General features: G+C 41.0%; 1 protein-coding gene and 1 long non-coding RNA gene across 2 annotated transcripts; both read left to right on the top strand.

Moving 5' to 3' along the window:
- Window positions 1-14643: 14643 nt before the first annotated feature.
- On the top strand, window positions 14644-18110 carry LOC310902192. Its single transcript, XR_014586548.1, has 3 exons — window positions 14644-14727; window positions 16011-16081; window positions 16635-18110. It is a non-coding gene; the product is annotated as an uncharacterized lncRNA (long non-coding RNA).
- Window positions 18111-28105: 9995 nt separating this feature from the next.
- Window positions 28106-56639, top strand: GPR26 (G protein-coupled receptor 26). Its single transcript, XM_083843916.1, has 3 exons — window positions 28106-33284; window positions 38845-38958; window positions 48460-56639. The coding sequence occupies exons 1-3, from the start codon at window positions 32617-32619 to the stop codon at window positions 48689-48691; spliced, it is 1014 nt and encodes a 337-aa protein (XP_083700042.1). The 5' UTR covers window positions 28106-32616; the 3' UTR covers window positions 48692-56639.
- Window positions 56640-68160: the final 11521 nt, after the last annotated feature.

Genomic DNA, 68160 nt, shown 5'->3' on the forward strand with positions numbered 1-68160 from the left:
CTACTGCAGCTTTTGATCTGAGATTTGTCAGGAAGTGTCCCAGGCTTTTTCACATTTTTAATTCCTCCTAGGATAAATGTTTTCTAAAAGTCCATTTGATTAACAAAATAGCTTTTTATTTAACAGCAGCTTAACAACTTAATTGGGAGAGTTTCCTGTCTTTTGATGAAAATACATAAATAAATAAATAAAGCAGCTTTACCATCTTGAAACAAAGCATTTCAGCCTGCACAGATTTTGCAATACTTCCAAATATATGAGGATGCTAATCTTGAAATGTAGACAACAATGCAGATAGTGAATATTAAATAATTTGGATAAAAGAATATACTGAATATCATGCAACAAGTAGTACTTTGAAGGAGTAAAACATTATTTTAACATTTCATTAACCATTTGAAAAATATATCTTTTTGGTTACTTTTGCTAAATCAGCAGCCATCTGTTTCTTTAATTAGATTCAATCTTGCTTGTCAATTTTCTTCTTAAAAGCAGGACTAAAACCAGGACACATTCTTAAAGTCACAACAATCTTCTGAATTGTTCCATTTTCAGTTTCTTTAGAGTAACGAAATTCCTTCAAATTTATTCAGTGTCTTTCTTTTTTGGAAGAACTGATGCAATCCTACTGGAAAATATTTACTCCCTTGGCTAAGGACAGTGTTGATACCTTCTTTAATTTACATTGCTATTTTGTCAATGGCCAACCATAATGTTTCCAACATATAAGGAGTGGTTGCTATACACTATGCTGCATAAACAGTCATGAAAATAAACCCATTCATTCAGAGGGAAAAGAAGAGGTGGGGCTGAAGAAGGTTTCCAGCACTCTCAGCCAAATATTCTTCTTCTTAAACCAAAAAAGTGCCCCCCCCCACCACATTCCCTCCCCTCCCCTTCCCACTCCTCACATAAGCAGTCTCCTTGTGCATCGCCCACCAGTACTTGTCAAAATAAATTGTATATTATGGATTCAGGAGAAGAGAATAACCAAGCAATAACAAACAGCTCAGGCTAATTTTAACTCTGTTAAACAGAATTAATTAATCTACCTCAGAAAAATACAAGTCATCAGCTTAATTTTTTTTTTTCAAAGCTTTTTATAACTTTGTAAGAGGAAAAATTCCAGAAGAGCAATCCACTGCAGCAGATGCAACTGCCTAAAACATGAAGAAAACAATTTATTTCTATGTGTCTTTGACATTTTTCTTGGGTGAGAAAGATAGATATTTAAGCTTCACAACACAAATATCAAAGCTATGCAGGATCTACATATTTCTGTGCTAGACTCATCATGTGTTTCACTCTGTGAGATGAAGCAGAAGAACCAGGACAGTCTTTTTGGCCCATCCTTTATGTATCCTGGATAATTTTTTCAAGAACGATAGTTTGTCTGCTTTCAAGGCTAAAAATTCCCCTGCACGTACTGTCAAGAGATTTTTGCTGCTTTGCACCACCGATTCGAGAGAGATGAGAAATCCAGGTACTTGTATAGCAGAACTCTCTGATGTAAGAAAGATAAAAAACAGGCTGAAGAAAGGCACATAATCCTCTTTTTTATATTGGGCACCTTTTGACTGGCTACAGACTTATTGGAAACTTATGTCCTGATCGTGTTGTACAGTATAGATAAGAAGCAAAATCATAAAATTATAGAATATCCTAAGTTTGAAGGGACCAACAAGGATCGTCGAGTCCAACTCCTGGCTCCACACAGGCCCACCCAAATATCAAACTCAATGTCTGACAGCATTGTCCAAACGCTCCTTGAACTCCCTCAGGCTCAGTGCTGTGACCACTGCCCTGGGGAGCCTGTCCCAGTGCCCGACCACCTCTGGGTGCAGAACCTTTCCCTCACACCCAGCCTGACCCTCCCCTGTCCCAGCTCCATGCCGTCCCCTCGGGTCCTGTCGCTGTCCCCAGAGAGCAGAGCTCAGCGCCTGCCCCTCCGCTCCCCTCGTGAGGGAGCTGCAGGCCGCCATGAGGCCTCCCCTCGGCCTGCTCTGCTCTGGGCTGAACAAACTAGGGGACCTCAGCCGATACTCATATGTTTCCCTCTCCAGACCTCTCAGCATCGAAAACTGAGCCCCAGACTTCTTTGTACCCTTGATCTACCTGTGGGTTTCTGCTGCAGAGAACATTTATCAGCTCGCAGGCTGTACCATCATAGGGTAAAACTGGGATAGCTCATAGGGAAAGGAAACAGAGTATTAATTTTGTACAATATCTAACAGCTCCAGAAGGGTATGTTTTAAAGTTTGCACTGCAGGCTATGCCAGGTCACTGGACTGATGGCCTGTGTGCATCTCGACTCTACTGGAGATGAAGAAAAAGGGCTAGAAATGTGGCAAGTTGTGCTTGTTACTGTTCCAGGCTCAAAATTAGGAGGACTGTTAGGACACTGCTTGTTCCCCAGAAGTCTGCATGCCGTATGGAGGAGCTGGGCTCTCTTCCAGAAGGGACAAAACAGGGGACTGCAGCCAAAATAAAGCTGGAGGACATCAGCTCCTCTGAACAGAAAACTGCACAAAAGCACGACATGGACCATGTTACATGGTGTGGAGCATCACACCCCACACAGTGCACATTGTTGCTGTGGGGACATGCATGGGACAGAAAATGAGTACCCAAAACCTGAGCATCCTCTGGGGACAGCTAACAATAATTTCTTACTGCAATGTACAATTGCACACAGAGACCATGTTATTTTTTTTCTCCTCACTTCCACCCCTGCTTCCAATGAGCCTTCAGAAACAAACTCTGGGGAGATAATCATGAAAATACATAGACAAGAATTTATTGGAGTTTATTTTCCTAAACACAGTCTCATAAACAAAAAGATAACTTACACAGATATTCACAGAGACCATACAGGAGGAATTCCAAAGGCAGCCTAGGGTTTTATTCAGGTAAGTGGGTACAGATATTCTCACAATTGGTGCCTATCATAGGCAGCTAGGGTGGACTGTCTGCTGCCAAGCTCTGTTCTTGATGTTGATCTTTGTAGTGCATTACATGAGAGCTGAGTGTACCTTTGGTGAGCCCCCAAGGTATGGGGTTTGAGTGTGGAGCTGCACTCTGAGAAGAGCCTGGGGTGCAACATCGTTCAGCTTGGCACAGAGATATTTTCATGCTAATCTTTCTTCTAATATCCATGTGAAGAGACAAAAGGCCTCAGAACTGAACAAGGAGTGTGTTAGTATGTATACATATAGAGAAGTAAAATAAAATATGCTAGTGCTAGCTCTCAAGCACACTGAAGGCCATTGTGTCAAAAATGTCCTCATGAAATGTAAGCAAGGCTGGCAAGAAGCAACAGTAATAGTTCTTGGTGGAGTTCCCAAGTACAGAACCAAGGGTTTGGTGCCTATTTCTGCGCACTGCTTTGGCTAAGGACTGTTGGTTATTTTTGGCCAGGGTTTCCTCAAAAATCCTTGTCTATGTCCCTAAATAGATTGAAAACTCTTCTGAGCCAGGAATGTCTCAAAACTGGCAATACCTAATATGATGAGGATTTGATTTCAGTTATTCCTACACTAGAAGCAGTACCTCCTGAGACGGCGTCCTACGTCCCACAGATTTCTCAGAATCCAAGACAATTCCCCATTTGTCCTGGGGATATTTCTAAGATATTTCTTAGTTTGGAAAGGGTTATTGGGCGGTAGCTGTAAGTAATGATAACTCCAGTAATACTGCTTCTGTTTTCATGGTTGTGTTGATGAAAAAGTTTAGTTCTAATGAGAAACAAAACAGCTCAACTTCCCCCACCATGTCTGCCAGCATATACACCCCAAGGATACGTGATTTGTTGCAGGCAGGAGAAAATCTGGAGGAGCTTCTGGGAAAGTGTTTGTAACACCTTCTTGAAGAGCCCGCGGGAGCCCCTTCTGAGACACAGCACACCACCACTGGCAGTGGATATCTCCTGGACTCACATATACGTCAAGAGACTCGTGTGATGGGCCTGGGGGGCCTCCAGCTTCCCAACTGAGTATTTAGCACTTTCCAGGGACATAGATTGTCACTTCACTCAAGAAATACACAAGAAGACACTTGATAAAAATAATTTACAACAACACTGAAAATATATATACGATAAAAGCCCATTCCAAATCCAAACCAATCTACAAAACTGAAGACCAACCACAGACAAAACTAATAACTGGAAGCAATTTATAAGGAACTGAAAACATCATGAGAATAAGGGAAGGAAATATATTTCAGATAGAACAATATAATGTTATTGGCAACACAATGGCATACAAGCCTCTGGAGGTGTCATGCTGTCTTCTTTGATTAAAAGCTTACTCAGAAATATGAGTATTAATTTGGAAAGACTGTTTATACTTCCATCTCTCTAGATTATTATTAATTGAAATATGCAAAATTAGGTCTCCAGAGCTCTTGCAAAATATTGTAAGTAGCAAGCCTTTATGCAGAAGGAAATAGCAAAGATTTCAGAGGTTTTGGGAGATGTAATTAAATTCTATTAGTTCCAAGTGCCTTCTTTTACAGGAAGAGCTTTACCACAGAAGTGGACATAGTTATCTTTGTTTGTTTTCCTTTGACAAATATTTCCTGAGGGAAGAATAGCATGATGCTCCAACTAATCTTAAGGAATAAACCATCTCACTGTTGTTAGCAACATGAAAATCTGTCTTGGATCCTTAAGCGGTATGACTTTAACATCCACAGTGAGATAAGCATATTCTGAGGAGGTGTCACCACATCTGAAGGGAGTGGAAAAAAATTTCATCCACCAAAATTTACATCATTCAGCTGGCTGTAGATGTAAATTATGCTTTTAAACAAATGCAGGTAGGACAGGAACATGCCTCTGACTATCTTTCCTTGAATTATGGCACAGGAATCATGACGTGCTTTATTCTAGTCTAGTTAGCTTTGGTGATATAGGAATGGATATTGAGTTTGAAATTGAGTTTTACATTAATCCCTCCTTTTATGTCTTTAAATCAACATCCACCATTGATTCTCTACCTTCTTAAACTTTAATCCAAAATGATCCTCCATGTATATTTTGATACTTTTAAGTGATACATATCTGGGGTTCAAGGAGAGAAAGACAGAAAGAAAAGTATTACATGGTTTATACCACTAAGCTTACTCTTTATAAAGTCATTTAGCCTGCCCAGGGCATCACAATCTGGCCTGTAAGTTGTTAAAGGAGGAAGAGTAAGAGTCATTAGACAAATTAGTGGAGTTAATAAGTGCATCACCTCTGCCAAACAGCAGGTGAGCACAGTTGGCATCTGTTAGATTTATGACTGCCTAAATTACGCAATTACCCCTTTTTGGCTGCAAAAGTGACAAACCAAGCCCAGGGAAGAGGAAAACAATGAAAGAGGGAACTTCAGAGTTGCAGTTACTAACCCAGTTTTCCTAGAGTTTCCATCTGAGAGAGACTGGCCCCAGGCAGATAAGAATTTCTGCCGATCATGGCAATTTCTTAATTGCCATTAAAATGAGTTTTTGCATAGCAAGACTTGATGAAAAATAAGTATTTTTTTTTCCTTTTTTTTTTTTTTTTGTTGTTTTCCTGCTTATCCTTGGATAAACAACAGTAATATTTTAACACCAACTTTTAAAAGTCTGTTTATTTCTTAAATGAATGGCCTCTCATTTGAACTCACTGAGACAATTGGGTATCATCTTGTAATTATACTTTCAAGAAGAAACTTTTAATCCTTTTTCTCCAGAAGGGAGAAGCTTTCTCTGTACAAGAGATTGTAGGGGTCTCCTTTGACCCTGATGTCTACCATCCATACTGCCAGCAAAGAGAGCAGATGGATGGGCTTCAGTCCTCTCTCCTCCTCCTCCTCCTCCTCCCTAAGCACTACTTCAGGTATTAATAAAAGCTGCAATAACAACCCAAGAATCATGCCACTGAAACTGGGGTGCTTTAAAAAGAAATTGGGGTCAGCTTGTGGTATCTGCACAATTAAATTATGCCTTAATTTTCACAGCAATCTCTTAATAGAGGCTTAAACTGTCGTCTGTCTTTGTCAAGCTCTACAAGTCAATCAGAGTGATGATATTTTCCAATTGTCAGGTACTATTCAGTGTGGATAAGGGTTAAAAGACTTAGACCCTAAATGTGCAGCTGATCCTGAACAGAAAAGCAATAGATGGAAGCATGATGTATGCTCAACTTCTAGCTAAAGTCATTACACTGAAAGTAAAGTAGCTCAGGGAGTGCCCATTGCCCAAATCCAATTTTCATACCAATGTGTTGCTGAGAGTACAAATTACTGAAAATTTGCCAATCCAAAGCTAATATTCAGAAATGCCTTTCCAGTAAAAGTGAAAGCAGCCCTTCAGTTAGCAGCACTGCTCTTCCAATAAAGCATTTGTGAAATAAAACTCACATATTTTCAGTAAATAAAACACAAAGGAAAGATGGTTGTAAGAATACTGGTGAGAGGAATTGTGTTGTAAACCTAGCATACTGAAAGAGACCCTTTTGAGTGCTTACTCCCCAGCTGAGTTAGAGGCAAAATAAATATCCAAGCATAGTCAGGGACTTATGGGTTTCTCAGTGGAAAGAGAGCCAACTGGTTGAGTTTTACCAGGAGCAAAGGGAAGGGTGGCAGTCTCCTGTGTCTTACGCATACCATGTGGAACCATAAACCTTAGCAAAGTCCAAAGTCTGTCTCTTAAGTTTCCTTTATCCCACCTAACAAGTTCACTTCCCAGTGTATATGAGATGTTCACCTGCCCCCTTTACTGCCAGATTCACCTCCATATTTTTTCCCATCTATTTCCATAGGAGATGATTTGACTGCTCAGTCCTCAGGTACCTCGTGCATGATCTGCATGGAAAGGCTGTGCTGCCAATGTGTCTGTAACTTGTCCTGCCCCTCCACGTGGGAGTCTGCCTTGGGGAGCAGTGTGGTGAGCAGACTGGACACACCAGGAGGTGGCTGCTGGGCTGGAAACCTGCCTGGAAATGCTGCTGAAGCTGCAGCACTCAGGCTGACTCTCTTGAATGCTTCTCATCTCTGTGGGCACCAGGAATATTTTAGGGAATGACCCCAAAACTAATCTGGGAATGTCTTTCAGAGATGTTTTCTGTCAATCATGGAAAAGACAAGTGGGGAGAGACAGATTCTGGCTCTTGAGCTAGATTCTGGCAGGAGGAAAGAATTAGCTGAGAGAGGCAAGCTGGAAGTAAATTGCTGTGAATCACCATGTATTGACAGATTCCGTAGTCCCGGTGGCAAGAAAGAATAATAAAACAAATATAATCTGTTTTACGAAGGCAGATGGTTATAAACTCAGAGTAGATAAGCTATCCTCCAAGATCCTTCTAAAGGAGAAAAAAATGAATTAAAGAATCTGGTGGTACCTTGAACAGATGATATTAAGGGCATAAGTGCAAACTATCCCATTGTAGAGGGAAGATAGAAAATAGCAATAAATGGCCAGGTTAGGTGAATAATGAGCTCTTCATTCACTTTTAACATAAGAATGAAGCATAAGGAAGTGGAAGCTACATCATGTTATTAGATACAATTGGTATAGCGTAAGTATGTAAGACAACAATCAGCAAAGTGAGGACATAAGATACAGGATATAAAATGAAAAATGACAATAGAAATATGAAAAAAATAATAATCCGTAAGTACACCACCAATATGAAAGACATCTCCAAAGGGATTTGTCTGAAGCTCCACTGCAAGATGGTATCAATAAATCATGCTGTGAAAATACTGTTTAGTGCCTTTTTGCATTAATCCTCAAAAATGAGGTCAACTGTAATCAAGTGGCTAACACAATTGATTCCAGTAACAAAATGGCAAGATCTCAGAGAATGACAAAGAATAGGTTAGAGGGAGTTTCGGTAAACTACATGTTTTCCAACCATCAGGTCTTATGACTTACTTGTTAGAGACCTTACTTAAAGAACAAACCAAAATTTTCTGAGGGGAAGATTGATGATGTTCTGGGGGTAGATTGGTGAGTGAAGATGTGGGATCTCTCTGGTCAGAGACCTAATTCTTGGGGGGCTGAGAAGGCAAGTATTTTAAAGGCAAAGTCATTAACATTCTGATTAAACCTAGTGGGTGCATATGCAGAAAATTGCTTTGATGTAATTTAAACCTATAAAAGTGAGTGAATGTTTTTGCTTTTGCATATGCCTATCTTTGGCCAATTCAGGTGGGAATTCAGAAAAGAGGAATGGGTTTCACGCAGCTGCTGCAGTATCAATGCAGCTGGGCATTGCACAACATGCCATTTGACTGCATTGTTGCTGTGTATGATACCTGTTCTGAAGGAGAGTTTGTTTGGAAAACTGCATTTGAAAGTCAAGGAGCTAGATGTGAAAGGAGATTTTATTTCTATCAGTACAGATAGATGGCTGGGAATGAATTTGGTGCCTTATGAAGCAGGAAAAATACATTTCTGCCTCAAGAAATCTGCATGCTAAAAAAGTAATACTTTAAAAAGAACTTAAAAATATGTTGTTTTGATTGTGTTAATATTCTGGCTGACACATTTGATCCAAGCAGCTACTTCTGCTTTCTAATTTCTCTTTAGTGTAGTGGCTGATAATCTGACTATTGGTAATTTGCAGCTGATGGAGGAAGACTGAAGCAGATTGTTTTAGGGGAAGATTGATTTAAATCATGATTTAAATGGTACCTAGGGATTTATAATTCCCCAATGGTCTCAGTTTAAATGCTTTTGTTTTCCAAGCAAAGTGTTGTCGAATGTCAAGCCTTGTGTGCTGACACTGGCTTTGGGGTGGGGGGACTGGATGCTTTTCTTCCTGCGTTAGCAGGAAAAATAAAATCTCTGCAGGCCACTACTGTCCTTCTGTGCATATGTGCTGCCACCAGATTTACACAGATGTGATTGTCTGCAATTTGGTAAACATTTCTTTTGATGATGCCCCAGAAAAAGAATCTAGTTCACTCCCTCCAGGCTATGCAGAGCTAACTGGGATGGAAAAGAGTAAGCAAATAAGTGGAAAGCAGTCAGCAGGGGCGAAAGAGCGGACGGCATCCCCAGACCACTGGGAAAGCAAAGCACAAGGCACAGCAAGAAGGTTTTCCTGAAGCTGCCAGAGCAGAGGGCAGCCAGCTGAGCTTGTTAAACACACATTTTCTGATGAATAAATGTTGTGCCTGTTGTTTGCAGAGGTTATTTTTCCAAGGGGATGCTGTCTTCCCCAAACAGCCAGGCAAACAGACACAGAAATACCATTAAAACCCTGCTGCTTGGACAGGACGTACCAGGGATATGTGGCATTTGCTTATGTACCCAAGCTAATGTGAAGGGACGTGATTTCAATGTCTGTAGGACCGTGTATTCCTCTGCAGTGTGCACTCAAGCGTTCAGCCTTTCAGTTACAGTTTGAGTCATTTTATCATACCTCTATTACTGGCAATACCTGAGCAGAGCAAATAGAGCACATCCTTTTAGTGCAATTGTTTTTGCACTTAACCTATTGGTTTATTTATTTGTGCATACCCTGGCTGGAGGAACTTATTAAATAATAATGCTGGGATATGGTCCTGAAACAGCTGGCATAGCGTATTCTTAAAAATCTGACAGCACTGTCACACTGCCATAAATTCAACATTGCAATGGATTTAAAAAACATGTGTGCTTTTATAGGGGTTGTATTCCCACTTTGGTTGGTTTCAGTTTCTTCTTCTCGGTTTTATTTATGGCCTTGTTCAGCACAGTAGACCTGACTCATTTGATAGCTGCTCAAAGAAATTAAAATAACCCTGGATTTCTGTGGCCTCCCTGAGCAGCCAGAGAGCGTGGGAGGGGGGCAAGGCATGGCGGCTGGGTGCCAAGGCTGGTGCTATTTTCTTTCCTGCACATTGGCAGGGGCTGTCCCTTCCCCAGCGGAGGGACTAGGCAGTGTCACACTGCCACAGTGATTTCCAGGGGGTTGGCATTTCCTTGGAAACTCGGCAAGAGGCTGTTCCTTGGAAGAAAAAAAAAAAAAAGATCACCATGTTTAATTTTTTCCAACTATTTCAGCAATTCAGGTGCCCGAAATGAAGTGCCTATGCTGTTGCAATCCTGCTAGGCTGTCTCTGCTGGCCCAGCTGTCCTGCAGGGGGGTTGCAGACCTTACGTGTGCCCCACAGCAAATCCACCAGCCCCAGGGGAGGTCTTTGACACCTGGAGGTGTTAGAATGGCACGTGGTGCCTGTGGCTGAGGTCCTTAAATATTCTCTCACAGCCTCACTTACATGCAAGAATAGTGGGAATTGAGTAAGGGTATAAGCAAGGGAGGCAGGGTATAAACATTGAGACCTTCTTAAGGTATGCAGGAAGTCTGTATATTTCCCCATTCTGGTGTAAGGGCCATTGTGCTGAGACACCTCCTGCAAATAACAGGCTTTTCTCTTTGCTCTGAAGTTCTGGCAGGTTACTGAGGTGAAAGCTGCTCTGCTTTGGGTGGTTTTCATGCTTACAGCTTTTTGTCCAGCTCTGTCTTTGTCTGACAGCTCAGCCCTCAGAGTGCTTCTCCTTAATAATTTTGGTTGTATTAATTTCCCCACCTTAAACAGAGGTAAGGGGCTGGGAGAATCAAGGCAACCTATCTTCAATATTAAATTAATTTCTTCCAGTTGATTGCTGTGTTGCACCTGTACCAAGTCCTCCTGTGCTGGGCAATGACCGCCAGCGCTGGCACAGCAAAAACTCCTCGCTTTCCCACCCAGCTTCTCTAACCCATAGTATTCGATGCCTTTTTCAAGGGCTGGCTTGTAATGCCTGTGCTCAGGTAATGTGCTGTACCTCTCTACGCAGAAGTGGTCTGTCTGCACGAAGGGAGGCAGAGGCATTTTCCTGGCAGCAGAACCCTTCCCTCTATCAGCATCACGGTGCTCCAGCAGCAATGCCTGCAGAGGTCACTCCTGGGGGGTTTCTCAACACACCTGCAGTGGGACCAACCTCCGACTGTAAGCACATTTCAAGTGTAAAAATCTCTCATCACTCTTGTCACTCTCTTTATTTAGGTTGGGAATTTTGCTGGAGCTTAAGAAAACCCAAATCCATTTCAGTGGGATTTGTGTCTGATTCCCTTAGCTCCTCACTGCAGCCAGCTCTCAGCAGCAGTAAGCTTTTCATCTAACTCAGCAGTCGCCTTACTATTAGTGTGATTTCCCAAAAGATCTCATCCTGGATCAAGCTCCTGACAGAAACCAGCATTATAATACTTTATAACATTATATAGACTTTATAATGCTTGCTGCTGAGACAAAATGATTCACCACATCTTTGGACCATCTCGCTCTTCTGTAGCACATATAATGAAGTTATTATGGAAGCCTTTAAAATAGGAGCATGTGTGTTTAAAATGTTTTCAAATAAGAAGAACTTGGGAACAAAATCAGCCTTGTGCAGAAGTTTCTAGCCTGGCAGATTTAAAGCAACACAGCCCTGCCTTGGAGCTGACTCATGTACCAGTCCAAAATCTCTGCTCCTTTTCCTCAGCTTTGCCAGAGCCCTCCCCACAGCAGACCAGCAGATTTAGGGTGTTTTTCCTTAAGGTTTGGGGTTTGGAACCCCAGGGATGGTGCCCAGGGACAACAGGGCTAAGCCCTAGCCGGGGTATTGCTAACGAAGCTCTGTGAACCCACCAGCAGGCTGGTGCATCTAGTGAAACCCAACTATTCCCACACTCATTTTAGCAGAGAATAGCCCCCCTGAAATCACGTAGCAGCCAGAGCAGTTCTCATGGGTTTTGCTGGGTCATTATCTGGGTTTCGAAATCAAACGAGCCAGACATAGCTGGTCGCACTCGCTAAAATCTGTGGCTCAGCACAGATACGAGCAGAACACCCAGGTCTGTTTCTGTGCGTACTCCTGAAGGAGTGAGGACAAGCAGAGGGCTCTGCACACCACCTCTGTGATCTGAGGCCAAAAAGGACTTTTCCATGCCTGTGTGTTCGCATCTGAATGCAGGGCTTGGGTCTCTGTGGCTGGGCTGGAGGCTGGATCTGCCCCGGGGCTTGCCCGTGCAAAACCTTCAAAAATTTTTGGTTAAGAGGTTTTCTATTCTTGCCCTTCTTGCCCCACCAGTGATTAGCACTCCTCCTGCCCAGAGGAGGGTTAACAGCTCCTTAGCACCGGCTGACATTTTCCCATTTCCAGAAGTTGCTCCCCACAGGCAGAATGCCAGCAATAGTTAGATCTCCTCCCTAACCTGACTTGTCACCTGAAGAGCAACTGGGGCAGCAGGCAGTCAAGAGGTTTACTACTTGCGATTACCATGTCTTCCTTCCTATTTCTGTATCAAAACCAGTCTGGATCAATCTAGGTCTCTCAGACTTGCTCCCCAGGTTTCCCATGATAGCCACCACCCTTGCACTGTGTTTTCAGCCACAGGTAGCAACTAATAACCGAACAAAGGGATTCCTACTCAGTACATCATATATTTATATAACATACACATAACGTATTTTTCTTGTGCCAATTGAGCTTAGTTGATGGCACATAACACTTGTTCTTTGCTGCGCTAAACTGTTGCTCTAGCGTATTGTATTATAGCAAAGCATGAAATGCTGATTGCATCGAAGGGTTTTCCTACCACTGTCCCACTTCTTGGAAATACCCTGCAGGTGGTTACAAAGATGCTGACCTCAGAACTGCTTCATACATGTACTTTAAATTTCACCAGAGTTTCTCATGATTTATGTTGCTGCAGCTGGTGTCAAAAAGGGGCTTTTGCTTTTCTGAGTGTTGAAGGAGACTCCTGCAATTTTACCTGGGGGTGTGCCCAGCAAGGAGCCAGCGGGACACCAGGAGGAACCAGCCCAGTGCCTCCATAGAGCAGCAGGTCCAGCTTTTGATATCTTTGCTGTGCTTTCTGTACAACCTAGTCAGCTGAAAATCCCAGCACTTCTCCAGGAGACCAGAGGGAGAACACCATTTTTCCCAGAAGCACTGATTTCTGCAGTTTGGGCCGCCTGGTGCTTATCTTCGGGAGGAACTTGAGGAACACGAGAGGTTCCATGGAAACACCAGGAAGCTGTGTGGTGTGTGGGTGATGAAGCTCTGGCACAGGCTGCCCAGAGAGGCTGTGGAGCCTCCTCCTTGGAGATCTCCCAAACCCACCTGGACGTGGCTCTGGGCACCCTGCTCGGGGTAGCCCTGCTGGGGCAGGGAGGGACCAGAGGGACCCAGAGGTCCCTGCCCACTTCAGCCAATCTGGGATTTCTCTGACCCCCCCCATGGCATCACACAGCTTCAGCTCTGCTTTTCTTGCTGCAGTGACACCCCCCTGAGCCTGTGACTAACCAGGGAAGTCCATGCCCACTGCCTGGGCACATCGCTTGACCTTTTTAGGCAGAGAAATTTTTGAATTCTGCTGAGGTCATTTTCTGAGTCAATTCTGGGCTTACTGGGTGGTACTGCAGTCCTGGAGCCTTTGAGAAGCATCACATTCGTGACTCATTTAATCTACATATTTGTTCTTATAGCACTAGTAGATTGAGTGGACTGTTGTTGTTATTCCAGACATATACTTTCTTACCTTACTTTCATACCTGTCCCCAGTTGCTACATCCCATCTGATGTTACACCATGTTATTTACCATTATAATTTTTCAGCTTTGTATTCCTTAACACATTTTAGGAGACTATAGAAAAAACATAATAATAAAAAATTATATATAAATGTATAGAAGATGAGGCAGGTTTTAAATACAGCTGAGCACAGGAAACTAATCTTTCACAGACTTTTATTCTAGTTTATTTCATAAGCAGGGAATGTAACATTACTTTTGTTTAGTACACAGTGTTGGTGTTGACTGGATTTCTTCATATAGACATTCATTCAGTTCAATTTATCAAATGTGTTAAATGACCTTTTAAAAGTGATCTTTGATGTCATGTGGAATATCAGAAACATTTTAGAACAGCACCAATGCATGTTCTTCTTCTTTGTTATTTTCACTATACGGTAAAAAAAAAAATAATAATAAAAAATTGCATGAATTTTTTATTCTAACAGTCCATCAGATCAGCTACAATAATAGTTTTAAAAGAGCAGATAATAACCTTCAGTCCCTCCAAACAATTTCAAGTATTAGAAGAAATAAGGGCCTGGCTGAGAACTGATCTGTGATTTCATTTATTTGACTAAAAATTTTCGCATACTTAACTGAAATGACCTAGATATTAGTCCTAAATTCTTCTATAATTTGCTTCTGGAGCTGACAAATACCTGGAGAGTGTATACACAACAGCAAACCCTTAGGGTGTTTAAGATGAGTTGCATTAGATGTAAAAGCTTTAACATAATAATCTTTCAGAAGCCTAGATAAGCATAGCAGAGAAGAGATAGATAGGCAAAATAAAGAAAAATAAATAAATGACACCAGGCAGTGCCCCAGGGTGCTGGCTGAGTGTTTTTGCATTCCTTTTGAATTTTTTTCCTTTTTAAGTAAAAGGCTTTTTTTTTTTTTTGGTCCTAAATCCAAACAGAACAGTATTCTTTATAGTAGTTCATTTAAAGGAAAGAGAAAAAGCTGAGAATGGGAAGTCTTCAGTGAGAGAAGCTGAGACAAAACTCCAGGCCAGGACTGTGAAATCCAATCATTCCTGAGAGCCCCACAAAATCAGCTTTGCTTGCAGCTGCTCACGCCACCACTGGTTCTTGCTGTTGCTTTTTCAGCACGTAACAGGGGAACAAGTACACCTAATCTGGGACTCTGCTTCACAGTGAGCTCTGTGGTAAATACAGTATTATGGGGATTTGCTAGTTCTGTGCTACAAGTTGAAAGCTCGAATGTGAATAAGTATGTGTATGGGGATGAGGAATGTGCAAAAGTGCTAGGGGAGATCCAAGCAAGGGAATGACAGAGCAATAAGCAGACTGAGTGTCTCGTGAGGGATGGGGAAAGTGTGGGGCTGGTGTTTGTGTGAATGCAAAGACACCCACCAGGTGCTAGAGAATACTTTGTCCCACATTTGGGATGATCTAAATACTGAGCATCAGGTTTAACCCAGTACCCATCACGGTACAGATTAAGGGCTCAAAGCCTCGAGGGCAGCTGGAGCAGACTCATCATCCTAATAAGATGCTGTACAGTAGTGTGCATCATGCTTTGCAGTAAGTTGAAAGTCTCTTCTTTCTTCCATCCACTACTGTATTGTAGTGAAAAATGCTTGTAATACTTCAGACATGATTGCACATTTCAAGAGATCTTCAGTGTACGTAATAGATTATAATAGTATGTAACGCTATATCCACAGAAGAAGGAAACACAAATATTATTCTTCAATATCTGTAAAAGCGTAGAGCGTTTGAAGCTCATATACGCTTCTGTGCTGATGAATCCTTCAATACAAATTGGTGGGTAACGCTGACAATTAGTTACTTCTACTCCGTTTAATTTCTTTCAATTTAGACAGTTAGGTACAGATACAAAGTTAGATAATTATACTCCAATTGGGAGATGTACTATAAACAAATGAGATACAGTGTCCAAATTGATTAGTAAATCTGCACAAAGCTTTCTTAAATGCAAGATATTTTTTTTCATTACTGTGTAATTATTCATTGAAAGCCATCTGTTAAAAGTCAAGTGAATAAAATGTGAAAAAGTGTAGGATAACAACAGAAGTCAACTCGTTTCAAAATAATTTTCTTGAAAGTGTTCTCTGGAAATCGATATATTTTATTAGAACGAGTGAAAGTTGTCACACAAAACTGAGGGGGAGAGAAGATTATGTTTGCAGAGGGTTTGGTTGTGAAAACAAACACATCTCCATTTCCAAATACCATTTTCATGTTGGTTTTTGAGAATCAAATAGAACATTTTAGCCAAACTCCCCCAGAGCACTGTGATATTTAAGCTCTTAGCAAGCTTTTAGCAAGTTTATGGAAAAACAAAAGTCACCACTTCTTTTCCACATGAAAAATTCCCCAGACTTTCAATGTTAATTATTTCTCACTGTAATTTTAAAAGCCAACTTAATTGCTTTCAATATGTTTGATTGCTTTTTCCTTACAGAATAGGATCACAGAGAGGCTCGACGGACCATAGAGATGCTCTCATTAGAAATCCTCTCATTAACCAAAGAGGTAGGAAAATGCAATAGGGAGATGCTCATAGATAAATTAATATCTGTAGATTTAAATGCACTTTAAATAGCAGAAGACTCCCAGCTCCTTCTCAAGGTGCTGCAGTCACCTCCCTGCTGCTGCCCTGGCATCTGTGCCAGCTGGTGCCACTTCTGTCAGCAAAGCCAGGACATGTTTAATCCAGCCACATTTTTTAACCTGCCTGTCAGCTAAGCAGCAAGGGTTGCCACACATAAACATTTTTTCAGAAATCTGATATTGTTCCCTAGTGCCAATTAGGTTTAGCATAAGCATTTTTTTCCCAGCTCTTTTTCCACTCTGTGGAAAAGCCTGATGTTTTTCTTCCTAAGCTGGGCTGAAAAGTCAGTGAGCTGAGTGATGTGCAGAATGGAAAGTTTAAAAAAACATGGATATGGCAAAATATTTGGTTTTGACTTTTCAAATAGAAGGAAAAGTTTTGGACATGTCCAAGTCAAAGTGTCTGACTGCTACTCCCCTGGACTCGTGATAATTCAGACACCAAGCTGATTTCACTGTGGTTTCTCCTCTTCAGTTCCAGGAAATAAATCAAATTAAAACTCAGAGCAAGTTTTGTTTGCACCTTCCATGCAAGTTATGGTGGCCACGTGGAAAGAATGAACTCATGGGAAAGAGATGAGTTGCTCTGCGCTGTGGATGAAACTACTGGATTTTAAACCAGTTTGTCTGCAAAGCCCGTATTATACTGAAGATGACATTGAGGACTTCCAACCCATTTTGAACCATTTGCCATGTCTTTCTATTCTACTTTATTCTACAGAACTGGAAAACTTTCCTTGCACAACCATATTGCACAAACCACTTTGGTGCGTATCAGCCCTTATCCAAATTCTCTTTGAAATACCATTTTTATTGAATTCTAATGGCAGTCTATGCCTACACACTTTAAATGTTGCATGATTACTTTGCTACGGAGTATATTGAGGCTGACAAATTTCAGATAAGGAGCTGAAAACAATACATATTTATAATTAAACTAACTAATAAACTGTAAAGCTTGTAACATATCTTAGCTAGTACAGTCTTTGTATTGCACTTAAAATCATGACTAGAACAAGAAGGGCCACACAAATATACGGCTCTTCCTGTTAAAGGAATAACTGCATTTTAGGAAGATCAGTGATCGTGCTTATCACACAGATCATATGCCATATACTGTCAGTGCATTAAAGAGAGCATCACGCAGAGAAATAAATCTGAAATATAAGGATCTCTTTTGTTGTCAGCATCAATCATGTCTTTTCAGCCTTTCTTTCAGGAATGGTTCGAATGGCTGGGAACTTACTGTTGGGTTTATTATTTCACTTTAATTTACTTCACTATAAATATACCTCATGGTCATGCATATGTGTTTCATGATTTGATACGTGCTCTCCCAGTCATAGAAGTACTCACAAGTAGTCTTTCCCAACTAATAGAGGTAAGCAACTGAACCCATTCATTTTTCCCTGTTTGGGAAGATTTTCCTATTTGGTGAAAAGCTTAGGAGTTAATTAAAACCCCTCAGATTCTTTCCACTAGTCTTTCCATAAGTCTTTCTGCTAACTTCAGCTACCTTAAGATCAGGCCTTAAATACTGTATGCCATAGGGATTGAAGTCTAAAACAAATAAAGAAAAGAGGATAGAAGTTACATGAATGAGAAATAATACTGATTGCTAAAGAAAGAACTATCTAAAATATTGAAACCCTGGTAGACGTCAGTCTCAAAACCTTATGCCTGTGCTGCAAATAACAGCAAGGCACATAAGTATTAGTCTTTCCTATCTAATTCCTATCTAATCTAGCTTGAATTGCTCAAGAAATATCTTTTTTTTTCTTTTTTTTTCTTTTTTTTTTTTTTTTTTGTAGGATTAACTGTTCCTGAATGTTTTCTTTAGTGTATTTGTCAGGAAGGCCTTTTTTCTTGTCATGTTTTTCTCACCTATGAGATTTTTCTGTGAAAAAAAAGAAAACCCTAACCCAGAAACTGCAGTTTTTCAGATCCTGTTGGAAAACAACATACTCTGTTTGTCCCTTTTATCTTGCTATGTTGAAGAAACAAATAATTCACAGGTCTAACGGCCTCAACAAACTAGCTCTGAGGAAACAATATAGATATGGTTCTTGTTAAAAAAATAAAAATAAAAATCTGCCCAAACACTTCCAACCTAAGTTCAGTAAATCACTGAAGGGGAACTTAATAATGAGGGCTATATTTTAAAACATCTTCCTCTGGCAGAGCTAGCAGCAAATAAATAGGGTGATTTCTAAAGCTACAGAGCCTGGTTGCAGTCAGGGTGGATCCCAAGTGATTCAGACATGTAGCTAGAACATATTTTTTAGTCTGAACAGACTTGTTTCTGTAAGGTATGCCACAGTTCTCAGTTCATGCTTTTTCAAAGCCCATACCCCTCTATTTCTACATGTGCTCACATAAACAGTCTTTCTCAAAATTCGTGCTCCTTCAATACACATACAGTCAAAATGCTTTTCTACATTTGTCTTGGGGATAAAGCGATAGGAGGTATTGAAAATTTACATTCTGTGCTATTCTGAAAATCGCATTATCAGATAATGCATACTTGGCTTTCCACATGCAAAGTATAACACCTTGCGATGGGCAATAAAGAAATTGAGGAAATATGACACACCCTTTGTTACCAAAATCTCTTAGAGCATTTAAAGTTCAGTTTGGATAATGCATTACCTCTTCAATTTTTTATTGTAGGCCCTGTGTTTTTTTCATCCACAGTATAATACAATTTCCCATGGTGAAAGTTACCTAACAACATGTTTAATTAAAGTCTCACAGCAAGCAATCCTATCCATTACTGCATAAAAGTAACATCCTGGAATATTCCTGGCTATTATCTCTATCTGTGTCTGTGATGACCTATCTATCTGTCTGTCTTCCTATCTGCGTATCTATCTAGAGTAATTTACCAAGAAAGACCCAAGAAGCAAGCATTATCATCATGCTTAGCAAAGAGATAGAAATATTTCTATCAGGAAATAAAGGTATTTAGGAAGAACGATCAAGAATACAAATTTCTAGATCTGCAAATCCAGATCAGCAGGGGTGGGGAGAGGCTATTTTTCTGCCTTCCCCATTACTGGATCTCTGTGGAGAACTTGGAACAAAGAGAGGCTTTCGTGAGTCTCCAGTTCTTTCTGGTGGGGCAGCAGGAAAGGGCAGCACACACCACTGCCTCTACACCTGTGATCTCTGACTGAGGAAAATGTAGTAAATGTTTGCTGCTATAGCCAGGGACACCATCCACACCACAGCATCTTCAGGGGGAAGGTTTACTCACTGCTACATCCCCTTCGCCACCACAGATTTAGACCATTTTATCTAATGCCTGAAAAGCATACAACCCCATTGCTCAAATCTGTTATGGGTTAGCTCTCATGGGATCTCACTAAGGCAAAACAACTTTTGAAGTACATGCATGTAAAGATCAGAGCATTACTCTGAGTTACTGTCATTGCAGTTTTGTGTTTGCGGTGCTGTAAAGTTGTGCCATCACTTTCATTACAGACCCATATTTTCAGTGATGCATGTTGTGTCAGGAAAAATTATTTTAAAGCTGAGATTTAGCAGTGCAGTCCTCAGCCTGTGAGCCTTATAAAGAAAAAATCCCAAACCATACTTCAAATAAAAATATTGATTTTAACTGATTCATGACTCAGTGGATAAATATGAGCTTTTATCCTGCTTTGGGAACCCTGAGAACACATGGCTTGGATGTCCCTGCCTGTCCCTGTCCCTGCCTGTCCCTGTCCCTGAATTACACTTCCAGTTTATTAGACCAAGCAAGCTGTTTGTTGCTAACACACCTGAGTTTGGTTTGACAGTGCTTTATCATCTCCTCTTGAAAAGCCCATTAAGTCTTAGGGCAGTTTTTTCTTGCTCCTAAAATGGGCAAATTCTTACAAGTTTTCCTCCTGGAAATCAACCAGGGACCACACAGAATTCATAAGCAGAAATTTTCTGTCCTTTGGGAATATAAGAGCTAGATTTCCCATCATTTCAATCCCCTTGCTATCTTTGAGTAATGTATAGGGAAATAATTCGTGCAGATGGGAATAGAGATTGGTACCAGACTCTCCATCTGAAATACATTCGATGCAATGGAGGAGGCAGGCTGAGTGCCTGTAATATGGCAGCAGCCAGTCAGCTGTAACATTTAGGATGGCTTCAGACAGCTCTAGGTTATGAGAGGGTTATGACCAGAAGAAGAGGGCATGGCTACGATACTAATATTTCAGGAATTTTTGAGTGTTATAATGGTGTCCTTGAAACCATAAATAAGGCCTTCAGTTTGTCTTGATAGTAGGCCCTCCAGTAGCAGAAGCCAGAGGACAGAATTACTCATACATCATAAAGCACACATTCCTCTTTTACCTCAGATGTTCCCCTTAACATCACTTCTGGGCCAAGGTACCTTGAAATCCAGAGAGCATGCATCCACGTGCCACTTTTATGGAGCACTTGAGGTCTCTTGGTTGACTCCACCTGAGGTGCTTCCAAATATCAGCATGCATTGACCACCTCTGCCAAGTCCCTCCAGAGCAAAAGCACAGCCGGCAAGATAGCTCTTATTCCAGACCTTTCAAACAAATACCTTGCTGTGAAAGTGCAGGCGAAACTGAGAGCAGACATCCTCTGGTCTAAGAGGCTTAGCATGCAATTCAGTAGCTAGATCTGAAATGCCATATTGAAAGGTCATTTATCTGAGAGGAGTCACTGACACTTGAATCTCTGCCCTGCCAATGTATGTTAGAGGTTTTCTTGAGGAGCAGACATGTAGTTTATACTAATTGGGTTGAATTTCTTATTCTCTGCATGTGCTGTCCAGTGTAACTCATTGTAATGCTTTTTCCTTCCCTTGAGATAACACTGAAGAATAGACAGATTGTCAGATGCTGAAAAGGTCTATTGAGAATAAAAAAAATAAGAATAATAACAAGGAAAGTATCAGACTTTTGAGTTTTATTTGTTTCTCTTCACTAATTTGCAAGAAAGGTTAGAGTAAACAAATTCAAAATCCACTGTGACCTTAAACGGCTGGTATCAAAAGAGGGAGAAAGCTATGTACAGAGAGGAGAATTTATGATAGCTGGAAATCCAAAACAACAACACTGCTTGCAGGTGAGGAAACATTGCAGAGGATAAGTTTTAAGACAATTTCTCTGCATTTAAAGCATTTTTATGAACATTGTTTCAGTTTAAAGAAAATGTATGTAGAAGAAACCAAAGGTCACTTCAGCATCCTCTGGCCATAGGACTCCAGGGTCTCTGCCTGTGTCTCCAGGCATGGAGATACTCCTCTTCACTGCAGCTCCTCACCTCTCGGGCCCAGAGATAGAGGACAAAAAAAGTCCTCGAAGCTAATGGAATTATACTAATTTAAAATGAAAAGAGTATGAATCTTTTGTTAGCAATAATTAGTTTTTTGTTTCTTTTACACGAGGGAAAACATCACCATTTTGTCAGGAAAGTGCAAACATATTTGGAGTTTTCTGTTCAAATCCTTAGAGATGTTCAGCTCTCCAACAAAAAAAGTGGACATTTTCTGTGAGAATATAATTTGTCTAAAAGTGGTGACAACGAGTGGAAGATCCTCAGCAGTGCAAAAAGAAATCAGTCAGCAACTCCTTTAATTTTTCTTCCTTTATAGTTACCAGATCAATGAGATACTCATGAATGCAGAGGAAATTCTTACATGAATACTGCTAAAGCATTATCATTTCCAGAGCTTGCCAAGAAAACGCAGGTGTTCCTTGAGCCCCGAGTAATAACAGCTCAGGGCTCCTGGGTCTGCATGACAGGTATTCATGACAAAAGGAAATAATCTTTCTGCGTGGGAGATAATTGCAGGCAATGTTTATTATGCCTGGAGTTGATAAAAATCAAATAGTGATTAAGGACACAGACGAAACTTCATCGTTTTCTTCTTTTCTGCCATATAATTAGGTTTTGTAGCTAGACTCTCAACTATCAGGTGAAATTTAATATAAGAAAAGTCAAAGGTGTTCTAGAATATTATGATATAAAGGGTATAACTGATCACTTCAGGGTCTCTGTCCTCACTTTCTCCTTCCACAAACCTTGAATTTTCCGGAGCGGATGGGTTTTTTCTTCTCCCATGGCTCCTCTGAATCTTTATCAGAAGAGTATATTAAAAGGACAAATGTATTAACTAGTAGACATGGAAATAACCTATATGAATGTGGATTAAATTCACCTTTGCTATTGTAGGAAGGAACTCCCTTGAGACTGGTTAAGAAAAGTACTTGGTAAAAATAAACAGAATCTGTCCTTGTTTGTTTACAGCTGATAATTTCACAGTACTCCAGTGAACCTTTTCCAAATGTTCCGTCAGTGACTCGCTGAGTTTGGATGCCAGTTTCGCTTTGTCTCTCTGCATGATTTTTAAATAAGTTTTCTTTCACTATCAGTAACCAAGATGGTATATGCTGACAGACATGAACACAGAAGGAAGTACGCAATACTTGTTATTTCATTGTTTGGGTTTATTTTAAATATTCATTGCATTAAAAAAATAAATAAATATAGGAGATGACAAAGCAGAGTAGTGGTCGACTGAAATGTTATGACTTCTTAGAGGAGTTTTACTTACACATTTTACACTAGTGGAGACTTGAGGGACACTGGCAATCTACTGAACACAGGCTGCAATGGCAGTTAAGTGTCTTGGAAAAATATGAAGCTCAGCAACAAAAATAGACCTCAATACTCTTCTTAACAAAAGGAAAACTGATCTTGGTGGATTTTTCCCCAAGTCAGTAGAAGAGTGGTACCACTGTGCTTTGCCTATGCATACTCTCTGTTACAGAACAGACTCCCTTTTTTTTTTTTTTCCTCTAATTTGGGACACATATTACACTTGTAAAAGGTTCAGGGAGATGGGTATGATGCCCCGTGTTCACTGCAAGACCAGCAGGGAAATAGCATCTTATTAAATATACAGATAGTTTGCTACTGGTGTCACCAAGAATAGATTCTTCATTTTCTTCATCCTTCATTTTCATGGCTGAGACCTAACCTACAAAGGGAGTGTGGACAGACCAGTCATCCTCTGTCTTTGGGTCATGATGAGACACTGAGAAAAAAGAAAAGGATTTTAAGGTCTTCATCAAGTGATTGACTATTTCCTGAAGAACAGAATAGTCCTTCCAAAAAATGCTAATACATTAAAAGCTTCTTTCGTCATTATAAAATTTTGAAGAGGTCTTTTAAACAGTCTAAGATATTATTAATCAGTCAATAGCAGTATCTTTTATTGACTATGCACATAAATACTTATAAGATAAATGAAATTCAAAAAGATGTAATTAAAGAAATTAGCCTGATACAGTTGCCCTATTTCTTAGTAGACATTAGTCTCCCAGAAATTTAAATTAATGCTTGGTTTGTAGCTTTCTGACCCATGCATCTCAATCCCGTACACTGCGGCATTTGTTTGCCCAGAAGAACTCCAAAAGATATTTGCCTAACTTTTCAGCTGTATCTCCATTCAGCTTGCTATGTTGTCAGCACCTTTATTGACCCACATTTTCATTTTGCTTAAATTCACTGTCAGTCCTACAGAACCTTCTGACTTCTCCCCTCTGGTGCCTCTGTGAAGTCTTGTAGGTCAGCAGCGTCTCCTGCCCCCTCAGTCAGGCTGCAGCACATGCACAGATCAGCTAGAGCAACTCAGATGCTTGCCAATTAGTTTTGCATTTGTATTTTTTCTGGAGCATGTGCTGCTCTAGGCCTGAGGAGAGCCACTGCACAGATTTTCAGTGAAATGAAAGCTGTGTCTGCTCCCAGATGTAGAAAGTAACTGATGAAACTACAAATGGGATATCATGGAGATAATGTTCTGTTTGGTGTCAATAAAGATCACAGAATCAGCTCTTACATTTTATTGAGACCTGAAAAATTTGATACAAGAAAGCAAAAATATTTTTCAGACAGGGACCGCTGCTCCATCTTTCTTGATTGCAAAGCAAAATGTCAGCAGAGCTACAGGTGTGGTAATTTCATGTGAGACAGTCCAAGAAACTCCTGGTTGTGGCTGGTGGTCAAATGGTGGTTGGAATTAACACAGAAAACAATCATGTTTAATATTCAACACCCAACACACACACCACTTCCCCCATATCTCCCCCCTTTTGATTGTAAATTTTGACTTAGATTTACACGTTCTAACTAAAAACCTGTAAGCTAACAACATTTTACAATGAAAAGGCTGAATTGATAACAAGAGCGTGCCATATCTCATTAATATTGCTTCCCAAACTACAGGCCTGGAAATAACTTCTCTATTTTAAAAAGTCTGCCTGGGCTTATTGAAGAGATTGCATAATTCCTTCATTACCATGGCAAGCCAGTTAAAGCAATAATTAAAATTAAAATTTAAAAGTCCTCAAAGATAGTGGACCTGTAGAAAAGCTTCCAGTAGTAAGAAGCCTTATAAAACATTATCAATATATCACAAATCCAAGGGGATCACAAACCCAGAAAGAGCTGTTACAGGGAAATAAGTTAAGCCTTTAACAGACTGCTTTACAAAGAGTCTTTTAGTCTCTTAAAGACCTAGGAATTGAATGTTACATTCCCTGAATTGAAATGGCATTTATATGCTTTCCAGTATAGTAAAATACTTAAGCAATCAGGTGGAGAATTTGCAGGTGATACACAATTGGTTGACCTCTGAAATCCAGTTACATCACAACGAGGGGTCTAAAGAAAGCTATGTAAAAAATCCATATGATCATGTAAATTACAAATATTTTTGAACCCAAACTCTTCTGCTCAGCCTGAGGCAGAGATCCAAATATACTTCCTTAATAAAGCAGATGAATTTGGTTAGACAATCCCCATACTAACTTTCTCCTATTCAGAACTTGTTAGAAAAAGCAGAAATGTCACTCTGCTCAATAGAACAAGATATAAAATTCATTTACTTCAATCAGAAGGTAACAACACTTGTCACAATGGCCATTTCATGCAAAGAAGTGAATAGATTTGAAAATCCAGGTAGAAATGAAAAAAAATATAAACATACAAACAACAGCAAAAAAATGGAAATATCAAGAGAATGGATAAGTTTCTGAGAGTGGGTTCTCATGTATGACTTTGTATATAGAAATAGGCACTGCCATCTACATATCATTTTTAAAGCCTTCTGTTACCAGCCTCTATTTTTGTCTTTGCTGAGTGAGAAGAGAAGGAGCTGGCCCAGTTTAAAACAAGAGGAAATGAAATACTGCACATCTAAAAAGAGCAAGTGTGACAAAAGTGATTTCTGCTCTGACATTTTGAAGAACTACAGGGTAAAGAGAACCAATTCTGTCTAGAAAAGCATGGGTATGACAAATACCACTTACTTATCAGAACATAGGACTGATGTAAAAGGTAATATTTAGCAAATTCTTTCCTTCAATAAAATTAGGAATTAATTTATTTTACCTGTCCTCATACACCCAAGAACTTTTTGGGTCTTCCAATTCTCAACTGTCTTCTTTCTCTAAATTGTATTCCCTCCATTTCAAATATCTAATGCTTTTCCCATGACAGTTTAAATCCCATGGCTACTGTCACATCATAGGTAGCCTTATGAAAACTGCACAAGAGATCACTCCTAAGCTGAATTAGACCCTCTCCAGCTACATTGCTTATGCAGTTGGACATGGGTTTCTAAATCTTCTCAGACACTTCTGAAGTTATCTGCACAACCACAAACTTCTCAGGGCAAAGCTTTCCTCCTACACATTTATAGATAGAGCTAAGATGAGGTGCCTTTGGGTTTGGTGACATTCCAATTAATTACTCACATAATAAGATGAACACAAGTCTTTAAAGTTAATGATCAAAGACAAAAAAAGGCACGGCTTGTGCCTTAAATAGTCATGATAACAAAACCATACTTGTTAAACAAATCCAGCATAAACCAAGTGATGGCTCTGAATCTCTGATCTCACATTGCTGCGTCAGTTCACAAGCCAGCTCTGAGGGAGAGTGCCACAGCCTTGTGGCCAGGCTGCAAAAGGAAAGGACATTGTCACCAGCTGTGACAGCAGAGCTACCGTGTTCTCATTGGCATAGATAGTCTCAATATTTGATATAGTCCTCATTACCTCTCCTCATGGGAGTACTCACAAAGACTCATGGATCCCTGCTTATTCATAATCAGTTTGCTCTCATCCTTATGACACCATGGACAGAAAGACATGAGAGTAACTCAGAGCAGTATTTTTTATTTTTATTTTTTAATTCAGGTGATATTTGATTGACATGTTTTTATGTGAATAGCATCAGAATAGCTATGCAGCTTGCGAATAATGATGGCATAATCTAAGTAGACTTTCAAATGCATGAATTCCTTTTCCCAATTTTCCAAAGGCAATTCTCAGTCACTTGGTGCATGTAGCATCTTGGATCATGATTCAAAAGTTTCCAGAGGCTAGAAATCAGCCTTTCTAGAAATATATTCTGAGGTTTAGGCTGCAGATATGAATTAAAGATAATGAGTGGTAAAAGAGCTGATTGACAGAAAAATTTAATTCCCTTCCCTGAAAACCCTGATATTATTCTAAAGGTTGCGGTATTATGGATGTATTCATTTAATTCTATTTTAAATATTTTTGTTAATTTGTTTGATGTAGTTTTTCAAAATCTCTCAAAGAAAATTATGTTAATTTTCACACTTGTTCTTTTATTCCATTCGCATGTAAGAAAGGGCAATAAAAATGAAATAAAAACAGATTAAGAGTAAAAAGAATCAGAAAACAAAACTAAAAAATCCTCTTAGTTGCTTAAATATATATATAAGTAATTACTCTTTGCTGTTAAGTGTATTTTTGTGAGAAATAGAAAGTTCACTTAAGCTCTGTTGACCAAGTTTTTCTTTGAGCCCTCTTTGTTGTCCTTATAGGTAAGTCACATATAGCAGGTTTATCTATGAATTAGCTCCTTTAGGTGAACACCATTTCCTCTGAAGCTATATGAAGCTCCCACAGGACAAATATAGCTCCATACGAAGGTGAAGTGTGACTCAAGATGTGCATCATTGGTGATATTGTCATTGAGTGATTCCAAAGTATAAATTGTGAAAATGTGCTGGAACATGTCACTTAGCGTTTCACATTTGCAGAAATAACACAGACAGACGAAGTTATGCTCTGACTTGCATGAGGGGACTGAGCTTGCTCATCCACTAATTAGTCCCCAGGAAGAAAGCTCTCACCTTGTTCAGAAGCAGCCCAGAGAAAGGGAGAGCGGTGCCTTCCACCTGTATGCGCATCCACCCACCGAAGTCCCTGACTCAAAGGTTCACATGGCTTGCTGCTGCTGCTGAGCTGATTTGATTTCCTTAGCTGCCCTAACAGCCCTTAAAAATCCATCCAACAGGCAGAAGTGCCAGAAGCATCAGCCATCTGCCTGGGGACCTGACATTTCTTTAATTTCATGAAGCAAACTAACAGTGACAACCTGGGCTTGAATAATGCACTAGCAGGGCTTTGGTGAGCAGTGCTGTCGTAGCTGTCATGGCACTCACAGCCACACAGCAAGGAAAATGAAGGTTTCTTTCACTGGTTCCCCAGAGTGGTGGCCTGTGGAAAACCACCTGGCTGGCCAGGAACCCCCAGGTAGCCCCAGCATGATGTGCAGTGTTCTCTGCATGTGACACATGGACCGACCAGAGAGCAAGGAAATATGCAAGAAGCCATCCTACATGATGCTGGTTTTTGTAGCTGGGATGGGTCTGGGTTGAAGATGAGGAAATATTGGTCAGTGAAGTTGATGGAGAATGTGTAACTGTTACGTCTGCACTGCTCCATCTCTCTCTGCCAACAAGAAAACTGGCCAAGGATTTGCAAGGATCTTTGCTGAAGACAAACCAAAATCTGCCCACACACGTACTTAAAGTATTTCCTCGTGCCTTCCCTTTTGGCATCTCTCCTGCCATGGATACCAGAGGTTTAGATCACTTTCTGCATGCTGATTCAAAAGTTATGATTTTGCAGACAGAGAGATAAAAGTGTTTTCTGCTGCTTCTGACATTTTCAATGGAGCAATGAACTACCAGTGCCAGCTGCCCCATTAAGTCTGTCTACCGTCCTGACAAAGTATGTAGATATTACACAAGTCATTACTCACATTATATGTGCTATGCATACATGCTGAAATTCTGGCTGTTGAAGTCAGGCTGCTACCATCGATCCAGCAGAAGAATGATTTCATGAGCCATTATCTTACTCATATAAAAACCGATAAGACTTTGCCTCTTACAATGTGACACTTGACCCTCAAACAATCAGAGTAAAGATACTGCTTTTATTCAAGTTCAGGTTAACTGACAATAAAGTGAAAAAATGTCTGCTCTACAGTTCATGAGCAAACTCTCCAAACAGCCTAGAAGCAAAAAGTAAAGGCTGATGGAGGCAAGAGGAAATACCCATGGGCTGTCTGCAGGCATGCTGGCTTCCCAGGGAAAATTGGCTGTCTTTGAGCTGGCTGTGATACAGATAAACGAGAAACAATCTCTCCCATGTGTCAATATTCCTATTATTAAAGTCCTGAGAAGTTTGTACACTGTAGATCAAAGGAGGAAGGTGAGAGAGTAGGGGAAAGAAAGTGCAGTGAAAGCATGAAACCGAGATGCCAAAATTTGATAGAGGAAAGTTGGCAAGCTGCAACCTTCAGTCCAAAGAAAATGTATCACTTCTCAAATACATTTTCAGGTTAGATTTTCAAGTAGTTTTCTCAGTGGTGTGAAGCCTTAAACACTAGTTTCCTATGAAATGAGTGGCCTAGATGTTTTAGTTAGGTCATCAACATAGCCTCCTATGCAGTATATATAAGATATAACCTCAAAAATGTTGCTTATCCCAAGTAAGTATTTCATAATATATAGGGGATGGCATGCGGAGAAAACATTTTTCCTCCATGAACTCCACAGCAGAGACAAACTTTCCATCCATGTGTTGTAGAATTTTTGAAACTGAAAGGTCAGCCCTAAATATTGAAGATCTGGTCAGCTGCATGGTTTGTCCATTGCCAAATATAGACAAAAATGTAATAAAAATTACTAAATTGAGAGTGATAAATTAACCTCTTATCTAGATAAATTTCCTATTGTTGCAATATCCCTCCTGTTTAGTACAATACTAGTACAAATCTTTTCTCAGTCAGGGTAGCCTGGTACGGACATGGTATGTAGGCCGCAAATCCAACAGCCATAGGCTGTTGTAAAAAAATAGCAATAGATTTGTGCAATACTTCTAGAACAAGTCATTTGTGGATAAAATTCATAATTTGATTAAGATAAGGCTTTTGGACTCCCTCAAAGATCAGGTCCTCATTGTGTATGTCCTCCTTGCCTTTGTCCTCATTAGTTTACAATCTATGTGGACAAAGAAAAGGCAAGAGAGGTTTGGTGAAATGTTGGAGGTGACGCAGGACACAAATCTCCTGGTTACCAGCCCAATGCTCTGTCTGCTTGGCTATGCTGCTTCAGAGAGCCACCTCTGCTTTTAATATACAAAATCACAGTAAATGTTGTGTTGTTTTTGTGTTTGACAGTGGGGCAAATGTCAAAGGAGTACTGAGCTTCTAAGTTGAGACCTAATACCTGTCGGAGTTCACCGGTGATAATTGATATTTATTAGCAGTGTTTACTGTTAATTCATAATGCAGCCTGTCCTTGAAATATTACAAACAAAACATGCAGTCCCTGCCGTTAGGAGCTCACAGGCAAGCTGTGCAAAACATTCATCTCCTCTACCATGGTAAAATATGCACAGCATATTCTTTCCTCCTGATTGTATAAAATGAAGCTATTTGATGGATCCATCATGCTCGCTTAGCTATGCATGATAAATAAATCCAGGAACATTCAGTAAATATCCTCAGCTGCAGGGATTACCAACAAGGGAATCAATTATGTAAAGTATGTGGGTCTTTGGAGTTAGACATACACACCGAGACTCACATCACTCATCAAGAGAAAACTTCAGCTTTCCCCTGAATTCTACAGAGCTTTTTTCACTGGATTGCAGATTTAAGCCCTTTTTAGCTGCTACATTTTTTTTTCCTGTAAGTAGACGGAGTTTAGCTTTTTCTTTACCCAAAAAACTTGCACAACAAAGAATAGCTTGATAGGAAAAAGTTAAGCAATCTGTAAACTGTGAAACGTAGAACTAGGAATGTTTCATCTATTTAGGCTAATAATTACTGAACCATGAGCCAGACTTGCTGCTTGAATTTAGCTTTCCCACACCGATGATGAGTGTTACCTGCATCTTACCAAACTCTGGGCGAAAAGGGGCTGGGTTGAGGGAGGTGGGATTTCAGGTTTCAGAAGGAGCTGAGTCACCATGCAGAGAGAGGGGGTCTCCTCTTGACAGCCCTGCACCTATCTGCTCCTGCATGCTTCTGCACTGCCTCAGAGACAAGATCCAGCAGAGCCAGCCCGTGGTTCTGCCAGCCTCTCCTGGGGAGATAAACTAAGATTTTCTTACATCAGCACCTCCCAACTCATTTGGCCCCTTCCTGAGGATCCACAGCTGCCTTTCACAGCTGAGCCTGAGGCTGAATTTTGTGCCAGGACACCCTGCTCAGGCCACTGCTGCTAGGGAACCTTTTTCAGCCAAGGCTTTTCCTTCCTACCCAGCAAAGAAACTCCCATTTTCTGGGGCTGCACTGCAGTGAGATCTGTACTTTCTCTCTGATCTCCTTAGCATACCTCTCCTAAGAGGGTACAGAGCCCTCTTATCTGAAGAAGCAGACACCTATAGGGTTTTCTCCTGTGGGTTTTGATCAATGTCTCAGGACCAGGCGCTTTATTTGATGTCTCTAATGACAGCCTTCTGACTTACAAAGTGAATTCCTTTCACTCTCAGCCTTTTAAAGCCTCATTTAAGAAGAAATAACCACAGCAGAAAGAGCTGAGTGGAAGCAAAGGGGCCTTCCTGCTAGGTGCAGAGCACTGACACCGTGCACAGTGACAGCTCCACTACCGAGCCCGAGTGTCTGCAAGGCATAGCTGCTGTACATCGAGCGTGCACAGCGCTGGCAAGTGCTGCAAGCACAGGGGAAAAAATCCGCCTAGGCATCTAGTTCTTGCACACGTGCCGAGGCACTTACTGAGCCACAATAACTGTGCTGCGGGGTATCTTTTCCCTCCTCATTGTACAGGGATTAAGGCTTGGCTGCCTTGATGAGAAACTGTCCCAGTTGCTTGCAACCTTTTAGCATTCCTGGTTAAAACTCGTTTAAAGGGACAGCAAAGGCAATCAGAGAACCATTCCCACTCCTTCCTTTAAAGCAAACTTAAACATGCAATTAAATGCAGTACAGACTTAGCCCTGTTTGCTTTTGCCAAGCCAGGTTTTGCGGCGCTCACCCTGCAGGAGGGAGGCTTTCACTCGGGGAAACCCAGGCTGGGCAAGGGGGGAAAGCACAGCTGAGGGGTGAGACCGGCAGCACCTTGCTGTCTCTGCACCATGACCTCGGGCAAGTCACTGTAGCAGTTGGGGGTTCAGTTGCGTTGCTTTCCAAGGAGGAGGGAAGGCAATCATTTTCCTCCTATGCATCGTGGTTGGAGACAGAGGACGGCAACGTGCTAAACTGGAGCTGTAAAACTGTTCCGGTAGCCTAATGACAGCTCCAGAGGAGTAGCAGAGTACATCCATTTTCCCATCTTTTTGGACCCGGCTAATGAAGGGAAAAGAAAGCCCCTGCCCTAGCAGAGAGCAGGCAGCAACTGTGAAAGTGATGCACTGAAATGCAGGAAACACAGCGGAGTGCAGGAATTCGGTTACATGGCTGTTTGCAAATTAATGGCTAAATCAATTAAATGAAAGCATGGGATTTCTCTTGAGGAAAGTCTAGTCACAATTGCAAGGAGAAGGGGAGGGGTTGTGGAGTGGGGATGACATAATCACGTTTGCGAATCACCAGCAGTGTGCATGCTTTAATCCATTAATGGGGTTTTTATCTGTGATCATAAAAAGCAGGTTACATTCAGCCTGGAAGGGAGTGAGGGTTGGAGGAGAGGGGAGGGCAGAGCAAGAGCAAGAGAGAGAGAGAAAGCAAGAGAGAAAGAGAGCACAATTCACTCGGTGAATTGCTTGCAAGCTTTGGGCTGATAATTAGGGATCTCAGGAGAGCAGTTTCTCAGAATAACCTGCTCGCCTTCAAATGGACCGAGTGGAGACAGTGGTTCAGTCCTGCTGATATTTTTTAAGCCCTCCTCACAGTTTGATGGGCATTCCCAGTGCTTTTGTGCACGTCTCGGAGAGCGTTGACGTGGAAAGGAGCAGCGAGGAGGGGGAGGTTGGAGAAAAAAACTGCAGCTCTTCTAAAAATACGGAGGGCATGCAAGAGTGCGAGCAGGCTGGGGAGGAGGGTGAGGTAAGAGCGCCTCGCGCCATGGTCCCCGGGTGCCGGCGCAGCGCAGTTTCGGAGATGTCCCTCCTGTGACTGGACGCACCATGAGCATCTGGGAGGTGATCCTGGCTTTCGTGGTGGTGGTGCTGATGCTCGTGGCCCTGCTGGCCAACGTGCTGGTGCTGATGTGCTTCCTGTACAGCGCTGACATCCGCAAGCAGGTCCCGGGATTGTTCATCCTCAACCTCACCTTCTGCAACCTGTTGATGACCGTTTCGAACATGCCCCTGACTTTGGCTGGGATCATTTACAAGAGTCAACCAGGAGGAGATCAGATCTGCCACATTGTGGGCTTCCTGGAGACTTTCCTCACCACGAACTCCATGCTGAGCATGGCAGCTTTGAGCATTGACAGGTGGATTGCTGTGGTCTTCCCTCTAAGTTATCACTCCAAAATGAGGTACAGAGATGCTGCTCTCATACTGAGCTACACGTGGTTGCACTCGGTGTCGTTCCCGATAGTGGCAGCTTCTCTCTCCTGGGTGGGTTTCCATCACCTCTATGCCTCCTGCACCCTGTACAACAAGAGACCAGAGGATAGGACACAGTTTGTGATTTTCACTGGGGTCTTTCACACCCTCAGCTTCCTCCTCTCCCTTATAGTCCTGTGTTTCACATATCTAAAAGTGCTGAAGGTGGCACGGTTTCACTGTAAGCGGATTGACGTGATCACTATGCAGACCCTGGTGCTGCTTGTGGACATCCATCCCAGGTAAGGTGCCTGCGAGAGCAGCAGGTGAGACTGTTTGCTGCAGAGAAAGCAAGGACCGGGTTCAGTGTTATGTTAAGTACAGTCTGATCGGTATCACAGCAGGGGATCGGGAGGGGAAGAAAACAAGCATCCTTGCTGGTTTCTGTTCTGCATGTTTCTTTGTACTTGTGCTCATTTTGGGGATTGCAAAAACAACTCTTTGTTATTTTTAGGAGCTTGTTTTGAAAGGGAGAGCAAAGAAACAGGGAGTTTTACCTGGGCATGCATTTCCCTTTGAGGCAATGGTCAGATCACTGCCCCTTGTCTCAGGAGGTGGATTTAGTGACTGACAGATTTGTGGGTTTGGGCACTGTCAGCCCCAAATGCTGCTGGATCTCAGTGAGAGGGGGCACATGTCCCTCCACTTGGAGCTGGAAGGGAAGGGAGGCTGGGGCACTGTGTGCTGCTCCTTTGCCCAGCTGTGTCCGTATCACTGTGCCCTCCGTAACTTTATCTTTCCTGAAGGCAGAATCATAAGGGAATAGCATCTGCAAAATGTGTATGCTTGAGTGCCTGTATTTAAATCCAGCTGAGAGAGACTTCAGTAACAACGTTAATATGACAAGCGAGGGATGTATAAAGTTCATTGCTAATTAGAGTCCGTAAGCAAGGAAATTGTTAGGAGAAATGTCTCCAGGGGCTGGAATAATAATGGGCTTGAAGGCAAGCACCAAACGGACATGAAAATATGTTGGAAAGCTGTGCAAGAGTCACATCAGAGATTATACACAAACTATAAATCCTGTATGAATAGGATGTGTCTGGATCTGGAAGGGAAGCAGATTTCACAGGAGAAGGGAGGGTGGGAGAGAGCCTTTCCTGGCTTGTTAAGGAGAACTGAGCTGTAAAGCTGAAAGAGAGAAAAACTTGCTGGGTGGAAGCCCCAGAGCAGTGCTGGGCAAGAAGCGGTCCTGGCGAGGAGCTGGGAAGGTGCCTGGTGCACGGGAGTTGGCGTGCAGTGCGAGTGTGCCGTCATTCTGCTCACGAGAAACAGGGAGGGTGAAACAGAGAGGACTGAAGCAGGCATGGCTGGAAGGATTTGGCATCAGGAGCTGAGGATGGAGCACCAGTACCAGCCAGAGTGACCCACCTGGCAATGGTGATTTGAGAAATGGACCCATGGAGGTGGGGTAGGGTGGAGAGGGATGGGGGCTGATGGATCAGAATATCCTGGTTAGGGCTGAGAGGCTCCCAGGGGCTGGAGCAGATGGGTTAAGAACCAGCTCTGACTGGGACAAGGTGGCAAAGCCAACGGGTGAGCTCTGAGCAGGGGAAAGCAGGGGCACTGGTCATGGTGTGGAGAGAAATGGGCCTGGTTTGCTCAGAGTTTGGCTTAGGGGAGGAGCGTGGCTGGAGGGGGTGATTGGAAAGGAAGGGGTTTGATGGATTTGCCTGGAAAAAAAGGGAGAAAATGGTTTGGCTACATAGAGTGACAGAGTGGCTGTGAGGGATGCGTGTGCTGCTTGGGAGACTGGCAGAGACTGAATCTTAAAAGTTCAGACTGTCTCTGTCACAGACTGAAGGGAAGAGAAATGTGTTTCAGCGAAGTGCTGGCAGCTGCCAGCACAGGGAGGTGTCTGATACGGGGGAAGAAATCCTCCTGGAAGAGAGGAAGCCAAGAGCAGATAGAGAGGGCAGCCCCACGTCAGATGTCCCGCTTGCCCCCCCTCGCTGTCCTTTGCTCTGCAGGCTGGAGGCAAACACCAGCTCCCTCCGTCCTCAGCCAGCTGGGAGCTGAGCTTCAGGACTGAGAGCACATGTGGCTGTCCTCAAAATAAGGTCACAGTTTGGGGATTCCTAAGCCCAAGGCAAATAAGTCTGAAAGGATCAGGGCAGGCCAGCATTGTGCAGAAGAACAGAAACATTTGCTGAAAGTCCTCCAGGGAAGCTGTCTGATCTGTCTCTTGACCAAGAATGTGGAGCAGGACTTCGGGTGAGTCCTGGTTCTGCTTTTGAGAAACACACGTATAAATCTTCCCTTATCCACCACGTCACACAGAGGAAAAACCAGCCTTCTACCCCACGTGCTGTCTGGCTGCTAAACCGTACCTCGATCCGTCTTGATTTCTGCACAGGCTTTGAGTGGCCTCTCCCAGGGCAGAGCTGCGGACCCACCAGGGCTGTTTGAAATAGCAATCGTTACACCTAATGCTTCGAGTATGGCTGGATTGCACAGAAAAGGGGCAAAAATCTCAGTGGCATTTCTCCTCCTCTGCATTTTCTCTGGCCTGAGTTAACTTGGGGGTGTTCCTGCATTTTGTAATCATGTCACTGAAGGGCAGGTTCAGTGGGGCTGTGGGTGTTAGACCTCCTTTCTTTGGAGGAGACAGAGTTGCACAGGCACTTTGCTGTGTGTAACCTCTATTTACTAACTGCCATTTAGCTCTTGCACCAGGCTGTTCACTAAGAAATGGGAGTTTTAACTTCTTTAGACTGCAGGGATGAAGGCTGATTTTAACCCGTGGTGGTGTTGCCTGAACAGGTGAGAGCTGCTGCAGCTGATAGAGTCAAACCTTGGATTGCCTTCCCGAGAGTGAGAGCTACACAAAGGCTTTTCACAAAGTGATGTTCGTAAAACTCTAACAAAGACATAATTTGAATTATATAAGTGGTATATATAAAGGGATGCATAGTGTTTGCTGTAGCACCTAACTGTATAGACATGGGTGCTGTGAGGTTGCACATGAGGGAACAAAGTTTGTAATCCCAGTTTCAACTACCCTGACGTTTCTGGCTTTTTGCATGATCTAGTTTCACTGCGGAGAAATGTGTATGGACAATTCTCTGCTCCCTGTGACTCAGAATCCACCCGCAAGGGGGTCTAGCGACAGGCATTGTGACAGATGGCTTTATTACCTGTGATTTGGAAAGACACAAGTGATCTTCTGAAGATCATTTGAGACGAGTACAAAGGAAACCTCTAAATACCACAAAAAAACGTGTGAAAGTTTAGGGCACATGTCCTTTCAAGTTAGCTCAGGCATTTTTACTGGGTACTGCTTTCTCTTGACTTTGTTCCTAGAACAGATATATCGGAGTTACAGTGAGAGGCCTGGGCAAGAATTCATGTAAGTGCTTAACTCATGCATTTCTTGACCCAAATTATCTATACTAACTTTTTGGTGTATTCAGCTCTTAAAGATACTGGATCTTAAGAACCAGTATCTCATAAAGCTTGTTTAGAATACCAAACCTTTGAAGGGATATATCTCAGATTTTCCAGGATATTAAAATCTTTAAATGAAAGCTAAGTCAACTACCCAGTTCTGTTACCAGTGTCACTACTGGAACCTGTGTATATATTTTTATCTTACTGCACACAAGAGCGTACAAAAGCAAAATACCCATCTGAGCACATTCTCTGTATGAAGGATTAGAGATAAAATACCACATCACAAAGGAAGGTATTTATTAGCTACATCTGGAAAGGCTGAACAAAAGCAATTGGTTGATGTCTTCAGGACTTTTCACATCACACATGAGCTCCAGGAATCACAGACAGCTTTGCATGTGTCAAATAAAATGTGAAGAAATATAACTGGTGAAACTGCTAGAAACAAAAATTATAATGCCCCCCTCCCCCCAACAGCACCCTAATTGAACCTACTTTGGAGATTTCTTCTTCTATACCAACGTGTTCCTGGGATAACATGAATCTAATAACACGTGTCTTAAGTGAAGTTATTGAACCTCTCAGATCGGCTGTTTGCACCTAAAAATACTCCAGCTCTTGCAGAACTGAAAGCATATCATAGGTTCCCTTGAAAAGGTGGATTTTTTTTTCTTCTCAGCTGTCACTTCGAGCTGCAAATAACTCAGACATAGAACATGTAATACTTTTAGATGCGTTTTAATTCTACTTAGGCATATTCTTTGCCTAAAGGAAATTCATTATTTTAAGGAGAGCGAACTTTTTCCCCAGTATTTTGTTCACTTTGCCATCACTTTGCCAGCTACAACACCGCTCTGAGGGCTCAATAAGACCATAAATAAAATGGATAAAAAGAAACAGTTTTTTTTTTTCTTTAGCCCAGTAGAAAGGTAACATAGCAACTACCTGCCACAGAGAGCACCAAAGCACACTGAGATTCTCAGGACACAACACATGCTTAGATGATGATTAGACATTTAGTTACAACAAATAATGTAAGGGTATGATCATAAACCCCATAGCTATTAAAATACATGTGTGGAACTGGGCACTGAGTCATCAATTACAAATTTACAATAAAAGCAGAGGGAGACCAACCCCACGCAGTTACAACGTGCAGCACGTGGGCCAGACCGCTCGCTTCTCCCAAGACACGCGGTTGCTTTGCCCCAAGACCTGTGCAATAAGCTGACACGTAGTGCTGCTATGTGCCTAGAGAGGGATTTTGGCATGCAGATTAGCTTTATTTTTGTCCCTGCCCAAAGGAAGCGTACTGGCTGATGCACTAGTTCAGGTATGGATGGACTCTGGCAGATACAACTAGTGTCTCCCATCCCCACCCAGCCAACCAGTTGCTTGTTCCCATCCCTGGGCTTCACCCAGCCAGCACACAACATGACCAAGCAGGCAGAGGAGAATGGACTTTCATGTTATCAGTCTCTCAGCAAGCTGATGTACTAATCTCAGAGGGGTGTCCTTGCAGTGGAAGGGTGGGCTCAGCTTGCAGGCACCAGTGCTCCACAATCCCATTGCCCTGCCTGCACCCTGAGGGGCTTTGCAGCTCTCTGCCACCCTGTTGTGACCACCACCAGGAAGCTCAAATGAGAAAACTCATGTCCTAAAATGCCACAGGTAGGAAAAAGCAGGGTACGACTAATTTCTAAATTTGGTCTGAAACAAGGCAGGTGGTTTGAGCTGTGGAGTCAGAACATCACAGTTCTTCGGATTTGTTGTATAATTCCCAGCTTTGCAAAGCACTCAGTCCATGCAGGATCTGTCATAAGATTTATGGCCACACAGTTCACAGCTATGGGATGTAACGATTGCTCTAATGTTGGGCTGAATGTTTAGAGGGTGTTTTTCCTGTTACATTTTTATTATGTTTTGTTGCTTATCTCACTGGGCAGTTTCTCCTGTCTGTGATATTGTCATTTGAATTGCTGTTTCTAGGAAAGTAGCATGCTGCCTACCCCACTCTGGATGTCTTCCAGATCTCTGAATATCATGAGGCAAACTCCAGCCTGCAAACACAGCTTACAGTAATTCAGAAAGGAGTTGCAGCTGAATTCAAGTCTGAATTCCACCAACTTGTCTATATATGAATAGATATAAGGGGTGTGTGTAAATGTTTATATACATATAAAGGTATATACATGCATTTCCCCATAATCATTTTTGAAGGGTAAAATCATATAAAGGATTGATACTCGGTATTGTCCTATAGAAACGTGCTATTGTATATATGTGAATACAGCACTTGCTGGAAAGCACTTATTGGAAAGATTGATTTCAATCATTCCAGAAGTATAGCCATTAAAGTCTGCTACCTGATATTATGATTCATGTTCTTGTTTGTGTTGAATGTCACAGTGTAAGAGAGCGTTGTCTGGAAGAACAAAAGAGACGGAGGCAACGAGCAACAAAGAAAATAAGTACCTTTATTGGTACTTTTATACTTTGTTTTGCACCTTATGTTATCACAAGGTAAGTGCAAACCTATGCAGTGAAAAATACTATGGAGATGAACTCAAGTTGGAAAAGCAGTGCACTCTGAACTAGAAATTGATTCTAGTCTCCTGTGAAAATTCTGTGCAGCATTTCCACTCCTATGAGAGGCTGTATTTACTGAGCTAACAAAACCATATAGAATACCATAGCACATATCTGATCTAATCCTGCTGCAACCTGTGGGCCAAACCCTGTTTGGTCAGCCAAGTCAATGTGTTCGTCTCATGGGAGTGATTTAGGAGTTCAGCCCACAGAGGCCGATAGATGTTGTAGTTATTTTTTGAGACCAACAACTCTCCTACTCCTCAGATTGCCTTGGTAGCCCAAGGGGGTGATCCACAGGATAAGACACTTGTCTGAATAGGTCAGGATGTAAGAGCCTGCTCAAACAAGATCCAGCTGAGGTGAGAACATGGCTCACAGACAACCCATAGCTTTTTTTTTTTTTTTGGACTGAGTTCTTGGTCATATACATCAAATATCAAAGTTGTCCTGGCTTACAGCAAAAAAAGTTCTTGTGATTTATGGTCAGATGTCCTTATTTATCTACTAGCTTATCTTTGGAAATGGTTCCTGTGGGTAGCACCAAAGTACTCCTCTGAAACAAAAATATGAAAAAGGGTGTATATCTGGAGAAGTGTTATCAAGTTATTAGAAAGAAATTTACAACTTGTGCTTATTAAGACCCTGGAAAAACTGAAATACTGTTATGAAGAACAGAGATAGAAAAAAGTATTTCTGAAACATCACCTATTTAGATATTATTGGACAGAAATTTTTGGGGCTGACTTCAGTCAAATTCAGGCTCACCAAAAGAAAAAAAAAGTAACACAACCAAATCCTTGAAAAAGCTGAATTAAGACTCAGTGTAAGTGGGCACATAACAAAACCAAATTTTCCATCTCATTATAATATCCTGATTTTCTATTTCTAACAAAACAATTCACAAAAGGTCGTTGTCTCTGTAGAAAGGCAAACCAGCACACGACAGTAATTTTATGTTCATGATAATAATAACTAATTTATTTGTATTAAATAATTTGTAAAAATGTTGCAAATACATTTATAGCAGTTATATTTTTCTGTACTTCTGCTTAATAGTGGCAAGAAGACACTCCATGCTCTGTGCACTAAAATTGCTTGAAAATATTTATAATAATAATGGGCACTTAGTCTTAATTCTCAGGCTATAAGATATTAGAGTATTTGTCATTGCAAGTAGTTAAGTTTAATTTTATATTGGGGCTTTGAACTTAATGAGAATCATCGCAGTCATCACATAGCTTGCGGCTCAGTCCTGAGTGACAGCGAGTGCTTGAGCCAGGGCTGTCAGAAGTATTTCTGTGCTCTTCACATCTCAATCCAGCATTCAGGCACCATCTGCCCCCTTACTCTTAGTTCTGAGTCATCCTAATATGTGTCCTCATAGTCATAAAGCACAGATGGATTAAAAAACTCCTGAACCTACCTGTTTTAATCCTTACAAGGCTCACTTAAACGTTCACCCAAGTCTGCATTCAGTCCATTAAAGACTAATAGCTTTTCCATGGGCAGTGACTTCAAGAGTTAAGATATAAGGTCGGAAATGCACAAAGATGCTTTTCAATGAAGGATGAGGCTTGTGCAATGGTCAGACGTAAGAAGTAAGAGCTATCACTTTCTTGGCCTTTTCATCTCTGATCTAAAGGAATTACTGCACAACAGGCTACATGGAATTCCCTGTTTAGCTACCTGAATCCCCCCCGGGACCTCGCTGGACACTGCACTGCACAGATGGGTATTCGAGGATGTGCGTTACTGTGCTTCCCTGTGCCTCCTGTGTATTGCTGAAATGTAGAAGTCAGGGGAAGAAGAGGTTTCATTATGCAAGGAAGTATTATTTTCTGGACTATGTCCAGAGTGTTTTGCACTTCACAAGACAGAGGCAATCAATCACTTTTCAAGGCAGCAAGCGGAAGATAACTGAAGTGTATTGTTCAGCACTACTTGTAGACAGCAGGCTCTAATTGGCAGAACACTTTAAACATGCTCTGAAGTACTTTATGAATTAAGGCCTCAAAACAGCTAATCACCAGGTTTCACTATAACAACTTCTTTCTGCTTCCCCACTAAAAACTACCAGCTGCAGTCCCACGAGCCAACGAGGAAGCCATGCCTATGGCCCCAGTCAGACAAATTCCTCTCTGGGTCAGAGTTTTTCAGATTACATTAAGGTGAAAATCAGATTAGCTACCCCTTTTATCAAGAAAACACCCTTTTAATTAGTTCAGTGGCTGACCTTAAGTAGTATATCTACACAACCCCATTCTTCTTGATTCCACATTCCAAAGTAGTAGTATGACAGATTCACAGATTCACAGATTCACAGATTTTTCTAGGTTGGAAGAGACCTCAAGATCATCGAGTCCAACCTCCGACCTAACACTAAGTACTCCACTAAACCATATCCCTAAGCTCTACATCTAAACGTCTTTTAAAGACCTCCAGGGATGGTGACTCCACCACCTCCCTGGGCAGCCCGTTCCAATGCTTAATAACCCTTTCGGTAAAGAAGTACTTCCTAACATCCAACCTAAAACTCCCCTGTCGCAACTTTAGCCCATTCCCCCTCGTCCTGTCACCAGGCACGTGGGAGAATAGACCAACCCCCACCTCTCTACAGCCTCCTTTCAGGTAACTGTAGAGAGCGATGAGGTCGCCCCTGAGCCTCCTCTTCTCCAGGCTGAACAAGCCCAGCTCCCTCAGCCGCTCCTCGTAAGACTTGTTCTCCAGACCCCTCACAAGCTTGGTCGCCCTTCTCTGGACTCGCTCGAGCACGTCCATGTCCTTCCTGTAGCGAGGGGCCCAAAACTGAACACAGTACTCGAGGTGCGGCCTCACCAGAGCCGAGTACAGGGGCACAATCACTTCCCTCGACCTGCTGGCCACACTGCTTCTTATACAGGCCAGGATGCCGTTGGCCTTCTTGGCCACCTGGGCACACTGCTGGCTCATATTCAGCCGACTATCCACCAATACTCCCAGGTCCTTCTCGGCCAGGCAGCTTTCCAGCCACTCATCTCCCAGCCTGTAGCTCTGCTTGGGGTTGTTGCAGCCCAGGTGCAGGACCCGGCACTTGGCCTTGTTGAACTTCATGCAGTTGACCTCAGCCCATCGCTCCAGCCTATGCAGATCCTCCTGCAGAGCCTTCCTGCCCTCGAGCAGATCGACACACGCACTTAGCTTGGTGTCATCTGCAAACTTACTGAGGGTGCACTGGACGCCCTCATCCAGATCATCAATAAAGATATTAAAGAGGACCGGCCCCAGTACCGAGCCCTGGGGGACTCCACTAGTGACCGGCCTCCAACCAGATTTGACTCCATTCACCACAACTCTCTGGGCCCGGCCATCCAGCCAGTTTCTAACCCAGCGAAGCGTACGCCAGTCCAAGCCCCGAGCAGCCAGTTTCTTGAGGAGAATGTTGTGGGGAACGGTGTCAAAAGCCTTACTGAGGTCAAGGTAGACCACGTCCACAGCCTTTCCCTCATCCACCAAGCGCGTCACTTGGTCATAGAAGGAGATCAGGTTCGTCAAGCAGGACCTGCCTTTCATAAACCCATGCTGACTGGGCCTGATCGCCTGCTTGCCCTGCAAGTGCCGCGTGATGACCCTCAAGATAATCTGCTCCATGAGCTTCCCCGGCACTGAGGTCAAACTGACAGGCCTATAGTTCCCCGGGTCTGCCCTGCGGCCCTTCTTATAGATAGGCGTCACATTGGCTAGCCGCCAGTCAACCGGGACCTCCCCCGATAGCCAGGACTGCCGATAAATGATGGAAAGCGGCTCGGCCAGCTCCTCCGCCAGTTCTCTCAGTACCCTCGGGTGGATCCCATCCGGCCCCATCGACTTGCGCACATCCAAGCTCCGTAGCAGGTCGCCAACCATTTCCTCATGGATAGCGAAGGCCACATCCAGCTCCCCATCCCCTTCCACCAGCTCAGGGCACTGGGTGTCCGGAGAACAACCGGTATTGCCGCTAAAGACTGAGGCAAAGGCGGCATTAAGCACCTCAGCCTTTTCCTCATCCTTAGTAACTAGGTTTCCCCTCGCATCCAGTAAAGGATGGAGATTCTCCCTAGTCCTCCGTTTCGCGTTGATGTATTTGTAAAAGGATTTTTTGTTGTCTTTAACGGCAGTAGCCAGGTTGAGCTCCAGATGAGCTTTGGCCTTTCTAATTTTCTCCCTGCACAGCCTCGCTACATCCTTGTAGTCCTCCTCAGTGGCCCGCCCTTTTTTCCAAAGATTATAAACCCTCTTTTTTCTGCTAAGCTCCAGCCGCAACTCTCTGTTGAGCCAGGCCGGTCTTCTTCCACGCCGGCTCATCTTTGGGCACGTGGGGACGGACCGCTCCTGTGCCATCACGATTTCCTTCTTGAGGAGCGCCCAGCCTTCCTGGACTCCTCTGCCCTTCAGAACCGCCTCCCAAGGGACTCGGCCAACCAGCGTCCTGAGCAGCTCAAAGTCAGCCCTCCGGAAGTCCAAGACAGCAGTTTTACTGGTCCCCTTCCTGGCCTCGCCAAGAATAGAGAACTCTACCATTTCGTGGTCACTCTGCCCCAGACAGCTTCCGACCACCACATCTCCCACCAGTCCTTCTCTGTTTGTGAAGAGAAGGTCTAGCGGGGCACCACCCCTGGTAGGTTCACTGACCAGCTGCGTCAGGAAGCTATCTCCCACGCTCTCCAGAAACCTCCTAGACTGCTTTCTCTGTGCCGTGTTGTGTTTCCAGGATATGTCCGGGAAGTTGAAGTCCCCCACGAGGACAAGCGCCGACGATTTTGCAACTTCTGTCAGTTGCCTATAAAACTCCTCATCCGTCTCCTCATCCTGGTTCGGCGGTCTATAACAGACCCCCACCAGGATGCTAGCCTTGCCGGCCTTCCCGCGGATCCTAACCCACAGGGATTCAACCTTATCATTCCCAGCCTGGAGTTCTACAACATCGAAAGATTCTCTAATGTAGAGAGCCACGCCACCTCCCCTTCTGTGCTGCCTGTCCCTCCTGAAGAGCCGATAGCCAGGCATTGCAGCACTCCAGTCGTGGGAGCGGTCCCACCACGTCTCCGTGATGGCAACCAAGTCGTAGCCTGCCTGCTGCACAATGGCTTCCAGCTCCTCCTGTTTGTTACCCATGCTGCGTGCATTAGTGTAGATGCACTTCAGCTGGGCCATCGCCTTCTTCCCCGGCCTAGCCATTGTTTCCCCCGGCACAGCTCCGACAAGCCTTGTTTGAGCCCCGTCCCCCTTCTTACCTAGTTTAAAGCTCTCTCTATGAGACCCGCCAGCTCCTGGCCTAGGATCCGTTTTCCCCTTGGAGATAGAGATGTATCACCCCGTATTGTATATTTATAGGCATAGCTTGTTGCTTGGTTTGGAAAAATGCTATTAATACACATCTCAACTTTTTGCTATATTTATCATTATGTGATTGAACAATATTGTTCAAAACCTGTTTTCTCTAAGGAGCTTTTTCATAACAAAGATTAAAATAAGTCATACCAATTTCTAATATTCATGTCCAACTCCAGGCATTTCAGACAAACACAGAACTTTGCTCACGTAATTTAATAAGTGCTGTCTATGTGTGAGGAAATTGGCCCTAAATTAAAAATCCTGAAATAATATCAGAAAGAAGTTTGCAGTCCCAAGCCCTCAGGTTAAGGAGGAGGATCGAATTTCTTTTGTATCATCTCTGGGGAACAAGGGATAAACAAACCATGTTTTTTACACTGGTTGACTGCCCTCTTCATACAAATCCTGCTTGGACAGACAGACAAGGAAACCCACAGAGGAATTCTGAGTTATGTTCTTGCTCATCTGTGCATATTAAATGCATGCATTTCCTATGCAATCTTAGGTTGACATATTCAAAGGCAGTGGCCTTGTAGGCTCCCTCAAGAGCTACAGCTGACATGAGGTAAAGAGATTTTCGTCCTGCATGAGAAATCTGCTGGCACAAGCTGGCTAACACTGCTCCCTATCATCACATCTCTGCTGCCAGGTGGTTCCCACAGCTCTGGGGAGCAGCAATGACTAAGAGCAACAGTGTGCAAGAGCTGAAGGTCCACAAGTCATGCTGCTTCCTTAACAGAAGCTGCCTGATTGTAATATATGCACCACTTAACAGGCAAAACTGGCTAGGCTTTTTCCACTAGCAAGACAGGATACATAAGATTCAGTCTACCAAGCAATAAAGTAAAATAAGCATAAAAATCAAACTAAAACTGACGTTCGGCTTATTCATATCATTAACACAAAATGACTAAGGTCAGATTCTGTTACTATGGGACTTCTGTGAAAAAAAAACCAAAAACAAAACAAAAACCAGAATTAGTAACAAATATAAATGTTAGAAGCGTATGCTTAATGAGTTGATATAACTTCCCCAACTTGGACCAAAAGAATGAATTTCTTCTGAGAAGATCAATTCATCTACCAGCTCCAAAATGAAGTGTGATTTGTTTCACTCCTAAACAACCAGACATTTTAGCTTGTTTGAGGCTCTCTGGCCTGTTCAGAGTTTTCTCTTTAACTCAGTTAATTTCTCAAGTTTAGGCAACGCACAAGAGAGATGCTGCCATTATACTAGCCAGCTGGACCTACACACATTCAGTAAAATATTTTACTAAAACGATTAACTGCACATGTTTATAAAACATTTTCATTGTTTATTTCACACTGCATAAGAGATCAAAGTCTTACACTTCAAGGTAACATTCTTGTTTGTTTACTGAAAGTGAAATAAAATATTTGGATAGCCACTTGACACCAAGTGCTCTACAGAAATACATTTCTAAAATATTGACAGTATCACAGCAAAACAGTTTATAGCTTTGAAGTACAGGTATTATCAGACAGTATAAGAGTGGCTTATGAAAGCAAGTTGGGGAATTATGTAGATAATACTGTAGAATTTAATTTACAGGTTGCACTGAAATATTAATGCTCCTTCACTGAAAATATCTTCCTGGCTGAGATGCTTCATGAAACCCTTTCAAAGGCAATAAGTTATATGACAGTCTTTGCAAGAATGACATTTAATTGTTCCTACATGAAATGGAATTGCACTTCTTGGGGGCAGTCTGCATTTGTTTGTTGCTAGATACCTTAGAATAGCTTGGGATAAAAGGGACCTTAAAGACCACCCAATTCCAGTTCCCTTACCATGGTCAGGGATGCCACCCACTAGACCAGGTTGCCCAAAACCCCATCCAGCCTGGCCTTGAACACCTCCAGGGATGGGGCATCCACAGCTTCTCTGGACAACCTGTGCCAGTGCCTCACCACCATCATAGTAAAGGATTTCTTCCTAACATCTAATCTAACTCTTCCCTCTTTTAGTTTAAAACCATTCCCCCTTGTCATATCGTTATCTGCTCCAGTATATCTGCAAATATACTATCAAAAATAACACGCAGAAAATGCAAAATATAAAAATATCAAGGACACTTAAGGAAATAATTTGAGAAAATATTAAAGATTCTATTGATAAAAGTGTAGGCTTTTTAATTGATCAGTCACTGAAGGCAGAATTAGTAGGTCTAGGCTTACAACCCTCAAGTGCCTATTTGATATATTTAGATGGAGATTGCTAACAACTCATGGAACTGAGTGACAGCAGCTGAGAAATTTGTCATACCTTGGTCATTCAAGGCATCCACTGAATTTAATTAAGCTTAATCAAATTCACATTCGTAAAACATTTAACAAAGTAAATCAACAGGATTTAATTCAACACAGTAAAATTCAAAATGCAAAGAAGAAGCCATCAAATATGTGAGGAACAGAAAGAAGGATGGTTCAATGTAGATTACAAAGTAAATATGAACCAGTAGATGATTAATTTCCAAACAGTCAAATCTCATTTTAAGCATATTAACACGGGTGTCTTAGCTACATTTTGTTAAACAGGTGAATATACACCAGAACAGACCCCCAGCAGCTTGAGTAGAAGAAAATTATGTCTGAATTTGGATCCTACTTTGTATGAAGGACATCAGCCAGGAGTTACAAGGAGAGGCTGGAGGATCAGCATTTAGTTAGTCAAGACGAAAGGAGAGAAATGGTACAGGTGGCCATTTGGTATCTCAGAGTAGCTTACAGTGATCAGCTGAGCCAAACAGCACCAGTGGAACGGCAAGAGCAGTTCAAGTATTTTCATATCATATAGTCTAGTCACCTCAAATGTCTCACGTGGCTGTAAGCCCATAACTTGATAGTTATTTGAGTTCCTCTTTTCACATACATAATACTTTCAGCCTTTGTCTCCACTGGAGTTCGCATGATCTCCCTGGAGAATAGCACATGAGCAGATGTAGAACATTTCTGGAATGGCTGTTCATCTCAGTAAAATGTATAAAGAATCTGAAAATAATTTGTTCTTTGATAATAGGACACATTAATGTAAAGATGTTATTTGTGACAGGATGATACTTCTGCTTAAAACTTGATAGTTATCAGTGACTGTTTAATTATTTGACAGTGAAATTAAGAGAGTATAAAATGAATTGTCAAACCTTGACTTCAGTTAATGTCCTCATGTCATGTTTCCATCAAATTATTCATTTAATATAGCTTAGGCTTCCATGGCATGTCATTGAAATGTATGCAAATGGATACTAAAGAGGTTCTCAGAAGCCATTTCAAAATGAAAAAGAAGAGGTCCTTATAGGTAAGAATTTGCAAGAGCAGATGTAGTTCTTATAACAGTACCCCTGAGTATTGGGATGTTTTGAGCACTACTGACATACTGAAGTGGAAGATTTGCTTTACAAAGTTCACTTAAACTATAAATTGCTTTGCCTGACTTTCTATCCCAGAGTGCATCTGACGCTATTTTTATACACATTGTTTTTCTACAACAAAACACACAAGTTTATATTGGGTAATGTCAGCACCCCTAAAAGCATCACTAAACAAATGAAACCCACTTCTAATCAAAGCGAAGTGCAAAATGATCAAATTGCTAGCATTAGAATTAGAATCTCAGAATTAGAATTACTAATACCACATCACTGACTAAAGCCCCGTCACTGGCTGCAGGCCCATAGTGCTAAGCCCACCACAAATACTTGAGAAGAAAGTGTTTTAGCCAGGGAATTTGCAGTGTAGGCATACCAGAATGGAGAGAAAAGACAGAAGCTCCTAGTCAGTGATGCAACAAATTCAAGCTCTTTAGTCCCACTTTCATGCTCAAACAACTGGACCACGCCATCTGCCAGTGCTATTTTAAACAACAAAATGTATGGAAAGTTGTTAGTCTCTAAAGGTGTATTCCAATGATAAATAAATAGGCTCTTTTGAAGTCTGCATCATATCCTGCTGGGTGGGGGAGGAATGCAAGGGTGAGTGATGGGTGTCATTAGTTTATAGCTATGCTGTTACCTCATCCATTTAATGTGGATATTCACTCTCTCAACCTTCCTGTTTCCACAGGCTTGTTGAATTGTCCTCTGTGGTCCCCATCAGTTCTCACTGGGGAATCATTTCCAAGTGCTTAGCTTACAGCAAAGTTGTTTCTGACCCTTTTGTGTACTCTTTGCTACGGAATCAGTACAAGAAGACATGGAAGGACATGATAAACAAGATCCTCAAAAGAAGCTCCATCAACTCCTCTGCCCTCACGAGTGAGTCGCCCAACCAGAATATATTGCAACTGAACGAATGAGGAGCCTGGTATGGGATCTTCAAGAACCATAAAGTGATATATGGGAAACAAGAGTAACTGGCCTAACCCTAGTAGCTATCCTCAGCTGTCAAGGTTTCAGGAGGCTGCCACAGAGGCCGGTTGAAGCCCAGCCCCTGTAACACCTAAGGGAGGCAGGCTACTTGGTGCCTCCTGCCCCCAACTACAAGCGTGCTATTGATACATGGTCCTGCAGGTTTTGCGGGTACAAATCTCCCATTGATTTTCATCAGCAGTTACACATACATACAGGGTGAAAAACTGGTCTTTCATGGAAGGGCTCATGAGAGTAGAGGAAGCAGACTGGTGTGTTCAAGAGATCATTTCAGAAAAGCCACACAGGAATGTGTGTGTGGTGTTTTTCATGGGCTGCAGGTAAGGCTCACTCCAATCTAGCTGACAATCTGGCTTTACTAAAACAACCCCAGTCTAGTTGCTTCAGGATGTTCCCCATAGAAAGCTCTTAAAAAGCTTAATAGCAAAATCTTTACCTGGATACTCATACAGTGCCCAGCATAGTTTTCAACCTCTTTTTATACATATTATTTGAACAATTCTGTAGAACTGAATGGAGAGTAAATCCCTTTTGTAGTACACTGCAGGCTGGATTTGGCCATGTCTTCTAAGTAACTTTCACAGAAACACATTATTTTCCTCCCCATTAAATTTCAGAACAGTAAAAAAGGTAGATAGGATGAAAAAATCAGGACGATTCCTGCCTACCTTAACCACTTTCTAGTATATCTGAGCTACACAGAGATGGATTTTGCCCCAAAGCTGCAAAATTGGTCCCCCTGCCCCATATATTAATAAATATAGTTAATGACGGTTTAATCCCATATTTATATATTATTTGAAGGAAAGATGAGCCCACAGCTGAGTTTAAAAGTATCATTTGCAAAGCAAGTAGAGCAAAAATAATAGACCTCCTCACCACCATGAAATTGCTGACAGTAATATTATTCTACATCTGAACAAGTGCAAATCTCAGAGTTTTCAACTGGGATCTCTGTAGCACTAGGATGTAGCTCTGCTTATTAATATTATTAATATTTACCATGCATTCAGCTCAGCCTGCAGCTAACATAGACCCATATACCACTAAAATTTTCAAGATCAGGAAAATCCTATGTGACACTTCCTCAGAAACCATCACAGTATCTTAATTTTTGTAAAAAACATTTAGTTCTTTGTAAGTAAAACCGCAGCATGTAGATGGCCTCATAACTGTCATGTAGGCACATGATGTTGAAGCCATCCTCCAGTGACTAATGACAAATTACTTTCCTTGGTAATTTTCAGTGACTTCTCTCTCAATTCAGTGAAAACACTATGAAATGATACAGTTTAAGTGTTTTCTTATTAACTAAGATGTAGAAAATCAAAAGCTTGTCAGCACTATGATTTTAGGAATAATCAATTTCTAAAACAACTTGCATCAACAAAGCGTGTCCTCATCGTAACCTCTTAAAGTTATTTTCAGGTAAAGAACTATTGGTTTCAAATGCTTCAGATTTATACTGTGATTGGCAAAAGACTTGCTACCAATTCTGACCTTAATTCTTCACACATTTGTCTCCAGCAAGTGACTTAAATTCCATAAGACAAAGGTAAGTTAACAACAGAAGTGAAATTAGTTTTTGCTCAGCAAGTCAAGGAAGCTTCTCTCCAGTGTCCATAAGTTACAATTTATTTTTTTTTTTTTAGGTGAGGGTAAAACGGTAAACAGATGCCCAGATTATGAACATTCTCAGTTAAGCAGGCTTCATGCATGCAATAGCAGCTTAAATAAGAGCTGATATAGCTGGCTATATTAACATTAATTCTTGCATATTCCAGCTGTAAATACAGAAGTCAGGACCATATTGAAAAAATAGGGCCCCAAGTACTAAAAATGTTGAATTAATTTTAGTTGCCACCTCTTGTGTTCTCCAAATAAAAGGCACTGTATGTCATCTATAGCTCTGCAGAGAAGCCCTGGCAGAAAAGGTTACTGATCTAAATTAGTATATTGTTTCATTTATGATAAATCATAAATATCAGTTATTTTGCAAACCTCAGCATACTCCATTTTGCAAGTTTCACCATGAATATCTGCCTTTGACACAACGGATATTATGACAACAACATTTTTCCTTCATACCTTGCAAAAAGCATCCACTGCTGTAAATTCTGACTGTTGATTAAGAACCCAGATAGGTAACTCAGTGAGAGGTTTCACCTCAAAGTCAGTAAATTTGGGGTAATACCTCAGTCACTAGTGTGAAGAGCCTTGCCTTATCCCTCTCTCTGGCACAATACCGCAGCTGCAATCTATAAACTCTCATTGTCACCTGCCTTATAAGTGGAAAAATTAACAGAATGAAGATCATTAACTAACTACCATGTAAGTAAAAGTCTTCATCTCAGCTATTCAGTTTAATTACAAAACTACAGCGTAAATGTAAAAAAAACCAAAAAAACAAAAAAACAAAAAAAAAGAAACACAAATATAGTCATGGAATCTAAGTAAGTTTTCCCAGCACTGTATACTAGCCATTTGTCACATTACATTGTCTACCTCATCTTAATCATTTGACTTGTTAGGCTTAACATAATTTTCTCAGGTACAATAGGTAAAAACACCCAGATCAATATTTGTTTCTTACAAAATTCAAGTCATTTTGATGGCTTAATTGTATTCTGGAAGGATAGTGGAAAGCTGATTATTAGTCAGCTTAAAAGGATAAAATGCTTTGTATCAGGATGTTATGTGTTTTACTAGGACCACTTTTAGTTAAGAAATTAAAACAGGTTGATTGTTAAAGTCCACAACTGTTGTCAATGTAGACATGGGGCTGCTACCAAAGTCAATGGGAGGTTTGCATGTTGATAAACCTAGCCCCAGAGGGATTTTGCATTCAATCCAAATAGAGCAAAATTTCCCAGAAGAAAAACTATAGTACTGTTAGGACAGCAAGTAAAAGGTAGAGAAGAATATAGCATTAGACTTGTCTCATTAAGCCTGTGTATCACAGTCAGTCACTGGTTGATTTATGTGTCCCCATGAGCAATAAATCTCTCCCCTTGTATATGTTTAAAAAATTGTCTTTCTTTCATGGTGCCTTTCTTCTAGAATTAATCTTATAGCAGAGAATAAATATAATTTCCCCTTACTTACATCAGCTCTCTGACACATTGTCATATTTCTACCATCTGAAGCAAGCGAGAGTTGTACATGCTGGTGCTTGATAAACTGACTCAATATACAAAATAAAAGTAATACCCTAACATTTCCTGATGACATTTCATAAGATACTAGAAATATGATACTGTGGCTCGTTAAGTGCTAGATATTCATCTGAATTCTTATAGGCAACTGGCAAATTTTTCTAAAATGTGTGTCTAAGTGATGAATGTAGATATGACTAACTATGTGTCTGCTGAGTATTATGTGTACTACACAACACTTTCACTCGAGTGAGTTAGAATAATGATGGCAAATGTAATGCACAATACTTTATTATCTCTGGTCATGAGGCGGAACTGTTCTCTTGTCAAATGCAAATGTGAGTGTGTGTGCGAGGGGTGGGTTTTCCATTTGTTGTTTAAATATTTTTGAAAAAGTTTGTAAAGTACGGCTACAATGTGTGCCCAAAATATGGAACTGCATGAGCAAAACTTGTCCAGCTGCTTAGGCAATATGCAGTTTTCTGTTTGTTGGTATCTGCATTCCATATGCAATATCTATTTCTCACATGCGTGTTCAATTAACATTTTCTTCATATCTTGTAAGTTTGGCAGGCAGAACATTGGCAGACAATTAAGAGAATTTAGTTCACTATGTCATATTGCAGATTCCCTCTGTTCATTTTACAGTTACTTATACAATATCAGAGCCATAACTATGAACTAGGACCCCATATTATGTTATGTTTTTGAACTAGTTTTGATGTGAAGATGTGGTAATTGCACGTGACAAAAACTATGAGAGAATGATATGTTTACTACTGACATAAATCAACATAATATTTTATTGCTTCAACTGACAATCTAGTCCCATTAGATAATTATATCCAGGTTTTATAGATCTGTCTTCTGAATGTTTAGGGCTGGGTTTTCAAAGGTATTTGCACAGTGCAAGATGTAAACAGGATTTATTGAGTTCCTCATGAGCGCAAGTACTCACTTTCAATGCTAGGCAACTACATGATCCATCTCTAACTAAGGTCTATCCCTGTTGTTACCCTTTACATAAAAGACCCACAAAACTATGTTGTCAGTGGCTCTGAGCCATGCTTTTTATAACCTCTGAAGTTTTACTTATGAAATAATCAAGTTACAATAATAATTAATCAAGTCAAATAATCTATATATAAAAACTCCCAGACAAATTCTTATGAAGCCTGAGGACTGCTATAGCAGTAGCCTTGTGCATCACAGCATTGCAGAGCAGCTGAGGATGGAAGGGACCTCTGGAGGTCATTTTATTCACCTCCCAAGAAGCACATCGCTGTTTTTTGCTGTAGTTTACCATCTCAGTTTTGCCAATGCGTGTCTGCTCTGCAGTAGTGCTGGGAAATGATCCTAGTCCACATCAACAATACAGTCATCCTGAAAATTATTTTTTTCTGAAAACATTTTGGGCAGCCAGCTTAGACTTGACTTCAAAAAACAGCTACATCAGCACAACTTAGGGGCTAAAAAACTGGGTCAGAAATAGATGTGAATGGTAGGCTGAGGGCCAGAATGTTTGGGAAACCTTATCCTTACTTTACTGCTGTTGCAATGATATGTGTTGCTCTGACTGCACTGGGCTTTTCCTAATGGTCTGCTTCCACACAAGGAACTCTCTAGGACTCTCAGCCATTCACTTACCCCAAAGAGAAAGCGAAAACATCTCTCAAAGCCCAGTAGCACAAGCAGCACAGCCTCCATAGGAGGGTCCTTGTTGGATTAGGAAGGCTTAAATGGTTTTCAGTTGGGCTACGTGGAAACTCGTCACATATTTTGGATGGCCAGAAACCATCTACACCTGGATGAGCCCTGCCTTAAGAGATAGACCAATTCTTAAAGCTCAGGAGGTTTATGTAGTTTGCAGAAAGAAAGTTTTTCTGGTCTTGCTTGCCAAACTTTTCATAGTTTCTCCATTCCTCTTACTACTAAATAAAGAAGGCTCTGAGGTCTCAGAATATCTTGTCCTGTTCATTTTTAAATGTGCAGTGAATGCCATTGAAACAACTCTTTGGAAATTCCTTACTTTTCACTACTATCAGAACTATCTTCTCCCCAAATTAAATGTTCTTATGATTAAATGAACCTTATAAGCAAAACCAGAGACTTCACACTAATGTCAGATCATTTTTATTTAGCCCAAAAGATCTCTCTATATTATTGCACATCACATTCAGCACAGAAAACTCAGACTCATGGATCCTATGGTGTTTGCTTTACCAGGTGACACTGGATAGTTAGTACTAAGCATAGGCTTCCATATTGGTAGAATCAGGGACTATATCTTCATAAGCTACCCAAGCCTGAATAGGTGAGACAATAATATTTTAGCCTTAAATCTAATTTTTTTTTTTTATTTGCTTTTTGTGCTTTAATTCTGAGCACTAATTATTCCTTGTAATCTTTGATGGATAAAGTTTCTTTATGAAAACCATCCCACTTTAAAAGACAGCTGTCCTTGTTGGGAGGTATAAAAGTTTACATGGAGAAAAGAGCTGCTGCAGTGTCTATAAAATGTCTACTTCTTATATGTGTTCCTGGTGTGTATCATGTAAATATGTATTTAGAATTGTTGGTTTTTAAGCAAATAATGCTGATCTAATGAACTAGAGAGGATACTGTCGTATATGTCTATATTTATAACAAAGATGATTAGCCCTATAGTCTGTAAGTGCACTTCAGAAATTTGTGTATTGAGAAGCAAATGTATCAGGTGGATGAAAGCATGCATGTGTGGTAATTGTGTTGTAAAATATGATTTTTTTTCTTGAAGAAATACTATTGCACATGGTTTCAATATACCCAAAGGCATGAGTCCACTCAACTGATTAATAGTCTTCAAAGATATATTAGGAAAAGGATCTCCATTTGGAGTTCACTGAATACTGAGAAACAGTTTTCTAGTCTCTGTAGTTATAAAATTACAGTTCTGAAGCAAACATTTTTTTTTAAAATCACAGAAATAACAAAAAGGAAATTGAGAGCCTCTATCCTCCTGGGATATGATGCAGCAAGAGTTCCTAAGGAAGAAGAAAACAACTGCTTTCAAATGAAATGCCAGTACATCCTAGTGAGATACTAAAGGAAATGCAACGTGGCCTAGCATGCAAACTTGGCTATATCCTTCCCGTTGTTGACCACCATAGATAGTCCTATTTAGTCATTTTGCACTTAAGCTGTCTTGAGTCCTTGAACAAAATAAACAAATAAAAAACTGTTGGATTTCAAAGTGATTTACATTGCAACCCTGACCATGAAATCCTTATGCAAAGACAACTAATTTCTACTCCTCCTGATTTGCTGATATGATCAATGAACTACAGAGGAAAAAAATATATACATCCCATGAGTTGAATGACATTTGACTTTTTTTGACTTCTGTTAAGAAAACAATGTCAGTAAAATATGCGGTGTCCTCAGGGTCATACAGCAAATGTGACAAGGCGGGGGACAACTCATCCATACTGTACCTTCTTGTCCAACCACAGTCAAGTAAAATAAAGCTATCTGCATCAGCCACAGTATGTGATGGGTCATTTATAGCAGAAACCATAGAGCTTCCCTCATAACATGTTTGAAAAATCATTATCACAGATTGCCTTGGAAAATAGAAATAGATAACTAAAAGGTGCCTTGATTTACCTTTATTTATACACATTTTTCTAAACCTTAGATTTTTTCATGTTGTTTTTATTTACTTAAGATCATTTTAAAATTAAAAAAAAAAAAATCCCATATATTTGGCAATCATCAATCTTTCCCTTCTGAATTCTTGCAGGAATGCGATGTACTACCAGTCTTTATAGACGCAGTTGAATATAAACCTTTTCCTCTAGATTAGATTATTAGATGATTACTTGCTTTAAAAAAAAAAAAAAGTTAAAAGGAAAAAGTTAGGGGCTGGTTATACATATCCTTGCTATAAGGACAGTGGTGTTTCTTGGATGAGTAAGGACCATTCATATGATAAGAGGTTTAAAAATGTCTGGCCTGTGTATTTAAACTTCATTTTGTTTTGTTTTGAAATAACAAAAATAGATGGTTTCCTATTTCTAAGCATCTAGTCAGTCTGAAGAAATGTAGTTCTGAAATAGCGTTAATAATAGCTGCTGTAGATAGGGCATGTTTTGACTATATTATAAATATAAAATTATAATTTATTACATTTTACTTTTATTTGTATAACAACGGGTTGTAATTGTAGGGGCTATTTATATGGGTAAAAAAGGCAATATTAATAAATGGATAGAATGATGCACAGACCAACTTGTAATGACAAAATACTCAAGAGTGCCATGGGTTAAAATGGACTATGGGACTTTAGTGTCCCTGGTAAGCTAAACTCCTATAGTCTCTTAATATATATTTCAGAAATACATATTCATTCATGTAAAGACAGATATATAAAATTCTGTTGTATTAACACCTCTAGTTTAAAGGAATACAAGACAGTAAATTTTAATCCTTCAGTTTTTTGAATAAGGGGCCTGTGCTGCCTATTCTGTTTACAATGGCTTGTGCTTTGTGAATACATATCAAATGTTGTAATATATTTTTATTACATAGAGTTAATGGTTAATAAAAAGTAACATATAAATAAATACATACTATATATGTATATTGTGATTTTGTTATATTTACTGTTAATGAAATGTGATTATGAATAAATGACTTCGTGTGAGCTATTTTTTAAATATAAAAGTTTACACTTTAAAAAGTCTGTTTCATTTCATTGCTGCAAAAGTCAAACCTGCAAAGTGATTGCAATGATGTGACCTGATAATTCTGTTGACTTTTGGAAAAAAACTACAAAGTCAAGTGTAACAAGATTGCATCAGTCTGTTTACGAGCAACATAAGTGAAATTATTGGAGAACCGTAATACATAATGTATTGGTCTAGACTTAATATATATGATCCGAAATAAACTTTCCTTGATACCTTGAGCTGGTCCCACGGTTGGTGGGAAAAAAAAGAGGTGGGGGTCTCTGGTAGTATAGGGTTCCTCTTCCTGCTCTACAAGGCTCCAGACCCACCCTGAGCTCCCACAGAAAGGTCTCTGAAGGTTTCAGACCCATCCTGAACACCAACCAAGAGCCAGACCCTGCAGGTAGTCCTCTCAGAGCAGAGGTCTTTTACTGTCTACATGAAGTCCAAGCGCTTTGTCCCCAAATGCATTATTCTGCTGAGTCAAAGGGTTTAACTGTTAATTGTGCTTTAATAACAGTATTACAACTTCAGTTCTCAGATGTGGATAAGCACTCATTGAAATAAATGCAAATATCCCCAGTCTTCTTCCTCTGATCTCTAGACAGAGATTTGAGCTGGAGATTAAATTCCACTCCAGTGCACAGATTAGGCCTCTTAAGGACTCTTTTGCTTCCCTTGCAGGTATTAAATCTGTGCTGTAGAAAAGCAGAAGAGACCCCCAGATGAGCTCAAAATTCTCAGACATTGAATAATTTCTAAATTAACCAACATGACATCATTTTTTCCCATACCTCCCCTTTATTTTAAACAGCTCAGCAACTAAGTTTCTGTTGTCCATCTTTCTGTGTGCACACCCTCCCTTCTCACACACACAGACAGTTTTGTGAGGATGTTGTGTGTGGGTTTCTGAGCACCTCACTGGTGCTGAGATGCAATTATCTCAGAAAGACTGGCAGGGTAGGATGGGAAAAATAATTTATTCATGTTCATCTCATAGCTGCTTTCAATTTATACTGAGGTCAATGCACAAAGCAAGCTTTAAATGCAAATTTAGAGCATGAAAACAGTGTGACTTCTCAACCCAGGCAATAGCTTTCACCATTATCTTTGGGAGCAAAAACTGGAGATATGCTGGCTCTGCAAACCTCAGTGCCACGATAATGTCCTCTCACAGGGGGAAGACATCTCCCAATGTCACTGATCCATCCTGGGCTCCAGGCTCAAGCAGACACCCAAGGGAAACCCACTAGCACAGCGTGCGAGGTTTTCATTTGCTCTGCTCTCCATTACAACTGCTGTTTTCCATCACTTAGGAAGGACCTAAATATTGCCTTTCATATTACAAAACCTGATGCAAAGGAACATTCATTTCAGGAAAGTTTTGCCTGGAGATTTAGCAGAGACAGAATAATTATCCTGCATCTCATTTCAAAGGGCTTGCCATCCACACGGTTATAAAACTTTTTTTTCTTTTGCCAGCATTATGCTAGAATCCAGTTACAAGCTTTACATCAACTTCTGCCACCCAGAATTTTAAAGGAAAACAACTGTAATGCCAGCAACACAGTGGACATGCATCCAGCATGGGAAAACACCTCCAACAAAAATATTAAGAGGAAAGAGCAATCAGCAGTTCCAACCACTCCTGCCCTGCCTGCACCCTGATAATGCATGCAGAGCACTAGGGACCACAGAGTTCATGTGTCATACAAAAATTAAACATTTTAAAAGTTATTTAAAATTTAATCATTTAAAAATTAATAGTGCACCTTTGTTGCCCAGGTATCACATTTAATTCCTATTCTGTTAACTGCAGCTAAATAACATTTTCCTATATCTGCCTATTTTGCTTTCATTAGTTCTTTAAGCATCTTAAAATGCAAAACAAAAAAATGTATACCTTTTCTATGCAGCAGCAATGCCTGTTGATACACATTAAATATCCTGACTTTCACATCATATGGCAAGAAATAATGTCTGAATTCTGTTTATGAAGTTCTGTGCTCAAACCTAATACTCCCAAAACCTCTAATTTACTATTTGTCAAAACTGACCATCACAAGATGGCGTGAACAACTTGGGATAAAAGCCTCTTTCTGCCAGAGTTTGAGGAAAAGACCCATGGGGAGAGGATCCAGCCAAAAAAGTTTGTATTGTTACCTTATCATTCTTACTACTTTCTATAGTAAAACCTCCACTCCCCACAGGCAAACTGTCAAATTCATATTGTTTCGTTTAAAAGTAGCTTTCTCTGCAATCCATACAACATCATACTGCTCATAAAGGTGTGATGTGAACAGCCAGTCCGATAATGTGATACAGTACGAATGTGCTGTAGCCTCATTAGTTCTAACCTTCTAGATAAACCATAGTTAACGTGACATTTCAAAAGGAAATCCACGTCTTCCCCCTCAAGGGCTGTCAGTCACCCCCAGTGCTCCTGCGCTCACCCCAGGACCACTCATGTGGGGTCCCAGGGTCTCTGCAGTGCACAGTGTCCATGCAAGGACCCTCTGCAGGCCAGAGTCTCCTTTGGCACCTCTTTTGCAAGGGACATCCTTCCACATTATCACCTACATCACTAAGTCCTCAAGCTACCACTCCAAAGTTGTCATCATTCAAACAGACAAGGTCAAAGTGTGTTAAATACATTTTCATTTTCTTATTTCGTGTAAGAGTTGGTAATAATCATAAACATTTCACAGATACCTTTAGGAAATCCAGTGCTTTTATAATTTAGGAAGACAATTTTCTTTATACCTTTAGGAAATTTAATACTCCTCAAGAAATTAATGTAATTGCTCTGCTGAGCATGCACTCGCATGAGAGCCTTCACTTCTGTTTAGGAGAGGCTAAATTGTAGGTTGCTTTTCAGCAGCAAGCTTTGCCTCTCTGCCAGTGGGGACGTGTCTCGCCTAGTGCCTGGGACTGCTTTTCCAATCAAAGGAGAGATGCATTTCCAGACAGCAATTCAGTAACCCCATGTTGGACAGAGTAAGAGACCTATGTAAGTGATATGTGATGCTGAAATGTCTAGACCTTCTTCCAATAAATTTGCTGAAAATGTTTCAATAGCAAAGGACAGCAGAATGTTCTTAAGAGAGAGCCTGAAGCGACCTGAGGGATAGGACATGGTTGTGACTTTCCACCAAGACCAGCGGTCTCGGAATAAAGTCTCAGGCCAGAAAGAATCGGACTATCAAATTACCTATTTGCCCTCACAAAACATAAACACTAGATTTACAATCAGGGATGATCTGTCATGTGTACACTAACAGAATCACTTCCAGCTGCAGTACTTTGGAGTGGAGCTAATAAAATAATTGTTATAGAAAATGTTTTAGTGAATCAAACATTTGGGGCCACCTGCCCTCAGGTAAGGTCAGTTAAAACTACTCCAGTGCCAGCATATGACAACCTCACCTGTTTGTAAAACTCCCAGTGATCATTGTTCCACAAATCTTCTATCCTCTCCAGATCATTTCAGAGTTTTATTATTCTTCTAGTTATCATACTCTCTATAATAGCTAACATTTCTGCAAACCTTGATGCAAACTCTACAGATCTTAATCTATTTTATGCATATATAGTTATGGGAGGAAACAATTAAACAGGTGAGATTTTGAAGAGCTAAAGCTCTATTTACAAGAAACTAAAAAAGTAAAGAAAACTTTCAGAGTAAAAAAAAAAAAAAAAATGTTCTCCAGTTCTTTTCTGCTGCAAGAACCCCTTTGAAAGGGATAAACACTTGCACAATACGACACTCGGCACATGCTGGCACAGTTTAGTTGCATTGTTTCCAAGCTGTTGATAAATCAAGAGAAAGACTGCCACATGATATTTTTGAAAAGATTTCAGGAGATGATGAAATTGAAAAAAAAATTAACCCGCATTTTCAAAACTTAATTTACCAAAAACTTGGTTAAAATATGAGATTCTCACTTTTCAATGTTCCATAGCTGTAAGTTTTAAATCGTAGAATCACAGGATCGTTTGGTTGGAAGGGACATTCAAAACAACGTCATTCCAACCCCCTGCCATGGGCAGGGACACCTCCCACTAAATCAGGTTTCTCAAAACCCCATCCAGCCTGGCCTTAAATTCTTCCAGGGATGGGGCAACCGCAGCTTCTCTGGGCAACCTGTTCCAGTGCCTCACCACCCTCTGAGTGAAGAATTTCCTCCTTATATCTAACTTAAATCTACCCTTTTGTAGTTTAAAGTCATTACCCCTTGTCCTATCACTGCACCCCCGACAAAGAGTCCCTCCCCAGTTTTCCTGTAGGCCCTGCTTAGGCACTGGCAGGCCGCTATAAGGCCTCCCCAGAGCCTTCTCTTCTCCATTGCCAACTCCCTCAGCCTGGCTTCACAGGAGAGGTTCTCCAGCCCTCTGGTCATCCTCGTGTCCCTCCTCTGGACTTGCTTTTACAGGTTCCTGTCCTTCTTGTGCTGGGGGCCCCAGGGCTGAACGCAGCACTCCAGGAGGGGTCTCACAGGATCAGAGAAGAGAGGGAGAACCACCTGCTTTGACCTGTTTGTCATGCAAGATGTTATTTTATAAATTAAATATACATGACACACGACATTTATGTCACATGTAAACTGTTAGTTGAACCCCTGATAGTCTACATTATTTTCAACACTATTATTGGGAAAGACAATTAATTACCTATGACATTGGAGTATTTCTATTAGGCTGCCTTAGTTTTCCATGCTGGAGAGCTCACTATGTTTTCTTGGCCATAAGAAAGCTGGTGTGTGTGTGTGTTTGTGTGTGTGCATGTGCATGTGCACCAACCCATCCAGTCAGCTAAACCCTGATGAGATAGAAACAAGGGCAGCACCAGCAGGGTCCTCCTTGCTTCATTACATGTTGGGATGCCTGCAGCACATCCCACTACACAATTACCCACTGCCAGTACAAGGTATACAGGGAAAGTAGGAGCTGAATATCCCATATGAGATGAAAGCTGAGAGCTCAACTGTAGTTTTGGCAGACAGGACCAAGGTTTCACATCCTTTAAATGGTGCCAGACACCAGGGCTAGCATGTGGGGCAGATGTATTTCTATTTGCTCCTGTAATACTCATGTGTTTTTATAATCAATGTCCTTTTCAGTTTTCTGAATGTCATTATGAGAGCTCCCATGTTGCTCTTATGTGGATTCTTTTGTCTAAACAGAATAAATATACCCTGAAGTGATATCTGCTGCTCTTAGCATAGCACAACTCTCAGGCTGAATTTACTTGTCAGATCTGTGTCTCAGCAGCTTCAGATGCTAAAATTTTCAGGATTTTCCAGAGAACAAAATAGGAATTATGAAAAACAGGTACTTAAAATGTTGAAAATTACTGCAACCGTTATCAAAAGTGTTTTTCTAGAAAAAGATCCTCCTGAACCATGTGCATCCAGAGAAAGAGGATGCCACAAAAGTCAGCAGTCAACATTATAAAAATTGCAACAGCAGAAAAAATCAGAAGCTAACAACAAACCTGACAGTTTTCTGAGGCTCAGGCTTGACCCAAGCATTTTCTGAACTCAGACAAAAGTGCAAGAGACAAGGCAGCACTTTGCTGTGTTAATTATTTACATAGGTACACACTTTCTCACTACTGAAACTTATTGTTTAATCAGTATGAGAAGACAACAACAGTCTATTTAAAGTTTTTAATACATACAAAGTCATGATAAGTTCATTTTCACAAGACTTCTCTTTCCTTCCATTTTTCTGATATAAAGATTGCTTTCAGTGCTTTGTCATCTGTCCTGGTTTAATCCATTAAAAAAAAATCTGTGCAGCATGAAACATTGCTGTTGATCTCATAAAGTGTCTTCTAATAATTACAGGTTTTAAACAAGCTAAAGACAGAAACTGGTTGAAACAAAGCTTGTAGTGAAAAGGAACATGAAAAAGATGAGTAGGAGTATGGTAATTACATGCTTATGACTGTGACAGTAGGCAAAAGAAAACAGAACAGCAGATGGTATCTAAATCTAAAGGAAAATGTAAATGATGCTAAACTCAGACAGTTCTCTAAATAATGGTTTATTTAGCAGCAGGTAGATGTTCCACCTGCTTGATAATTCCAGGACATGTATAGGAGGGACAGAATAGACTTCTTTGTTTGGTATCCTACATTATCATTATGTTATATACTGCAAGGCCTGTACTTCACCTTTCTGGCCATCTCTATGATTTTGCTATTGATTAAGTTACATTAAATTTGATGCTTGTGATTGGTAGTCACACAAAACATCACCTCTTCTGTGACCTTGGTGGCCTTAGCATGGCCATTTGCAATGTAGCCTGAGCAGTAGCTGGCCTCTAGTTCAGTGAGGAAGATTAACATAACACTAAAAGCCAATAAAAAGAGCCAGCATTTTAGGACTTGCCCCCAGGAAGGTGGCTGAGCATTGTCATAAAGGTGCCATCTGAATGAGTGCAATCCAAGAAATCAGGTCTCCCTGATTTTCCATGCCTGTGCCTGAAATTGAGCCCAAAAGGACAGGAGGAGCTGGGCAGGGGCTCTGGCCAGCAAAGTGCTCGAGAGAAAAAGAGTTTATTCACAGAAGGGTAGAAAGCAGGGCATGGGTGCAGCCCAAATCTTTCACCAGCAGAAGCAGCACATTGGGTCTTATAAACTGCTGGCCGAAGCACCAGCCAGCTGCCTAATGCCTGTTTCCAGCTATGAATTACTGGGTGTGTGTATAAACACAGTTAATAAGTTTCTTTGGCCTTGTTTTGCTCACTTTATAATTCTGGAACCAGCAAATTATGAGACCACTCTGTAGAGCCAGGATGTATTCATTGAAAGGTATTTTTAGTCATACTTTATTTCTCCATTCTAATGTAAAAGGTTAAAGAGGCAGGGAAAATATGCCTATGCATTCTTTAATATTTATATACTTATATATTTATATCACATACAAATATGTACGTGTTTTATAAATGTATTTCTCCAGAAGGTGCTAAAAATGCAATAAAACCTATTATCTGATAAAAAAGTCTATTTTTATAAAAAAAAATAATATTTTAAAAGTATATTTATTTTCACTTTTCCTATGTCAACAGAACCTAACAAATATTGCTGCCAGCAAATATTGAATATATAGAGACAGCGAAACCATCATCTTGGAAGAAGTTGTGATTACTTTAGATTGTTTGCTCCTCTAGTGTCTGGCCAATTTGCCCAGACTTTCTCCAGGGACTGAGGCATATTGTTGTCCATGGTAGAAGCGAGCAGTTAGTCCATGAGATTTTGAAGATGTTGCCTGTGTCTTTCTAATTTTACTTTCTCTTCGTCTGTACCCCGAGTTGCATGCGTGTTCCAAAATCCCCAATTTTGAGGATTTTCCTGGAGAGAGTTAGGCGTTCAGCATGGCCCACATGACTCCCCAGTCTCACGCTCCTTGTGCTGATCATCCTCAGCACTCATGAGCCTGCACAGTAAACCTGCAACGTCCTTTTCAGTTCTGCTTTAAGCTCAAGACTTTGAGTACATGGTCCCAGGCTGTCTTACAATGCGTTTTCTCCTCCTCCTTTCCATCTCAGCTCCAACTGGCCCATGCTACGACCTGCAGATGGGCTGATGAGATACTGCTTGTTATTCTGTATATTTTTCTTCTTTCAATAGATGCAGGTGCACACACTGCTGAAGCGGTTTCCCCAGGAGCCTGCAGCTCTTAATCATCCTATTAAAATGATTGTGTATTTGCCATAATCTTCACATTAAAATTATCTGCTTTGCATACACAGAGCTGTTCAAATTATTTGTTGTGAACAGCTGATTGAATTGAGTTCTGTTTGCTGTTTACAAATCATCCCCTGCTAGTTCTCAGTTTTATGGAGATGTTGAGTCACCAGAACTTAACATACTTCACGTATCTGTGGCTTGGGGGGCACAAGCACTGTTCCTCACAGTGAGTTGATCTTGGCACCCGGTTTCTGAAATGTGGTGGGGCACCTTCCACATTTCTTTGCATATATTTAGCATCTATCCTGGTGCCATTCCTGGGCTTCAGTAGGGTATCTGAGATTTCCTAATCCTGACTGCATGCTTGAGACAGGAAGAACCGAGTCTCCCTAAAGCAGCAACATAACAGAAGTAGCCTTGGTGACACCTTGGCAGCAGCAGCCTCCATGGATAGGGTTAAGCCATCAAAATAGATATATGTGCTGCCTTCTGCTTCTGTGGAACCTGCACATTTTTGTCTTTCCACACTGCTTTTCAGCCTTCTGTTCCAACCGGCTGATGTGCATAAAACAAGGGAGCTTCCAGGCAGCTGTTAATGTCAGTTGATGTAATTGCTAGCTTTAAATATCTTGCTTACCCAGACACAGTGGGTAGATGTGAAAGCGCAGCTCCTGCCTCAGAGCAAGAGGAAGAAGATGACAGCCTCAGATATCTTCTGGTACTTCTTCAGAATCCATGATTTAAAAAAAAAATAAAAATGCTAGCTACCACAGTGACCATGAAGACCTCTCCTGCTATGTTTGTTTTTAAATTGTTTAACATGTTTTTATATTGAGGTTCAAGAACCCTGAGGTTTTTTTGCCTTGCAGAAAGAAATGTGCATGCATATGGGATATCTCAAGGGCTTTATAAAGTTTAGGAAGACTTCTCCTATTTAGGAATGGTGCAAGTGAACTTCTAATCAGGAAATACAATACTATTTTAGAGTTAGTTTCATAGCTTTTGCAAAATGCATTTGTTTATGACATGCAGATATGTGCTTTATTAAAGCAAATTTAGCTTTCATACATTTGAAGATATTGATGTTGTTCCATAGACAAAGGCAGTGAGCAGAAAAACTACCAAACACTGCAGTGAATACTGCTGCAACCACCCCCTCCCCTTCCACTTTGTATTCACAAAAAAACACCTTGATAAAGACAAGCACTGGTGATGTTCCTTGGTTTGTTTGTACATGAAGTACTGTTTGCCTGAACACAGGAAGAATGAAAAAAACAAGGAAACATTCTCCTTGCTCCCAAATATCTTTTCTCTCACCTCCTCTCCCTTTGGGATGTTTTGCACAAGCATGCTGCCAGCGTGTTTCTTTCAGGCTTTTTCTTGGTTTATTTCTTGGCCCCTTACACTGTTTCTCTCTCAGTCATCCATACCACCCCAAATCAGTAACCAGATTTTGGGAGAGGGCTGGCTGATGGATGCAGGTACAGCTGAATTTTGAGGAGTTTCTGGAAAATCCATAATAAATGTACAGTGTTGGATGTGCCAGTTACCCACATCAGTCCCCACATTTCCTTACAGTGCCATCTACTTCTATTGGGACCCCATGGCTGGTCTCCATTTCTCCCTCTTGCAGCAGTACAGCATCACAAAACCTTCTTTCACCAAAACCTGGTGATTTTCAGCAGTGACTTGGACTATGAGTCTGTCTCTGGGAGGCTAATGCTTCTTGCTTAAAATATTGAGGTTACAGCTTAGAGAGGGCAGAAAAGAAAGACGGGGCAAAGGAGGAAAGGTACTGTCGGTTAATTAAAGAGATTATTAAAGTGATTTCCTGGGTCCAGAAAATGCACTTATAAGCTCAATGTTAATGGTGATCATAGAACTCCTATAAGAAAAGTAGTCTTAGGAAGCAGCAAGTGAAAAACAAAATATCTTCACAATAGTATCAAGTCACTGTCTTCAAATTTTTATTCTGGCTCGTGTGAAGTCACGAGTTTAGCTTAAAAATGATTAAATTAAGGAGAAAATATAACTGAGGACATTGCTATTTGGCTATGGCTTCTCCAGATGCTTGTAACCATCTGATATGGGGCTTTCCTTTACAACTCTGAAGGCTAGAAATTTCTTCTAACAAAAGAAAATCTGAGCTTCTTCATGGAGATCTCCAGCATAACTACAAGAGTTGGCAGCATTTTATCAGAACTCAAATTACAAGTTATTTTTTAGTAGTGTGTTTACAGCAGCACCCACGACGTGCTGGACCTTTTACAAACATTCAAGCAGCAATGGGTCACAAATTCTTGTGCAGAAAATCATCGTAGTTTCACAGCAGGAATCAGATAAAAAATAACTCTTGGTGAGCCATGACGCTGTTTTTAAATGATTGATAAGGAAGTCTACCAAATGCAGTGACAAAGTGTCCGGGCAATTTTATCCTGATGTCAGTAGATTTGGTTTGGCTTCAACAGCTAAGCATTTGTTCTTGTTACCTCCCTAAAACCTCTTTATAACCTGACTAAAATAAATATCTGGCAAAGATATATTTCAAGATAGCATTTTCACATGCAGAATTCACATGAGACATTGGGGTTTTCTTTAGCAGTTTTTTTTCCCTCACTTTTTTTGGAGGGTTGGAGGGATATTGAAACAGTTATATTCCATTTCTAGTTCTTAGGCTACAGCTTGATCACTGAAACAAATTCAATGACATATAACCAGGAAAGCTGATAAATACTACAGACTCCTACACTCTGCTCTGATTGTTACTATAATAAGGCTACATCTGTACAGTTTGGTTTTCCTAACGTCAAACAATTGGCAGCTCCGTAGCACTGATGGCCCCTGAGGGCTGCCTGTTCTCGTAATTGCTTCTGTCTAGTAAGCATGGGAAGTGTACACTATATGCCCACACAGCAGCATATAAACACACACACACTTGTATTGTCATGGGTCATAACGACTCATTTCTACTCTATCGTCTTTAGCATCCTTATTTGCTCCTTCCTCCCCCTCCAGACTATATTTTATCCCTAATAATACACATTTATTTTATTTTAATTTGTGAATGCATCATTTCAGCATCCTCAACAGTTCTATAACATCTTTCTAGAAACTCAGCACCTCTCCCCAGATTCTCTGATGTGGGACTGCGGTAATTCAGAGCTGTGCCTGTGCCTGGTATGGGCCAAAAACTCTGGAAAACAAGAGGTGAGTGGAGTCCCGGCTTGGCTTATTTCACATGTGCTCAACTGGCTGTCCATCTTCCCGCCATTATAAGAATATTACACCATTTTCTCTTTCACAACAAATAAGAATTTCATGTCAAATGATTAACTCATTGATAGAATGCTTCCTTGACCATCTGATTTTCTAGCCTGAGCTTTTACCAACTCTCTTCCAGTTCCCTTGGTGTGAAAAGTACCCCTACTTCCCCTCCTACCAGATCTGAAAATTCATTTTCTGTTATTTGAAAAATTGCAGTTATCAATGTTCAGGGAGAAATGATTTATGAACATCTGCTTCTGAACTCTCTGGTTTGGGCCAGAAATCTTGAAATGCCATCACTATGGCTGTTCTTTGTTGGACATCTCACTGAATGCTTCAAAAGAAAAAACTATCTGAAAAGTCAGGAAAAGGCAAGTTCAGGGAAGATTTTTTTCTGGACAAATAGGTGAAAAGAAGCTTTTGACTGTAATCTTCTTTCCCATGTTTTGGCTTTGCCCTGAAAATCTGTTCTCTCTCTCTCTCGTTTTTCTTTTTGCTGCTCTCATGCTTTTTCTGTTCTCATTACCCAAACATTAGACCTAAGAAGTTAACATGTTCCCTGCAGATTACAA

The sequence above is a fragment of the Anser anser genome (genome assembly GCF_964211835.1).
Source record: "Anser anser genome assembly, chromosome: 7".
Classification (NCBI taxonomy): domain Eukaryota; kingdom Metazoa; phylum Chordata; class Aves; order Anseriformes; family Anatidae; genus Anser; species Anser anser.

Bases quoted from the DNA above. Each gene is read 5' to 3' on its own strand.
- GPR26 (XM_083843916.1), top strand. From the start codon at position 32,617: ATGAGCATCTGGGAGGTGATCCTGGCTTTCGTGGTGGTGGTGCTGATG. The intron at 33,285-38,844 runs GTAAGGTGCCTG...TGAATGTCACAG, and splicing joins CTTGTGGACATCCATCCCAG to TGTAAGAGAGCGTTGTCTGG. The intron at 38,959-48,459 runs GTAAGTGCAAAC...CTGTTTCCACAG, and splicing joins GCACCTTATGTTATCACAAG to GCTTGTTGAATTGTCCTCTG.